Here is a 61,473-nt window from a genome sequence, read left to right on the forward strand (position 1 = left end):
TATGTATACCCCTCCTCACTTGTAAAGCGCCATGGAATAAATGGCGCTATAACAATAAATAATAATAATAATAATATATATATACACACATACATACATACATATATATATATACACACACACATATATATACACACACACACATATATGTATATACATACACACACATATATATATATATATATATATATATATATATATACATACACATACATTATATATATATATATATATATATATATATATATATATATATATATATATACACACATATATATATATATCATACACACACATAAATGAATATATATATACACATATATATATATATATATATATATACACGCACGCACACACAGTACAGACCAAAAGTTTGGACACGTTCTCATTTAAAGATTTTTCTGCATTTTCATGACTATGAAAATTGTAAATTCATACTGAAGGCATCAAAACTATGAATTATCACATGTGGAATTATATGCTTAACAAAAAAGTGTGAAACAACCGAAATTATGTCTTATCTTCTAGGTTCTTCAAAGTAGCCACCTTTTGCTTTGATGACTGCTTTGCACACTCTTGGCATTCTCTTGATGAGCTTCCAGAGGTAGTCACCGGGAATGGTTTTCACTTCACAGGTGTGCCCTGTCAGGTTTAATAAGTGGGATTTCTTGCCATATAAATGGGGTTGGGACCATCAGTTGTGTTGTGCAGAAGTCTGGTGGATACACAGCTGATAGTCCTACTGAATAGACTGTTAGCTGCTTCTTTTCTTGCCATAATACAAATTATAAGTAAAGAAAAACTAGTAGCCATCATTACTTTAAGAAATGAAGGACAGTCAGTCTGAAAAATTGGGGAAACTTTGAAAGTGTCCCCAAGTGCAGTTGAAAAAACCATCAAGCGCTACAAAGAAACTGGCTCACATGAGGACCGCCCCAGGAAAGGAAGACCAAGAGTCACCTCTGCTTCTGAGGATAAGTTTATCCGAGTCACCAGCCTCAGAAATCGCAGGTTAACAGCAGCTCAGATTAGAGACAGGTCAATGCCACACAGAGTTCTAGCAGCAGACACATCTCTACAACAACTGTTAAGAGGAAACTTTGTGCAGCAGGCCTTCATGGTAAAATAGCTGCTAGGAAACCACTGATAAGGACAGGCAACAAGCAGAAGAGACTTGTTTGGGCTAAAGAACACAAGGAATGGACATTAGACCAGTGGAAATCTGTGCTTTGGTCTGAAGAGTCCAAATTTGAGATCTTTGGTTCCAGCCACCGTGTCTTTGTGCGACGCAGAAAAGGTGAACGGATGGACTCTACATGCCTGGTTCCCACCGTGAAGCATGGAGGAGGAGGTGTGATGGTGTGGGGGTGCTTTGCTGGTGACACTGTTGGGGATTTATTCAAAATTGAAGGCATACTGAACCAGTATGGCTACCACAGCATCTTGCAGCGGCATGCTATTCCATCCGGTTTGCGTTTAGTTGGACCATCATTTATTTTTCAACAGGACAATGACCCCAAACACACCTCCAGGCTGTGTAAGGGCTATTTGACCAAGAAGGAGAGTGATGGGGTGCTACGCCAGATGACCTGGCCTCCACAGTCACCAGACCTGAACCCAATCGAGATGGTTTGGGGTGAGCTGGACCGCAGAGTGAAGGCAAAAGGGCCAACAAGTGCTAAGCATCTCTGGGAACTCCTTCAAGATTGTTGGAAGACCATTCCCGGAGACTACCTCTTGAAGCTCATCAAGAGAATGCCAAGAGTGTGCTAAGCAGTCATCAAAGCAAAAGGTGGCTACTTTGAAGAACCTAGAATATAAGACATAACAAAAAAGTGTGAAACAACTGAAATTAAGTATATAATTCCATATGTGTTAATTCATACACCATGTTCCAAATTATTATGCAAATGACATTTTTCTCAGATTTTCCTAAATGGTCGGTGCAAATGACAGTGAGTCTAATAAAAGTCATCACCCGTTAGAGTATACATCGAATTTTATTGAAGAAACCTTCAAAATGATAACAGTATAATCTCTAAAATGAATAAAAACTCAAAATGCAAAATGCAATGCAAAATGTTCCAAATTATTATGCACAGTAGAATTTCTAAACATTTGATATGTTCTAAAGAACTGAAAATGCTAATTTGTGGAATTTGCAGCATAAGGAGGTCACATTCACTGAACAAAACAACGCCAAAACATCCTAACAGGCCAAGTTACATGTTACCGTAGGACCCCTTCTTTGATATCGCCCTCACAATTCTTGCATCCATTGAACTTGTGAGTTTTTGGAGTTTCCGCTTATATTTCTTTGCATGAAGTCAGAATCGCCTCCCAGAGCTGCTGTTTTGATGTGAACTGCCTCCCACCCTCATAGATCTTTTGCTTGATGATACTCCAAAGGTTCTCTATAGGGTTGAGGTCAGGGGAAGATGGTGGCCACACCATGAGTTTATATCCTTTTATGCCCATAGCAGCCAATGACTCAGATGTATTCTTTGCAGCATGACAGCATGAGATGGTGCATTGTCAGCATGAAGATGATTGTGCTCCTGAAGGCACATTTCTGCTTTTTATGCCATGGAAGAAAGTTGTCAGTGAGAAACTTTATACACTTTGAAGAGGTCATTTTCACACCTTCGGGAACCTTAAAGGGCCCTACCAGCTGTTCCGGACCAAAACATGACTCCTCAACCTCCTTGCTGACGTCGCAGCCTTGTTGGGACATGGTGGCCATCCACCACTCCATCCATCTGGACTATCCAGGGTTGCTCGACACTCATCAGTAAACAAGACTGCTTGAAAAATAGTCTTCATGTATGTCTGGGCCCACTGCAACCGTATCTGCTTGTGATCACTGTCTAGGGGTGGCCGAATAGTAGGTTTATGCACCACAGCAAGCCTTTGAAGGATCCTACACCTTGAGGTTGGAGGGACTCCAGAGGCACCAGCAACTTCTTTAACTTTTTGCTGCTTTGTAATGGTATTTTAGCAGCTGCTCTCTTAATTTAATGAATTTGTCTGGCAGAAACCTTCCTCATTATGCCTTTATCTGCATAAACTCTATCTGTGCTCTGTTTCAGTCACAAATCTCTTCATAGTATGATGATCACTCCTAAGTTTTCGTGAAATATCTAATGTTTTCAAACCTTGTCCAAGGCATTGCACTATTTAATGCTTTTCAGCAGCAGAGAGATCCTTTTTATTTCCCATATTGCTTGAAACCTGTGGCCTGCTTAACCCCTTTACCCCCAAGGGTGGTTTGCACGTTAATGACCGGGCCAATTTTTGTAATTCTGACTACTGTCTCTTTATGAGGTTATAACTCTGGAACGCTTCAACGGATCTTGGCGATTCTGACACTGTTTTCTCGTGACATATTGTACTTCATGATAGTGGTAAAATTTCTTCGATATAACTTGTGTTTATTTGTGAAAAAAACGAATATTTGGCGAAAATTTTGAAAATTTCGCAATTTTCCAACTTTGAGTTTTTATGCCCTTAAATCACAGACATATGTCACGCAAAATACTTAATAAGTAACATTTCCCACATGTCTACTTTACATCAGCACAATTTTGGAACCAAAATTTTTTTTTGTGACGGAGTTATAAGGGTTAAAATTTGACCAGCAATTTCTCATTTTTACAACACCATTTTTTTTTTAGGGACCACATCTCATTTGAAGTCATTTTGAGGGGTCTATATGATAGAAAATACCCAAGTGTGACACCATTCTAAAAACTGCACCCCTCAAGGTACTCAAAACCACTTTCAAGAAGTTTATTAACCCTTCAGGTGTTTCACAGGAATTTTTGGAATGTTTAAATAAAAATGAACATTTAACTTTTTTTCACACAAAATTTATTTCAGCTCCAATTTGTTTTATTTTACCAAGGGTAACAGGAGAAAATAGACCCCAAAATTTGTTGTACAATTTGTCCTGAGTACGCTGATACCCCATATGTGGGGGTAAACCACTGTTTGGGCGCATGGCAGAGCTCAGAAGGAAAGGATCGCCATTTGACTTTTCAATGCAAAATTGACTGGAATTGAGATGGGACGCCATGTTGCATTTGGAGAGCCCCTGATGTGCCTAAACATTGAAACCCCCCACAAGTGACACCATTTTGGAAAGTAGACCCCCTAAGGATCTTATCTAGATGTGTGGTGAGCACGTTGACCCAACAAGTGCTTCACAGAAGTTTATAATGCAGAGCAGTAAAAATAAAAAATCATATTTTTTCACAAAAATGATCTTTTCGCCCCCATTTTTTTTATTTCCCCAAGGGTAAGAGAAGAAATTAGACCACAAAAGTTGTTGTGCAATTTGTCCTGAGTACGACGATACCCCATATGTGGGGGTAAACCACTGTTTGGGCGCATAGTAGAGCTCGGAAGGGAAGGAGCGCTATTTTACTTTTCAATGCAAAATTGACTGGAATTAAGATGGGATGCCATGTTGCGTTTGGAGAGCCCCTGATGTGCCTAAACATTAAAAACCCCCACAAGTGACACCATTTTGGAAAGTAGACCCCCTAAGGAACTTATCTAGATGTGTTTTGAGAGCTTTGAACCCCCAAGTGTTTCACTACAGTTTATAACGCAGAGCCGTGAAAATAAAAATTCTTTTTTTTTTTTTTCACAAAAATGATTTTTTAGCCCCCAGTTTTGTATTTTCACAAGGGTATCAGGATAAATTGGACCCCAAAAGTTGTTGTCCAATTTGTCCTGAGTACGCTGATACCCCATATGTGGGGGGAACCACTGTTTGGGCGCATGACAGAGCTCGGAAGGGAAGGAGCGCCATTTGGAATGCAGACTTAAATGGATTGGTCTGCAGGCGTCACGTTGCATTTGCAGAGCCCCTGATGTACCCAAACAGTACAAACCCCCCACAAGTGACCCCATATCGGAAACTAGACCCCCCAAGGAACTTATCTAGATGTGTTGTGAGAACTTTGAACCCCCAAGTGTCTCACTACAGTTTACAACGCAGAGCCGTGAAAATAAAAAAATCCTTTTTTTCCCACAAAACTTATTTTTTGGCCCCCAGTTTTGTATTTTCCCAAGGGTAGCAGGAGAAATTGGACCCCAACAGATGATGTCCAATTTGTCCTGAGTACGCTGATACCCCATATGTTGGGGTAAACCCCTGTTTGGGCACACGGGAGAGCTCTGAAGGGAAGGAGCACTGTTTTCCTTTTTCAACGCAGAATTGGCTGGAATTCAGATCGGATGCCATGTCCCGTTTGGAGAGCCCCTGATGTGCCTAAACAGTGGAAACCCCCCAATTATAACTGAAACCCTAATCCAAACACACCCCTCATCCTAATCCCAACAGTAACCCTAACCACTCCTCTAACCCAGACACACCCAACCCTATTCCCAACCGTAAATGTAATCCAAACCCTAACCTTATCTTTAGCCCCAACCCTAGCCCTAACCCTAGCAATAACCCTAGCCCTATCACTAGCCCTAACACTAGCCGTAACCCTAGCCCTAACCCTAGCCCCAACCCTAACCCTAGCCCCAACCCTAGCCCCAACCCTAGCCCCAACCCTTGCCCTAACTCTAGTCCTAACTCTAACCCTAACCCTAATGGGAAAATGGAAATAAATACATTTTTTAATTTTTTTATTTTTCCCTAACTAAGGGGGTGATGAAGGGGGGTTTGATTTACTTTTCTAGCGGGTTTTTTAGCAGATTTTTATGATTGGCAGCCGTCACACACTGAAAGACGCTTTTCATTGCAAAAAATATTTTTTGCGTTACCACATTTTGAGAGCTGTAATTTTTCCATATTTGAGTCCACAGAGTCATGTGAGATCTTGTTTTTTGCGGGACGAGTTGACGTTTTTATTGGTAACATTTTCGGACACGTGACATTTTTTGATCGCTTTTTATTCCGATTTTTGTGAGGCAGAGTGATCAAAAACCAGCTATTCATGAATTTCTTTTGGGGGAGCCGTTTATACCGTTCCGCATTTGGTAAAAGTGATAAAGCACTTTTATTCGTCGGGTCAGTATGATTTCAGCGATAAATCATATCATTTTTTTTATGTTTTGGCGCTTTTATACGATAAAAACTATTTTATAGAAAAAATAATTATTTTGGTATCGCTTTATTCTCAGGACTTTAACTTTTTCATTTTTTTGCTGATGATGCTGTATGGCGGCTCGTTTTTTGCGGGACAAGATGACGTTTTCAGCGGTACCATGGTTATTTATATCAGTCTTTTTGATTGCGTGTTATTCCACTTTTTGTTTGGCGGTATGATAATAAAGCGTTGTTTTTTGCCTCTTTTTTTTTTTCCTTATGGTGTTTACTGAAGGGGTTAACTAGTGGGGCAGTTTTATAGGTTGGGTCGTTACGGACGCGGCGATACTAAATATGTGTACTTTTATTGTTTTTTTTTTATTTTATTTAGCTAAAGAAATGTATTTATGGGAATAATTTTTATTTTTTTTTTCTTTATTTAGGATATATTTTTTTTTTTTTTTACACACATGTGGGAATTTTTTTTTTACTATGTCCCAGGGGGGGACATTACAGATCATTGATCTGACAGTGTGCACAGCACTCTGTCAGATCGACGATCTGCTGTGCAGGGCTGCAGGCTTACCAGCGCCTGCTCTGAGCAGGCACTCGGTAAGCCACCTCCCTCCCTGCAGGACCCGGATGCCGCGGCCATCTTGGATCCGGGACATGCGGCGAGGAGGGAGGTAGGAGACCCTCGGAGCAACGCGATCACATCGCGTTGCTCCGGGGGTCTCAGGGAAGCCCGCAGGGAGCCCCCTCCCTGCGCGATGCTTCCCTATACCGCCGGTACACCGCGATCATGTTTGATCGCGGTGTGCCAGGGGTTAATGTGCCGGGGGCGGTCCGTGACCGCTCCTGGCACATAGTGCCGGATGTCAGCTGCGATATGCAGCTGACACCCGGCCGCGATCGGCTTCACCCCCCCCCCGTGAGCGCGGCCGATCGCGTATGACGTACTATCCCGTCGGTGGTCATACGGGCCCACCCCACCTCGACGGGATAGTACGTCAGATGTCAGAAAGGGGTTAATAAAGTGGAACATCATTTTTAAGTAGTTTTCCTTTAATTAGAATCACCTGGAAAACTAATTATCACATGTGTTTAAGATTGATTTTAGTGATCCATTGAGCCCTGAGACACAATACCATCCACGAGTTTATTTGAAAAACAAAACAATTAAATCTTTATGACACCTAAATCCAATTTGCATAATAATTTGGAACACAGTGTAGTTTTGATGCCTTCAGTGTAAATGTACAATTTTCATAGTCATGAAAATACAGAAAAATCTTTAAATGAGAATGTGTGTCCAAACTTTTGGTCCCTCCTCCCTGCTATTAAATCTCCACCCACCTAGCCTGATTGGCTCCTCCCAGCTGCTAAATCTCCACCCACCTAGTCTGACAACTCCTCTATCCCTTCTCCCTGTTGAATCTCCATCCACAGAAACTGATTTACAAGCTCCTCAGTGTCCCTCCACACTGCTGAATAGAAGCTGCAGCTGTCACTCAGGCCGGGTGGGAAAAGACTAAATACACTTGGATTCATGAGCTCTCACTTTTTTACTGGACTTATTAAATGCTTGTTAATATCAGGATTTTACAGCCATTCTTACATGGATTTTCACAGTAAGTACACCAGCCTCACCAGGTCAGGGGTATTTATGTAATGCATGCAGTTTTCACTGTCAAATCTAGTGACTGATCCATTAAGCCATTACGAACTTGTCAATATAAAGATGTCTCGTTTACTGACATGACTTAGGCGACGGTGCTCCTTTAAGGCTGCCCTTGCATCCCCATCGACAAGAAGCTTAAAAGAAAATGGCTCGTGCTGATCTATGGATCTCAGGTAAATGTGGCATTGTTCCTCGCCCCGAGCCCTATTGTACGGGGACAATGAGCGCGTTGTTCTCTCGCTGTAAGGAGCACGACCTGGAACAAGAGGCAAGTAATAATTCCGACAGGTGCAGAGGGGGAGCGGAGTGCAGGAATGGAATAATGCGTCACCGTTCCTATTGTTTGGGGATATTTAAATCCGCACTTATCCTGCACGAGCTCTGTATAAAGCAGAGCGCGGCTGCACAACCCGTCCATGGCGGCAGCGAGCAGCGGAGGAGTAAACACTGGAGGCACAGATCGCCTCTCACCGGCGATTCTGCCAATCCTGGAACCATCGCGTTGTTTATGTAAACACAGAGGATCCCATCACACATCAACAAGGATCTTTATGATTTTTTTGGGGGGCAAAAAAATCTATGTGCCACAACACTTAAAGGGGTTGTCTCAAAATGGACACCTAAGTGTTTAAGCGTGGGTGGTTCCAATGTAGCAGTAATCTGTTCCTGCCTAAACTGTTCTTTGCAATATAAACTATAAAATGAGGTTATAAAGTAGCACCCAGGGACTTTACTTACATGTGAAGAGTCCAGTGGGCGGTCCTAGCCTCCTGAGACCGGGCTAGTTGCACAGATCAGGAGGTGACCTTACAATCCAGCGCATGTTGGTGACTTACTAAATGCTTCACCTGGCTTGTAACGTTGTACTCCAGCCTATGGGACACGAAACAAGTCAGGACCCGCCCCCATGACTCTTCAGAGTCAAATAAGTTTATAATGCAGCCCGTGATATTTTATACTTTCTCCTGCAAGGGACAGTCTACACAGGTGTATTTACTGACAGCTAGATCTGTCAGGTTTAGAACAATACGCTGGAAGTTTCCGAAGAACGAATGGCTTAAAAGTCATGTGCGCCTCTAGAATAATCAATTTACGTTGAGATGAGGAAAGCCCCTCTAAGGCCATGTTGGCACAACAATTATTTGTTGGGTTTTTGATGTTCTGCACCTATAATACCAGTTAGTAGCACTCTAAGGGTATGTGTACACGCTGCGGATTTTGCTGCGGATCCGCAGCGGATTTGACGCTGCGAATCCGCAGCGGATTTGACGCTGCGGATCCGCAGCAGTTTTCCCAAAGTTTACAGTACCATGTAAACCTATGGGAAAAAAAAAACGCTGTGCACATGCTGCGGAAAAATCCGCGCGAAAACGCAGCGGATTATTTTCCGCAGCATGTCAATTCTTTGTGCGGATTCCGCAGCGGTTTTCAACCTGCACCAATAGGAAAGTGCAGTTGTGAAAATCCGCAGTGAAAACCGCAGTGGTTTTGCACTGCGGATTTTCCAAATCCGCTGCGGGAAAATCCGCAGCAGAATCCGCAACGTGTGCACATACTCTAAAAGTCACTTTTCTGTTGTCAAAAAGTTGCAAAACATGTGACATTTTCCCATGATCCAACCCAGGACTTAGTGAATTAGTTGCCTGCCCATTCTGCTAGGATGTGTGCCAGACTATTGGAGTAAATTGGAGCCGGGTTGGGAAACATTTCAATCATTTTTTGCACAGAGCCCAATAAAGAGGGACCCGCGCCTTACTGAGGTTTAGGGTAAGTTCAGACTAGCACAGAAGTGACCGGCGTCACGTGATTGTCTGCAGCGCTGACAGGTGCACTAGTTCGCTCTGTAAATTGGATCAGATTAGCGGATGCTACAATCCTATTCCCATGTGGACAATAGCCCATTTGTACGAGCAGTAGCCCAGAAGGGGCTCGACTGGACTTAGCCCACGGTTTGGTTAAGACTGGCGGTGTAAGAAGGGTCCGGATGCTAAAAATTCCCCCCAAAAAATGTCTAATCCACCTGTCTGAAAAAAAAAAATATATATTTGGAGGCTGGTGGTGTCAAAATCTCACATCAAATGCGATTAATTCTTAAGCTTGTGGTTAACTAGTTAATATTCCTTCCGTCCCTTTTATGCCCGATGAGACGACGTTTAATCAAGTCCTCGGTAAGAAATCTGATTGATCTACGTCTCGCTGGTCGCTTTTATGAGGTTTGTGGTTTATGTCAAACTGAACATAAGAGTGAAAGCAAATGTAGCGACTGGGTCTTTTCTTTATGCTTTTTCTATTATTTTTAATCCACATTTTGCACACAGAACATTAACCGTACCAACTGAATTAACCCCTTAAGCGAATGTGTCTGTGCACGTGTCAGTGTGTTTCCACGGACCTTGGGTCAGTAGGCAAAATACATGTCAGGTTTTCTTTTTTTGTTTGTTTTTTTTTTTATCAGCAGCACGGTCCGCAAAACATCCCACACACGTGCACACAGATGTCATCCGTGTGACACATACCAGCGACTGGGAAGCAGCGGTAATTAGTGTTGTTCCCTGGCGCTGAAGAACGTTCCCAGCATTGTCCCCTGCGTGAGCTGCAATTGGGAGAATTATTGAGTTCTATTCAAATGACAACAGTGAGAGCAGGTGCTGGCTGATGAGAGACTACTACTCCCATCAGCCTACACCTGCTGCCGCTACTAACAGCGAGAGCAGGACACAGCTGATGGGAGTATTCATAAGCCACCTGCACTATAAACAAAGAAATAAAAAAAACTGTGTTCCCCTGTATTCTTGATAACCAGCAAGGAAAAATTGACAGCTGTCAGCTTCAGCTAGGCTGGTTATCAAGAATAGAGGGCTTCCTCTCATTTCTGACAACCAGCCCTGCTAATGCTGACAGCAGAGGGTTGCAGCCCCCAGCTGTCAGTTTTGCCTGACTGGTTATCAAAAATACAGGGGAACCCACGCCTTTTTTTTATTATTATTTATTGCACAGGCGGTAACTGAATACTCCTCCCATCAGCCACCTTGAATGCTCTCTCTGTTATCAGTTTAATATAAATCTCAACATTATCCCCTTCTATCACTGATCTCAGTGCGAGCAGGAGAGTGTGATGAGCAGTCTTAAGCAGCCGGCGCCGGGGACCAGCACTAACAGTATCGCTGCTTCCCAGGCGCAGGTACGTGCAATACTGATGCAGCACACGGTTGCCACAAGTATTACACACACGGACTCATATCTTCGGTACTGTTTTTTTCCGGTAGCAGAAATATCAGGACTTGTGAAACCGGCCTAATACTGCATATGATGTGGATCTTCATGGGCATTTTTATTTAAACACACATAATTTTTGCAATTCGGTTTCATTGAAAATGTTGACCAATTCAACTTCTACAGCTGCTATGTATCATTGTGCGTAGCTGGCTGCAGAATGAGCTCATTTTAAGAGTCTGCATCTCTTCAAAGCAAATTTATAACAACCATCAGCGTTCATCCCAATTTTGACTTGGATGTGATTCAGTTTCTAAGTTCACACGAGCGATAGAGGTTACAGACTCTGAACGAGCTTAGGCTACGTTCACATTTGCGTTGTGCGCCGCAGCGTCGGCGCCGCAGCGCACAACGCAAACAAAAACGCAGCAAAACGCATGCACAACGCTGCGTTTTGCGCCGCATGCGTCATTTTTTTAATTGATTTTGGACGCAGCAAAAATGCAACTTGCTGCGTCCTCTGCGCCCGGACGCGGGCGCCGCAGCGACGCAAAACGCAAGTGCGACGCATGTCCATGCGCCCCCATGTTAAATATAGGGGCGCATGACGCATGCGGCCACGCTGCGGCGCCCGACGCTGCGGCGCAGGCCGCAAATGTGAACGTAGCCTTAAACAGGTTCACTAGTAACTCATTCTGCAGCAGCCTATGCACAGTAATACATAGAGGATGTAGAAATGTAGAATTCTATTGTAAAAAATATTAATTTTTTTAGCCAAAAATATATGTATGCACATAAAATAAATGCCCAAATAGTCCTTATAGGAAAATATTGGATATACAAATGATTGGCATTAAATTATATCCTATTTGGCATGGAATTATAAAACTCCCTTGCTTTGTGCAGCTGTAACAGGACACCCGGCTCAGCAGGGGGCCCATCCTTCTGAATTTTAAAGAAGAAATTCACACCCCCACTAGGTAGCTAGGATCCAAGCTCCTACAGGAAGACACCTCCCCCCATGCGCTTGGGGGATTCATAAGTCTGCGACTTACCGGTTTTGACCAGACAACCCCTTTAACTTTTATTAACACTTTCTGGGGAAATATTAATCTATTACACAGTTCTTTACTTCATGGGGAAGAAAAGTTGTAGGTATTATCCAGGAGTAGAAAAACAGACTTCTTAAAAACAAAAAAAAGCTACATTTGTCTATTACCCCATTTCCCCCAGAATGATTTTTCAGGATGTTTGGAGTATGCTCAAAATACAAGCCCTACTCCAAAAATAAGCCCTAGTTATTATTTCTGGCAGGCCGAAAGACAAGGAGGTCGAGCATGCGCATCTTGCTTCTGTTCAAGCCAGAGTTGGGTTCCAGAGCCCCGTTTTAGTAATCGCTGGTGACCCCAGGTAATTTGGCCCCCTTTGTATGGATATGTGATAAGTAAATATCTTGAAAAGATTGGTGGCCTACTATATTGGTCTCCGATCAGTGCCGGGTCACAAGGATTGTACAGTGCAGAGCGTGTGATCTTCTGAACCGCCTCTATAAAAAGTGCAGCAAATCAGACGTCGGCCGCTGTAAAAACGGATGCAAGTCTAGCCTAAAGCGCATCTTCAGTATATGTGATGGTTACGCGCAAAGCAAAATAAAAGTCCACACGACATATGATTTGTTACATTTATTTCCTTAAATTAAGCACATGACAATTTCTACAGTCATAGAGTTAACCTTCGAGGAGGGTCCCGAAGCGAAGGGACTGGAGTTAAATTCTGGATTTAGTTTAAAAGGTTGTATTTGATTCAGACTCTCAGCTTACCGATGGGGAGGTGGGCATCCGAAAATGAGTGCACCTTCCACCCAGGCATTGGGGGGCAAAGCCAACCAGCTTAGAAAAAACAAAAATAGAAAACAGAACACACAGAGATGGAATGCTACGGACACAGCCCGAGTCCAGAAAACGTCAGTAGACAAGCACTGTCTCTAATCATGCCCAGCATGCAGAAATATTGGCCACCATACAATTGCTACGTCATTCCAAGGCCTGCAGCAACGGACAGGATGGGAAAGCAAAACTTAAGGGGGAAAGAGGGTCTTCATTCAGATATCGAGCCAAGGTACAAGTATACAATATCAGATATGGAAATATGGCAAGAATAGAGCGTGAAAAGAAATCTAATCTGTAACAGTTAAAGGGGTCACCAAATATCACCTATACACTGAAAACTGTTTAATCCTCCGTTCGTTCCTAGATGTAAGGCCAAGCAGAGTCGAACAAAGCAGCAGGGCGCAGATGCACAATGGCAGCGGTCTTGCGCAAGCCGAGCATGCACAATGGCAGCGGTCTTGCGCAAGCCGAGCATGCACAATGGCAGCGGTCTTGCGCAAGCCGAGCATGCACAATGGCAGCGGTCTTGCGCAAGCCGAGCATGCACAATGGCAGCGGTCTTGCGCAAGCCGAGCATGCACAATGGCAGCGGTCTTGCGCAAGCCGAGCATGCACAATGGCAGCGGTCTTGCGCAAGCCGAGCATGCACAATGGCAGCGGTCTTGCGCAAGCCGAACATGCACAATGGCAGCGGTCTTGCGCAAGCCGAGCATGCACAATGGCAGCGGTCTTGCGCAAGCCGAGCATGCACAATGGCAGCGGTCTTGCGCAAGCCGAGCATGCACAATGGCAGCGGTCTTGCGCAAACCGAGCATGCACAATGGCAGCGGTCTTGCGCAAGCCGAGCATGCACAATGGCAGCGGTCTTGCGCAAGCCAAGCATGCACAATGGCAGCGGTCTTGCGCAAGCCGAGCATGCACAATGGCAGCGGTCTTGAGCAAGCCGAGCATGCACAATGGCAGCGGTCTTGAGCAAGCCGAGCATGCACAATGGCAGCGGTCTTGAGCAAGCCGAGCATGCACAATGGCAGCGGTCTTGAGCAAGCCGAGCATGCACAATGGCAGCAGTCTTGAGCAAGCCGAGCATGCACAATGGCAGCGGTCTTGAGCAAGCCGAGCATGCACAATGGCAGCGGTCTTGAGCAAGCAGAGCATGCACAATGGCAGCGGTCTTGAGCAAGCCGAGCATGCACAATGGCAGCGGTCTTGAGCAAGCAGAGCATGCACAATGGCAGCGGTCTTGAGCAAGCAGAGCATGCACAATGGCAGCGGTCTTGCGCAAGCCGAGCATGCACAATGGCAGCGGTCTTGCGCAAGCCGAGCATGCACAATGGCAGCAGTCTTGCGCAAGCAGAGCATGCACGATGCAGCTCTATGCAACTCGTCCTGGCCGCAGTTGTCCGGTGCTAAAGGTGGGCTACTGCAGAGTTCTGATGATCGGTGGGAGTTGTGTTGTAACAAATAACACTCATTCAGTAGATCGGTGACTGGAGACCAGAATACCCCTCACCCTCCAAAAGTTCTTGGATCTCTTCTTCACCCCTCTCTACAAAATCCCCACCACTATGGACCTATTCACAACGACCACGGAGGCCAAAAATGGGCAAATCCTCAATCAAATATCAATTTGTGGCACCTGATGTATTCGAGATTAAAAACGGAAATGCCAGACAAATCAGGTGCTCAGGAGCGGGTGTTCATCTGACAGGAGAAGACTGCACCGTCTGATGATCCGGTCCACAACCGTGTCCTAATCAAAACCACCAATACCCAATAATACACCGACCACGACCAGTAACAAGTAAGACTCCGGTGTACTGCAAATAAAAAGGAGACTGGAAATGCATAAATAAAATAGGTAAAATAATAATAATAAAAAAAAAAAGCAATAAAAGTCTTTTAGAAGAGGCACATATGCAGGGAATGTGGTCTTCCAACAGTAGTTGCCATTTGCTCCTGTGAGGTCTTGGATGGTTGTTCCGCAGGTTCAAAACATCATTCTACTACATACTGAACATACACGGAGGGGACGGGTGGGCTGCAACTTCTTATGCCAAGGCAAGGACTGCAGAGAGGAGGATTAAAAGGGTAAGTAAGAAGAAGATGTCAGAGGCTGTGGAGCAGCGACCACTTATGAGAATCTTTGTAATATTCTCCATTATATTATTGTGCTTCATCCTATCACCAAACTGAGTGCTGAGTTACCTGCCTAGTTCGTGCTATTTTATAAGAATCTGTATTGAAACACTGTGCCTGAGCGAACGTGCTCTAATACGTAGTTATCTGCCATGCTCGGGTGCTAACCGAGTGTTTTTGGCGTGCTCAAATGATATGTTCGAGTCCCTGTGCCTGCATGTCTCGCGGACGTTAGACAATCCCTGCATCTGTTGCAGGTGTCAAACAGCCGCAGGACTCGAGCATATTTTTGGAGCACGCCAAAAACACTCGGTTAACACCCGAGCAAGCTCTGATAACATCTTATCTTCGTTGATCTCTTATTTGTAAAGCCCCCGTCTCACTAAGCGAGATCGCTGCTGAGTCACAAGTTTCGTGACGCAACAGCGACCTCAGTAGCGATCTCGCTTTGTGTGACACGTAGCAGCGACCAGGCCCCTGCTGTGAGATCGCTGGTCGTGTCGGAATGGCCTGGACCTTTTTTTGATCGTTGAGGTCCCGCTGGGTAGCACACATCGCTGTGTTTGACACCTTACCAACGACCTCATTGACGACTCAGACACTGAATCGTCATAATAGCTCCCATGTGAGATCGTTGTACAGGTTGCTACAGGTCGCTGGTGAGATGTCAAACAGTGAGATCGCAGCTGCGATCGTTAGTAAGATCTCATTGTTTGACATCTCACCAGCGACCACATAGCGACGCAGCAACGATCCCTGACAGGTCGTATCGTTGTCGGGATCGCTTTAGCGTCGCTAAGTGAGACGGGGCCTTAAGCAGTTTGAGTGCAGATCCCTCCTAGAGCTGCAGATCAAAGCAGCTTGTAAAAGCACATGGACCAGGCTGTTAAAACAGCACTTTCAGCATTATGCTAAAGAAAAATAACGTCATGGAATATGTTACAAAGAATCAGGACCTTGCAAAGGCTGATGAATAAATATAAAGCCATTGTCCAATACCGCTCATAGATGAGGAGTCAAATCGGCGCCAATGATGTTAACTGCTGGAATACGTGTAAGACTAGCAGGTACTATACATGCAAACTAGACTGATGCACAATACGTGCAGATTAGTTATATGATGGAGATGTGGAAAATGCCGCCAAAATTACTTTACTCATTATGTATAAAATCAAGTCATACAAAACCCGTACCAGTCATGGCTTCCTGGGCAAAATATTTCACGTCCATATCTTCATCCTGGCCCAGTTTCTGAAGTACAGGCTTAACGTCTGATTGTAATGTACTGAAACAACAACAGAGAACCATCAATGTTCGCTTCAATTAACCCAGAGCCCAGTTAGGTGAAGAATAATGGGTATATATATTTATTTTGACATATATATATATATATATATATATATATATATATATATATATATATATATATATATACACACACATATATATATATGTGTGTGTGTGTGTGTGTGTGTGTGTGTGTGTGTGTGTGTGTGTGTGTGTGTGTGTGTGTGTGTGTGTGTGTGTGTGTGTGTGTGTGTGTGTGTGTGTTTCATCATTTTTTCTATGCACACTGGTTGCTGCAGAATGAGTTAACTGAGAATCCATGAGTGAGCTCCTCTCAGCTGATGTACGTCCTTCATATATTCAGCATAACTATGATGGCTATGCATTGACTGACGAGAGTTCAGAAAAAAAAAACTATTCAATAATTACAACCTCCATGGCCGGACAAGCTCACTGACAAAATATCAGTCATTCATTTTGTAGCCAACAATATATGGGAAAATACGAAGCTTATACAAAATTGTTTATTAAAATCCAAATGCAAAAACTAATTTAGCCTAAAATACATGCATTTAAGTTATTAAAAAGAAAAAAACAAAACTGAGCCACAATGTTTGGCATGGAAAAGGCAGTTGCACTTAGGTTGCAGCCTAGTCCTAGTTTCCCACTTTTCTCCTGTGGACATACCCCTCCCAGTAATACATGCTGGATGCCCCGAATTCTGCTGCCCCCTTTCACTAGCTTTCGTGATCATCGCAGCTTTATTCTTGGAGCAATTTATTCTTTTACAGCTCATCAAAATCTCTTCCCTTAAGACGTTTGAGATGTTCGGCCTCCCTCCTTCCCTCTAAAGAAGCCATCAGATCCAATCCTCTCTGTATGCAGTCTGCGATCCACCTCCTCACCTGCAGATTGCAGTGTGCACCAGCCCCTATGTGCAACCTGTGTGATCTGCCCTCTCTGAGGACTTGGATGCTTTCCACCCTCTCCATATTAATGCAGATTTTTACAATCAAAGGTGAAGATCTTAGAGCTGATGGGGCTGGTGTACATGCTTTGAACATTTAAGAATTGCTGTCAAGTCCTTTGGAATTGCTTTACTGCCTGATATTAAATGAGCATTTTAGGAGCCCAGTAATGTACAACCAATAAGGGGTAGACTTTCCACAAGTGCTACGTGATGGAAAAACACAGGATCAACCTGAACTAAGACAATGGTTAGAGTAGTAGTAAGGACTAGTGATGAGCAAATATACTCGTTACTCGAGATTTCTCGTGCACGCTCAGGTGTCCTTCGAGTATTTTTTTAGTGCTCAGAGATTTAGTTTTCATCACGGCAGCTGAATGATTTACATCTGTTAGCCAGCATAAGTACATGTGGGGGTTGCCTGGTTGCTAGGGAATCCCCACATGTAATTAAGCTGGCTAACAGATGTAAATCATTCAGCTGAGGTGAGGAAAAGAATCTCCGAGCACTAAAAAATACTCAGAGGACACCTGAGCATCCTCGAGAAATCTCGAGTAACGAGTATTTTTGCTCATCACTAGTACGGGCTCTTGAAAAAGTACTTTTAGACCTTATAATTGACTGCAAGTCAATGTAGGTCCCAGTCCGGAGATACAGCCCCCATCCCAACCGATCGCTGAAAACACCTCTGAGGAGCGCGCAACTCAAGGAGCGCACAGAGTGGAGCACGGATTCAATAGAAAGTTACAGGCTCAGGCTTTTTATTGAATCTGTAGTTCGTTCTAAAAATGAATAAAAAACAGAGAAACCAAACTTAACTTTTTTTTTTTTAAACTAGTTTTGGAATTGACCGATGCATCATTCCTACATGTGGACCCCCCGTGTGTAGGGGAAACACGTACTTGCTATCCAGGACTGGTCCTATCCTCTGCAGTGATTTGGCTACGTTGAATCGGACATTCGCCACTTGATCGGCTGCCATTTTTAGTACAATAGGCAGCATCAGTTTAGTGGTGATTTCCTTCCCGCAAGCTTCAGAAAGGGCCTGTACATAGAAGGGGAAAAAACAAACAAAAATGAAATAAAGATTTCCCACCAACACTGCCCCTAATCCGGCGACGGGATCTGAGAACACGTACGTTAACGCAGAACAGAGTCGTCATTCGATGCAGGTAGTTGGGATCGTTCGCCATGGCCAGGACCTTCGGGACAATGGTGTTTTGGGCCCACTCTGCTCCAAACTTTTCTACCAGCTTCATTAAATTGTTGGTGGCGGCTTCTCGGATCGCATAGACTGAAAACAAGATGCAGACATTATGGTTTGCTCGGCATTTCACGCCTGCATTACCGGACCTAATAAGTGTGTCCTGTGCAGGCTACAGACTGTGGTGTTGTTCTGTGCAAGCCTCCTCCTACCTGGTTCATACTCAGCCACAGATTACTGACCAGGCTCTGTGCACAATATTCCTGGGATCTGATTTGCTCTAATTTAATTTGGAATTTATTCAGTAAAAAAATCTGGTGCCTATGAACGGCGCCTTGCAGTGCCAGACGTGGGGCTTTACCGGCAGAACTCTGCACACTGGTTTATTTATTAAAGTTGAATAATTCCGCATTATATTATAGGAGTGGAAGTCTCCAACCATTACTGAAAATCTCCAGCAGCCGTATGGCGTAAATCGCAGAAATCTGCCAAAATCAATGGAAACTAACGCTGTGTCAGTGCCTAATTATGATAAGAGAATTGCTGACTGATTAAAGCCACCGCAGGAACCCAGACCGAGACATAATGGTATTAATTATCTTTGGCTCGCTCGTAGCACTTACCGTGGTCAACAAGCCAAGCCATGCACAGAGAATTCAGCTTTTCATCGAAGAACTCCACACCCTATGAAGACAGGAGGAGTAATGCTCAGTACAGGAAAAAGGACCCCGCCACGTGGCAGTATTAGTATCACACAGACTTACCAGCTGCCCGGCCAGCAGAGGCATGTACTCGATGATGGCGAGTCGCACTCTCCACTTGGTATCTTCTGCCAGTTCCACAATGGCCGGCAGCAGGGACTGAGAAAGCTGGCGAATGCCAATCACCTCATTGACACAGTCCAGGTTAGATATGATGTTCAGCCGCACTTCAGGACACTGGGAAAAAAAAAAAAAAAGACGCAAAGAACATTTTAGGATGTGCAAGATTTCACGGAACGAGACAATGGTCACGTGTGATCATCATTTCTCCACATCACCTCATCTTTCAGCTGCGCCAAGAAGAGAGGTAGAAGGTGCTCGATGGTGTTCTCTTTGCCTAAAATTGTGGATAACCCCATGATTACTGAGGCCAGGGCGGATTTCACGTGTTGATTGGAGTCCGATACCAGCTCCTGAAGAGTAAAAAAAAAAGAAATAAGTCTTGTGCTGGGTGCGCGCGCTTACAGGATGTCCGCACGTAACAGAATTTTAATTTGGCGGGAATTATATGGATTGTGATAAATTGTGGCCCATTATTAAAAATGTAAAATCTGCAGTGGTCAGTGACTGGCTGCGGTGGCCACACATGTCAGGAAATCATCATGCAGTAGGAAGTAAAATCTGACCGGTAACTGGGTGGTGCCACAGCGTGAATGGTGCAAAATCGGTGAGTATTGGTTTTATTTATTCCATTCTATCTGGTGAAAAAATCCTGCACTCCAGATAATACAATATGGGACAAAACAAGAGGTTGCAGCTCATCAATATTCCATCAGGGTGGACGTCCGTTCTGATGGAATAGTAACGGAGGTAGCGGACGAGCGGCACTTGATGCCGACATTGAACGAACGGTGTCACTGCAGGCGGCGAGTGTAGGATTTTCTTTTTTTTTAGTAGAGGTACCGAGCTGATTAATCTGCAGTTGTCCAGTAATGAAGAACCTCTAAGAGTATGTTAATAATTCTCACCTTTACATAGGGCAGAATGTGGTTCATAATTACGGCCTCTCTCCCGTCAGCAGGCAGGTTCTCACAAAATTCTTTAAAAAAAAAAAAAAAAAGATTTAATTTCATCAAAGCAAATTCTAGAACAGAGCCAAATTCTTGCAAAAAATGGAAGCTGCAACACCAGGGTGATTACAGGCTTAGGCTACGTTCACATCTGCGGTCAGCGCCGCAGCGTCGGGCGCCGCATGCGTCATGCGCCCCTATATTTAACATGGGGGCGCATGGACATGCGTTGTGCTGCGTTTTGCGCTGCATGGCCGCAAGCGTTGGACGCAAGAAACGCTTCAAGTTGCATTTTTTTTGCGTCCAACTTTCGGCCAAAAAGGACGCATGCGGCGCAAAACGCAGCGTTTAAGCGTGCGTTTTGCCGCGCTTTTGTTTGCGTTGTGCGCTGCGGCGCCGACGCTGCGGCGCACAACGCAAATGTGAACGTAGCCTTAGCTGTTAAGAAAATGGTGGTGTTCTCCTGAATTAGCAAAATTATTCATTCATTATTACATAAAGTAGGTTAAAAAAGTCAAAATAATGTCTGATTATCGTTAAATAGACCCACGATCCCAAGAAGGGGCTCTGCACCGTATGCACACCTCTGCCCTATTCATTCCTGATAAGAGTATGGTGGTCCGCCATCCCTGCAGACAATGAAAAGCACACGGATGGGCACAACCTCACCTTTTACTTTGTGGGCCCCCGCAGCCCGGACCTCGGCTTCACAATCTTTCAGCAGGTTCTGGAAAGCCGGCACCAGGTCGTTCTTGGTGATCTCTGGACCGACTGCTTTTTGGAGCTGAAATAAGACATAGTACAGATGAATGACACTGGGAGATTTCACTACTTGAATTCTGCTCATAAAGTTTACCCTACAAATATAACCTTTATGTTACAAATGACATCATATACATACAGCATAGACTGAGCAATTAAAGGACACACGGCGCAGGCAGCAGCAGTGGAGACACGACATTCTCCCTGAGCTACTCTCCACTTTGGCAATGGCAGGCGGCACTTTTGCACACAAAGTGATGTCGGCTCCAGTACTTTATTATTGCATGTACTGAAGAAACTTCGGTTATCAAAATAAAAAGCAATTTTTCCCAGCATCTTCATAGGAAATTGAAAACATTTCCTCATTAATTTAGTGATAAACCTCTGGCCCTTCAAGAGAAGAAGATTGATGTCTGCTCAAGTCAGGAGAGGGCGGCGGGCACACGCTCGAGAGGGCGGCGGGCACACGCTCGAGAGGGCGGCGGGCACACGCTCGAGAGGGCGGCGGGCACACGCTCGAGAGGGCGGCGGGCACACGCTCGAGAGGGCGGCGGGCACACGCTCGAGAGGGCGGCGGGCACACGCTCGAGAGGGCGGCGGGCACACGCTCGAGAGGGCGGCGGGCACACGCTCGAGAGGGCGGCGGGCACACGCTCGAGAGGGCGGCGGGCACACGCTCGAGAGGGCGGCGGGCACACGCTCGAGAGGGCATGCGCACAGATGTGGCAAAATAAGACTAAACTCGATATATTATTCGGCAGCAGCAGAAAATCCTATAGCTTTCTCTGAATTAAATACCTGTACCTGACTAACCCCTTACAAGCAGCAGAGTCCTCCTATTAGCAGATTAACCCTTTATAAACAGCTATGGCCTCTTGCTTTAGATCTGCAGTGTACACAGGACATCTTATTGTATGTATGATAAATAGGGTATCATTTATTTGAGAAAAGGCTTATAATCTCATCTACTGATACTCGTGCTTTTTCTCAGAAGGGATGTTTCCACTTTTAATGAGAAAATGAATTAAAGAAAGCCATGTGTATCAGCGGAAGGTTTACCTCAGAAAACTTGTCAGCTACCATGTAGCGGACGCGCCAGGATTTGTCCTCTGTAGCTTGGCGGAGTGTAGGCATCACCAGGGCTTCAAGATCTTCTTCAGGAAGCAGCTGGGCGATGCTGACACAGGCTTCTACCGCCAGCAAGCGGACAGAGTCCTGCAGGAACAGAGAAACAACCTTTAGGGCTCGTGCGGATGACCGTAATTTAGGCCAGAGTGCGATCTGACAAAACATCAGATTGCACAAGGACCAATGTTATGCTATTGGGGTGTGAACATTTCCAATTTTCTCCTTGTACTGACTCTTGCAGCATGCCCGTGTTTGATCAGATATGCGGATCGCACTCGGCCATGCACGTCTACGAGTCTGTGGGAAACATCAGCCTGCGCTCGGCAGATCACTCAGCCCATACCCCATCGCTCGCCTACCTGCTCGTCTGAGGCCAGGTTTGTAAACAGAGGGATAATGTCATTTTTCACATACTCCAGTTCAAGTACTTTAGCAAACTCCCCAAGCTTGGAAGCGGCAGCGCGGCGGACCATCGGCGTGTCATCAGAGCACAAGTTGCGGAAATGTCTATTAAAAAAACAAAAAACACATCATCAACATTTCATCAGGAAGAGCAATGAGCTATGCGAGATCATTAAATAATTTTTTTTATAAATATCGGTCTTTTCACTTTATATGTTTCCTTCCATTCTAAGACCTCTGTTCATTATTATCCCCGTCCTAATAATCAGGTCTATTTCCCGCGCAGCTCTCGACAGTGAGGCTCATGTGCGCCGTTTCTGCGGCGCGGCGAGGACACTTACTGCCGGATCTCTGCCTTTACGGTACTCGACACTCTCGGGTAGCACACGCTGAAGAGGCCACACGCCGACGTGCGAGAAGTGAACCAGTCACCGCTGGCGAGACGTTTCACCAGCGGCACAAAGTGAGCTTCAAGGTCGACAGGAGAGTGTTCATGAGAGATTTTCCTCAAGGATTCCACCGCTTTGTCGCGAACCACGGTCTCTTCAACGGTGGCCAGGCTTTCCAGGGGCGGCTGCAAACAAAGACACCGATAAATCAGATACTAATCACACAGTTATTACAGCCCCGCAGGCCGCCCATCACAAGGTGCCATATACAATGACCAGCCAGACACAGGCAGAGCAAGATAGCAGCCGGCCGCATCAATGACCGTTAAATTAACCCCTTCAAGTCGCGGCCCTTTTTCGTTTTTGGGTTTTCGTTTTTCACTTCCCTCCTTCCCAGAGCCATAACTTTTTTATTTTTCCGTCAATATGGTCATGTGAGGGCTTATTTTTTGCGGGACGAGTTGTACTTTTGAATGACACAATTGGTTTTACCATATCTTTTACTAGAAAACGGGAAAAAAATTCCAAGTGCGGTGAAATTGCAAAAAAAGTGCAATCCCACACAAATTCAAAACTTTGCTTAAAAAAAAAAGAAAGAAAAAAGTGCCATTTTCCGATAACCGAAGCGTCTCCATTTTTCGTGATCTGGGGTCAGGTGAGGGTTTATTTTTTGCGTGCCGAGCTGACGTTTTTAATAATATCACTTTTGTGCAGATACGTTCTTTTGATCGCCCGTTATTGCATTTTAATGCAATGTCGCGGCGACCAAAAAAACGTAATTCTGGCGTTTCGATTTTTTTTTTCGCTACGCTGTTTAGCGATCAGGTTAACGCTTTTTTTTTTTAATGATAGATCGGGTGATTCTGAACGCGGCGATACCAAATACATGTAGGTTTGATTTTTTTATTGTTTTATTTAGGATGGGGCGAAAGGGGGGTGATTTAAACTTTTATATTTTTTATATTTTTTTCATATTTTTAAAAACTTTTTTTTTTTTACTTTTGCCATGCTTCAATAGCCTCCATGGGAGGCTAGAAGCTGGCACCACTCGATTGGCTCAGCTACATAGCAGCGATCATGAGATCGCTGCTATATAGCTGAATTGCAGGTGTGCTGTGAGCGCCGATCACAGGGGGGCGCTCACAGCAGGCCGGCATTAGTAACCATAGAGGTCTCAAGGACCTCTATGGTTACCATCCTGATGCATCGCCGACCCCCGATCATGTGACAGGGGTCGGCGATGACGTCAATTCCGGCCGCCCGGCCGGAAACGCCGGTTAAATGCCGCTGTCTGCGTTTGACAGCGGCATTTAACAGGTTAATAGCGATTTCACCCGCCGCTATTGCGCGCACATGTCAGCCGTACAAAACAGCTGACATGTCGCGACCTTGATGTGGGCTCACCGCCGGAGCCCACATCAAAGGGGGAGACACGACATGCGCAGTACATGTACGGCGCATGTCGTGAAAGGGTTAAAGGAGAAAGCAGATACAACTCAATGGCCATAGCAGCTGCCACCGGCTATTCCTCCATAAGACATATGTACATGATCAGCGCATCTTGTCATTTACTAGGAAGCAGATGCCTGACACTTATGCAATTCAGATCAGGCATATTGAATCCAACATGTCCAACCTTCCTCAACATCTGTCATTGGGGCATTACATGGTGGTCCAGGCTTGCCGAAATTTCCCCCATGTGTATGGGTACCATTACGCCACACAAGGGCAGAAATAAGATAATAAGACCATGGGAATTGTAACCAGGAGGCCGGGCAGCACCATTCACCATGCAGAAAGCAGTGCTGCCGTGTTTGACAGGGCATAGTTTATATGTAATACATACTATGTTCAATAATCTTGGATACAAATATGTATGTAACACTGTTTAACTTGCTGTTAATAAACGAATTTAAAAAAAAAAAGAAAGCAGTGCTGCCGGATCAGAAATCATAATATGACCCAAGTCTGCTCAAGATCAAACCAGTCTCTGACCCCGTTAGGACATGAAGCAACATAACTGACCATCTACATCAGAAAGGGTCAGAATGACCGAAATTGGAATACCCTTCAAAAACAACTTAAAACTCAACTCTTTAGGGCATTTTTTTTTTCTTGTGCTTGTGACTTTTTGCTACCCGCGTGTGCTCAGTGACTTCTAGGACAGGTTGTAGTCTGATCCTAGGATCTGAGAACCGCTGTGCGATAATCCGCCAGCAAATGAGAAAATCCTATCTGAAGATGCAGGTCAGGAGCGCGAGGACTCACGTGGAGGACGAGGTGAGGCCAATTAGGTGCAGCATCACTGTGTGCGGATTACGGGAACGATCCTTCGACCCGCACGGTCTGAGCAGCCGACGACGACTACTAATCCCGCCGCACCATACGCTTACTATGTGGACACTTATAGGACCACCTGGAGCTGCCTGTTATGTTCCTGCCGCATCTGCTGCCGACATACATAAATTACTTTCAACTGAGCCGGTGACGTGGAGAGAAATATTTCACAGCTGCCAAAACTGAACGCGAGTGTGGGCCGGGAGCCAGGAGAGTAGGGCCCCCCAGATGGCACCTAACGTCTCAATGCCCGCAACGCTTGCAAGCCTTTCGCTCCAGAAGGCGGAAAAGGCTCAGAAGAGATCTAAGACTTTGGCAGCTTTACTTGCTGACGCACAGAGTAGATTGGCAGGGAAGTGCGGAGCCAGATGCGAGCTTTGTAGATGGAGCCAATGGAGGACAAAGCGGGACAAGGCAGAAGTCTATTAACAACTTTCATGTTTGATGGAGTTAAGGCTGGGAAGAACGAGAGTCAAGAAAAGAAAAATGGCTGCCGACGGAGGGCAACCTAAAGCTACAAAACACCCCATCTATGTCAAGAAAAGCGAACGGTTAGAGATGAGCCATATCGGCACAGGACGGGTGTTGGTGAATGATAGTCCTTAAGTGCTGACAGCAGCACTTAAGCAGTATGTTCCGGTTACACTGCAATGGTGGGTTACACCGGAAGCCCCCATCAAAGCCATCCTTTCACGCATACACAGGCCAGCAGGTGGACAATATCCTACAATGCTTATATCGTTGCAACAAACTGCAGGGCCAAGTCCCCTAGTGGGGCAAAAAAGAAAAAATACCTATGAATAGAAATGAACGAAAATTTGCAGAACCCTGTTCTAGCAGCCACAATCAGTATTTCATGACCACTGGACGGGAGCCCTGTATACAGCCTCCTATCTCCCGGCATACATGGCTCTTCCTCTGGAGCAACGACAATGTTGCGGCACAAAAGGCGTTGCACCAGGCCGGCTAATCAAGAGGAGTTGTAGAGTAGAATAAAGCTCACAAAGCTGGACCAGGTTCCTGCAAAAGGATTCGCTCATTTATACATACAAGTTCCCCCCAATAAAAGATAAGCAAAGGTGATCACAAATAAAAGAAAAACACTGTTTTCCCTAAGGGAAAGGTGAAGTATAAACCCTTATTCTGCCACGATGGGCGACGGCGTCACAAGCCGACACAAGCCGCAACTAGATCTACAAGTAGTGGATAACAAACCCACTCAGGCCAGCGTTATTAGCAGATTGCAGGAACTTTTGTGATTTTTTTCCCCCCCTTTTAATTGTGATAAATGTTTATCTTTTATTGAGGGGAACTTTTTGATTAATCAGACCTTGGATATATTCCTTTCCTCACTTTTTTTTGTTAATTCATTTCTAGATATGAATTTAAAAAAAAATAAAAAATAAACCAAGAAACTAAAAGTTTAAATCTCCCTTGCCCAATTCCAAGAGAAAAACAAAAAGTATCCTAGCACATTTAGTAGTGCCAGGTTTATAAAAGTCTGATCTACCAAAAAAGAGGGATTTTTGGTTCTTACCGTAAAATCTTTCTTGGAGCCTTCATTGGGGGACACAGGTAACCATGGGTGTATGCTGCTGTCGCTAGGAGGCTGACACTATGCAAATAAAGAAGAAGTAACTCCTCCCCGGCAGTATGCACCCTCCGACAGGCACCAGGCAACTCAGTTGGTGCAAAAGCAGTAGTAGGAACAGGTAATATAAAACTCAACCTATGTACCAACCCACAACAATGGCACGTTAGCCAACACGGTACAACTTCAAGGGAGGGTGCTGTGTCCCCCAATGAAGGCTCCAAGAAAGAGATTCTACGGTAAGAACCAAAAATCCCTCTTTCTTTCTCGCTTCATTGGGGGGCACAGGTAACCATGGGACGTCCAAAAGCAGTCCCTAGGGCGGGATATTCTGCCGAAAAAGAGGAGTTAGGTCGGCCGGTGAGAAACTGCCGCCTGCAGTATCTTCCTACCTAGGCTTGCATCTGCAGAAGCCTGAGTATGCACCTTGTACAATTTTACAAAGGTGTGAATGGATGACCACGTTGCGGCCTTGCAAACCTGCGAGGCCGAAGCTTGGTGATGAACTGCCCAGGAAGCTCCCACAGCTCGGGTAGAGTGAGCTCTCACCCCCGAAGGGAGCTGTTTGTCTTGGACACGGTATGCCTCTAGAACCACCGAACGGATCCAACGAGCAATTGTGGACTTGGAGGTGGGGAGCCCCTTTCGACGCCCTTCCGAGACGATAAACAGAGGATCGGCCTGACGAAAAGGAGCAGTTCTGGAAAGATAAACCCAGATAGCCCTGACCACATCTAACTTGTGAAGTGATTTCTCCAAGGGATGAACCGGGGAAGGGCACAAGGAAGGGAGGACGATGTCCTCATTGATGTGAAAGGACGAGACTACCTTCGGTAAGAAGGAAGGAACCGGCCGAAGAACCACCTTGTCCTGGTGCAGGACTAAAAAGGGAGAACGACAGTATAATGCCGCCAGCTCCGACACTCTTCTGATGGAGGTGATGGCGACCAAGAAGGCTACCTTCCAAGATAGAAGGGAGAAGGAAATGTCCTGGATCGGTTCAAAAGGCGCCCGCTGGAGGGCGTCTAAGACGAGGTTGAGATGAGATTCCCAAGGCTCGACAGGAGGATGATAAGGGGGAGCTATATGCGAGACCCCTGAATAAAGGTTCTCACCTGAGGAAGGGAGGCTATGTCTCTTTGAAAAGGGATAGACAGAGCGGAAATCTGACCCTTCAAGGTGCTAAGGGAAAGTCCCGAATTGAGACTCGCTTGAAGAAAATGGAGAAGGGATGGAAGGGAAAAGGTCAGAGGAAACAGACCGTTGACCTCGCACCATCGGAAAAAGGCCTTCCAACATCTGTGGTAGATACGCAAGGAAGCTGGTTTCCTCGCCCTTATAGTCTGGATGACGCTGTGAGAAATACCATACCATTAAATTCAGAGACCGAGAATTCAGGTGGAAGAGGGGCCCCTGCGAAAGAAGATCCGGTAAATCCAGTAGCCTCCATGGAATGTCCGATAGCATGTTCACCAGTTCCACGTACCAAGCCCTGTGAGGCCAATCTGGAGCTACCAAGAGCACGGGGACCCCTTCCGACTTGATCTTTTTGACGATTCTCGGGATCAAGGGGAGGGGTGGGAACAGATAGGGCATCTGGAACTGGGCCCACGAGAGTGTCGCATCAGACGGCCACCGGATCCAGAGATCTGGAAACGTACTGGGGAACCTTGTGGTTCGCCCGGGAGGCCATTAAGTCGACGTCAGGGACACATCACTGCTGACAAATCTGGATGAAGATTGAGGGAAGGAGAGACCACTCGCCCGCAACGATGCCTTCGCGACTTAGAAAGTCGGCTTCCCAATTGTCCACCCCTGGGATGAGGAACGGCTGAGAGAAAGGGAACGTGGCTCTCCGCCCAACGCAGAATCTTTGCCACTTCCGTCATGACTTGACTGCTGCGAGTCCCTCCCTGGTGGTTTATGTAGGCCATGGCTGTGGCGTTGTCCGACTGAACGCGGACCGGCTTTCCCGAGAGGAGGGGCTGCCAGTGGACGAGGTCTAGGAAGATGGCTCGGAGTTCCAAGAGGTTGATAGGAAGTCGTGCCTCTTGAACAGTCCAGCGGCCCTGGGCCGTGAGGTGGAGAAAGACCGCTCCCCAACCCTGAAGACTGGCGTCGGTGGTGATAACCTGCCAGCGGGGAGGAAGAAATGACCTCCAGCGCAGAATGGAGGTGGACAGCGTCCACCAAGAGAGGGACTGTTTCACTTTGGAAGAAAGGCGAAACGGACGGTCCAGGGTAAGGGGATTCTTGTCCCAGGCGGCTAGAAGAGCCAGCTGGAGGGGACGAGAGTGGAACTGAGCATAGGGAACCGCTTCCATCGAAGCGACCATTTTCCCCAGAACCCTCATGGCGAGGCGGAGGGACAGCGGGTTCGGACCCTTTAGCGCTCTGACACCCTGACGAAGAGAAAGGAACTTCTCCTTGGGGAGGAAGACCTGAGCCTGAGAGGTGTCGAATTCCATGCCCAGGAATTCCAAGCGTTGAGTCGGAATCAAGGATGACTTCTGGTAGTTGATTATCCAACCGAGGCGAATGAGCGTGTCCAGAGTAAGCTGGAGGCTCTGGCTGCAATCCCGACGGGACGAACCCTTGATCAAGAGGTCGTCGAGGTAAGGGATTACCAGAATCCCCTTTGAACGTAGAATGGCCATGACGGCTGCCATGACCTTCGTAAAGACCCTGGGAGCAGAGGCCAGCCCGAAGGGGAGAGCCGTGAACTGTTCTGAGTTCCAGATGGTTTTGAGGGGTAGCTCTTAGATCTCCAGCGCGGGGGAGGCCTGAAAGAAGGCTTCCTCCGGTCTCCTTGTGAGGAAGAGCGGTCCTGATTGGGGTTTCCTGCGGCGGCAAAGGACCGAAAGGGACGAAAGGACTGGGGGCCCCTCCTGTTGAAGGTACGTTTTGGCTTGGACTGGGGTAAGGAGATACTCTTACCACCCGTAGCGTCCGAGATCATTTGATCTAGCTGCGTGCCGAAGAGTCTAGAACCCTGGAAGGGTAGACCAGTGAGGGATTTTTTAGAAGCAGAATCTGCGTTCCACGCTTTTAGCCAAAGGACCCAGCGAATGGCTACAATGTTACTATTAGCCCTAGCCGAGCAGGCCGCCGCATCAAGGGAGGCATTCATGAGATATTTACCTGCAAGAGAAATCTGATCCGCTAAATCAGACAGTTCCTCCGCAGGAGCAGAGGCCAAAATGCCTCTGCGCAGGGCTTTGGCCCAGGCTGAGACAGCCTTGGCTACCCATGAGGAGGAGAAACTAGGGCAAAGGGAGGATCCAGCAGCCTCAAATGCCGATTTGGCTAATGCCTCGATTTGTCTGTCTGTGGGATCCTTAAGAGAGGCCGCGTCTGGAATAGACAGAACCGTCTGAGAGGATAGCCTGGACACAGGCGGGTCGACCTTAGGAGACTCGGACCATTTGCTGACAAGGTCGGAGTGAAAAGGGTATAAAACGTCTAGCCGTTTTCTGCCAGGGAAACGCTTACCATGGTTTTCCCAGTGTGTAGAGGTAGTGTTGTCGAACTCCCTATGATTAGGAAAAACCCTAGAGGGACGTTTAACCCGTTTAAACGCAACGGGAAAGTCCTGAGAGCTTGCCTCATCCTCCTTAAGTTCAAGCGTCTGAATAATAGCTGAAATAAGGCTATCGACCATATCCTGTTGTTCCATAAGTCTGATCTGCATCCGAGTCAGAATCCGACTGAGAGGTTAGGTCAGACCCGACGTCCGCCTGCGAGGAGGGGGAACGGGCAAATAGAGGTATCCCGATGTGGTCCGGGGAACTGGAAGGATCTAGATAAGGTCCTTTTTTTTGTCCAGTCTGCCTCTGTGAGGGTCTTGGACAGGTGCGAGCGAATCGCCGTGTGAGGCGTTCGTGGCACTGGTGGCATTAGAGAGAAACGGGATACGTTCAAGTGCCTGGACCAGGGACTGAGACACCTTAGTCAGGTCAGACACTGATTGAGACATTGCAACAGCCCACTCCGGGGGAGGGGTGGGTGCAATCATCCCGAGACCTAGGAGCTTCCTGAGGGGCGGACATGATAGGAGAAACGCTGGGCGGGCAGAAAGGAGATGGCTGACCTGAGGCCCACTTTTTCTTACAGAGGGCGCAGGCGTAATGGATGACCGTAGTGGCAAAGGCCGGGGTGGGGTCGGACATAGGTAGAGATATTACCTTGTCCAGGTGCGGAGAAGAACGCAGGGAGGAGTAGAGCCCGAGAGAACAGTAGCGCTGAGCCTGCAGACAGGACAGCGACAGCGGAAGCCGCAGGAGTCTGAGCCTGTGTCCCCCGAGATCCTTCTGTCCCACGCGGTGAGGAGACGCTGGCAGGAAGAAGAAGCCGGCTAAAGAGCGCGGGAACAGCGCGACGCTGTGGGCGTGCACAAGCGCCGAAGGGGGGAGCAGAAGAAACGCCCCCGAGAGAGCTGAACTCCGGGCCGCGGTGATGCAGGGCGCCGCAAGGGGGCGTGGTCAGCTGGGCGCCGAAAGAAGGAAAAAATGGCGGGCGGGCGCGCCCGCAGGTTTGAATTAAAGAGGGGGGTAAAGAAGAAATGCCTGCCGTGCGGCGATAGCGACGCATGAAACAAGGAACACTACAGCCCACTCCCTTATTAAACAGAGGCCCTGGTACCAGGGCGGGAGGGGGTAGGGGGACTCAGTACATGTTGCTTGAAGATTCCGTACCTGAAGTTGAGGAACACATCAGGATCCCTTGTCAGAGTAGAGGGTCCTGGAAGAGATCCTCCTTCCGGCGCCACGAACTCCGGCGCAGAAGACGGCGTCGACCCCTAGACAGGGGGAGAGGGTCACTGGAAGTGACCGCCGTCTTCCTCTCAGCCCACTCCGAGGAGAGGGATGAGGAGGGGTAATGGGCCAGGACTGGCCACCGAAGAAAAGTCACCCTGAACACCCAAATGGGTGACAGGGGACAAAGTCCTGCCCAGCGGGTCCGAGAGGGTGCGATGTGGGTGATACCACACTGCTCTCTCGGCCGCTCAAAGTGGGGAAAACAGGGTGAGAAAACTGCACCCTGTTACCCTGAAGAGAGTATCTGAAAAAGAAAGGGGAAATGTTTAATACACACAACAAACCCCTGTAAAAGAAATGCGGATCTCGGGTTAGATCCAGGTCCGCCTCCTACAGACACTAAGCAAAAACTAGGTTGCCTGGTGCCTGTCGGAGGGTGTATATACTGCCGGGGAGGAGCTACTTCTTCTTTATTTGCATAGTGTCAGCCTCCTAGCGACAGCAGCATACCTGTGTCCCCCAATGAAGCGAGAAAGAAATAAAATGATTTAACCCAAATGATAAATGCAGCAGGAACAAAAAAAAAAAAAAAAAATGGAAGAAGTGCTTGTAAAAATTAGGTCTGAGGAGGTGTCCATAGAGAGGGTTCTCATCATCATAAATGGGTTGTACAATACTATCCTCAGAGGTGGCCGGTTTCCTAGGCAACAAGCACATGCTTACAAGCGTTTTGCTATGGAGCTTGTAAATGCTGCTTTGAAGCTGTCCAGATAGATGGCTCTGATCTGCCTCCGCTGCACTTCTCCCATGCTATGAAGGCAGAACGGTTTCTACTTGCAATTTTGGAGACTGTATATTTTTAGGCTAATAGCTAGTGATGAGAGAATATACTCGTTACTCAAGATTTCTCGAGCATGCTTGGGTGTCCTCCGAGTATTTTTTAGTGCTCGGAGATTTAGTTTTTCTTGCCGCAGCTGAATGATTTACATCTGTTAGCCAGCAGAAGTACATGTGGGGATTCCCTAGCAACCAGGCAACCCCCACATGTACTTACGCTGGCTAATAGATGTAAATCATTCAGCTGCGGCAATAAAAACTAAATCTCCGAGCACTAAAAAAATACTCGGAGAACCCCCGAGCGTGCTCGAGAAATCTTGAGTAACGAGTATATTCGCTCATCACTACTAATAGCTCAATCCTGCTACTGGTCCAAATTGGCAACCTTCACAAGAAACCCCAACGAGTAAGTCCATGTAATTTCACCCTGTACATTGTGTCCTACTCTAGAGACTAGAGTAGGAAAAAAAGTAACCGAAGCTCATCTAAGCAATGTCTACAGTATGAAATAGAAAACGAGTGCTGCAATTTTGGCTTTTTTTTGGAGGTTCCCCTTTAAAGAACATCTACAAACGATCCATCTATTAACTGCTTAATTACAATAACAGCCGATAATAAAAAAAAACAAACAAACACCAAACACTCACAAGCAAACAATGCACAAATTCTGGTCCGCCAACCAGAGTGGTGAAGCTTCCCAGCTGCTCGGCCAGCGCCAGGAGCACCTCGTCTTCATCGTATATGGTATCTAGGAAAGGAGAAATACTGAAAAGCTCTAAATCAGAAGTAGATGTACATCGTATGAGTTGGATTTACTACACAGCAAATTGTTCTGATTTTTGCAGATTTGAACTGCCACAACATGTAATTGCCCTCACCCAGCGCCAAATATGAAAAATGGAGACGCTACGGCTCTCAGTAAATGACACCACTTATTTTGTACAAACTTGATTTTTTTTTTTTTTCAACACAAAAAAGAACCTATACAAGTTTGGTATCTGCTAACGCGTAATGACCTGCAGAATCATAATTACAGGTCAGTTTTAGCATTTGGTGAACATAATAAAACAACAGTGTCACTGTGCTTGATTAGCAGCAAACTCGCCTGACCTTAAAGGGAATCTGTCACTCCCAAAATCGAGGGTGAGCTAAGCCCACCAGCATCAGGGGCTTATCTACAGCATTCTGGAATGCTGTAGATATGCCCCCGATGTATCCTAAAAGATAAGAAAAAGAGGTTAGATTATACTCACCCAGGGGCGGTCCTGGTCCGGTCCGATGGGCGTCGCGGTCCGGCACCTCATATCTTCATCAGATGATGTCCTCTTCTTGTCTTCACGCTGCGGCTCCGGCGTACTTTATCTCCCGGTTGAGGGCAGAGCAAAGTACTGCAGTGCTCAGGTGTTGGGCCTCTCTGACCTTTCCCGGCGCCTGCGCACTGCAGTACTTTGCTCTGCCCTCAACAGGGCAGACAAAGTACGCCGCAGCATGAAGATCCGAAGAGGACGTCATCCATGAAGATGGGAGGCCCCGGACCGCAACGCCCTCTGGAGGTTAGTACCTCTTTTTCTAATCTTTTAGGACACATCAGGGGCTTATCTACAGCATTACAGAATGCTGTAGATAAGCCCCTGATGCCGGTGGGCTTAGCTCACCCTCGATTTTGGGGGTGACAGGTTCCCTTTAACCCTACAGAGAATCTATGGGGTACTGTCAAGAGGAAGATGAGACACCAGACCCAACAATGCAGACGAGCTGAAGGCCGCTATCAAAGCAACCTGGGCTTCCATAACACCTCAGCAGTGCCACAGGCTGATCGCCTCCATGCCACACTGCATTGATGCAGTAATTGATGCAAAAGGAGCCCGACCAAGTATTGAGTGCATTTACTGAGCATACATTTCAGTAGGACAACATTTCGGATTTTAAAACCATTTTTCAAGCTGGTGTTATAAAGTATTCTAATTTACCGAGATAATGACTTTTGGGTTTTCATTGGCTGTAAGCCATAATCATCAACATTAACAGAAATAAACACTTGAAATAGATCACTCTGTGTGTAATGACTCTATACACCATGAGTAGAGCAGAGTCAGATCAACAACATTAGGATCCAGAGGGGACCCTAACAAGGCCACAGCACGCCATACCGGGATAAATGGGACCATACACGTGTGGCTGCACAAAGCTGGGGGTCCGCTCCAGACTCCTGTGAGAGCCGTCCCATATATCACAATATTACTACATACTTACCAGTGAGAAATGGAAGCAGCTCCGTCCTGGTCCTCTCCACCCCCAGAGCCAGCGCTATGGTGGACAACTTCTTGATGCTGTTCAGACGTAGCTGCAAGAAAAGGAGAACCAAGCATTATTGTGAGTACTGATGAGGTCGCAGGGATGGAAAACAAAGACACCAAGAAAGTTTTTACTCTATCAGAATTTTCTCACAGCAAAGCTAAAATTCCCACACAGCTCCGGCACCTGCAACACAGGTCAATGGGGCCGAAGTATCGAGAGTATCATTAATAGACAGTTCAAGACGGCGCTAAAATGTGCAGGATTTATTACACTGGGGTTTGTCTAGTTTTAACGGTTTTCCATTTTTAACAAAGTGGACTTCGAACAAGTAAAAACCCACATTGTACTCACCCTCCCCTGGTTCAGATACGTCTCCCAGCTGCCCCATCTCTGTGTTCTGGCTGCAGTGGTGACATCACGACTAGAGCCGATCACTGAACACGGGGGCTCAGCCGATGTGGTGACATCACGACTAGAGCTGATCACTGAACACGGGGGCTCAGCCGATGTGGTGACATCACGACTAGAGCCGATCACTGAACACGGGGGCTCAGCCGATGTGGTGACATCACGACTAGAGCCGATCACTGAACACAGGGGCTCAGCCGATGTGGTGACATCACGACTAGAGCCGATCACTGAACACGGGGGCTCAGCCGACGTGGTGACATCACGACTAGAGCCGATCACTGAATATGGGGGCTCAGCCGATGTGGTGACATCACGACTAGAGCCAATCACTGAACACGAGGGCTCAGCCGATGTGGTGACATCACGACTAGAGCCGATCACTGAATATGGGGGCTCAGCCGATGTGGTGACATCACGACTAGAGCCGATCACTGAACACGAGGGCTCAGCCGATGTGGTGACATCACGACTAGAGCCGATCACTGAATATGGGGGCTCAGCCGATGTGGTGACATCACGACTAGAGCCGATCACTGAATATGGGGGCTCAGCCGATGTGGTGACATCACGACTAGAGCCGATCACTGAACACGAGGGCTCAGCCGATGTGGTGACATCACGACTAGAGCCGATCACTGAACACGAGGGCTCAGCCGATGTGGTGACATCACGACTAGAGCCGATCACTGAACACGAGGGCTCAGCCGATGTGGTGACATCACGACTAGAGCCGATCACTGAATATGGGGGCTCAGCCGATGTGGTGACATCACGACTAGAGCCGATCACTGAATATGGGGGCTCAGCCGATGTGGTGACATCACGACTAGAGCCGATCACTGAATATGGGGGCTCAGCCGATGTGGTGACATCACGACTAGAGCCGATCACTGAACACGAGGGCTCAGCCGATGTGGTGACATCACGACTAGAGCCGATCACTGAACACGAGGGCTCAGCCGATGTGGTGACATCACGACTAGAGCCGCTCACTGAACCCGGGGGCTCAGCTGATGTGGTAATGGCAGATGAGAGCTGCTGTTTTTAGCCTGGGGTGGCAAGAATCCATGGCCAAATCCTAGGCTACTAATATCAGCCGGCAGCCGTCTGCATAACCTTTGCTGGTTATTAATTATAGAGGGACCCCACATCATGCTTTTCTAGGGTCCCCCATTTTACGAGCCAGGTCAAGGCTAAGTAAACAGCTGTGAACTGATATTAATAGCCTGGGAACCTCCATGAGTATTACCTCCTCCCCATGCTATAAACATCAGCCCCCAGCTTTCCCTCTGCTGGTTAAGAAAATTAAAAGGGAGCCCACGCCATTTTTTTCAGAAAAATAATCTTTTAATAATTAAATACATGTACAGTAACCTGCACCCACGCTGTACTTATTGCATTTGTCACTGACATCTGTATAACTATTTTATGTGCATTTACTGTATGTAATCTATCTATTCTATGCTGTCAGGTCCTGCTGTGAATTCACAGTACACAGCACATGAATTGCCAGCTTCTATTCTAAGTAATATATACATATATGTGTGTGTCACTGACATTATATATCTATGTATTCTATGTGTAAATATCTATTCTATCCTAATCTCTCTCCATCTATCTAATGTTTTGAAGAATATTTCCTTTGAAAACGATGTGTAAATGACAGAATTGCTCTATATAAAAGCACATGTTAAAATCACATTGCAATCGGATGTAAATCAGAAGCTAGGTGTGAGAAATTGGACTGTACTCGCATTACACTCGTGCGACTCTCGGCAGTGAGAACCGGACCGATTTTTTATACGTTTAGTGTGACTCCAGCCTTTAAGCTAATTACTGAGCCCACACATTGCAATCAGGGCTGCTCCGACTCCCCCAAGGACCCCCAGTCATCACATGAGGCAGATTTACCACCTCCCAGGCCAGGATGAGTCTTCCCCTGAATTTATCATGTCACGATCTGGATCCCGGATCAGATCCTGCACCGTGGGCGTCACTGGCTCACACACAAGTCATTATACAGGAACACTCCACAGATTGCAGCTATGACTACTACGGGATGACGTTATACCAGGACGGGCCATTATGGACACATGCTGATGAGTGTGCACACTAGGGGGAGGAACGCGTGATCCATCAGCCTTTGTTGATGGCGCCTGGAATGTTCTTACATTGGTAAGTTGTACAGTAAGCAAGTTCGGACAGGCAACCTTATAGTGCGTTCCTCTCTACGGACTGAGCACCTGTGTATAAATAGGTACAACCCCCCCGTAATCACTCCATCAGTGGTCCCTTAAGCCACCAGTCCAAAAGCGTTTATGGTTCATTCCTACTCCGGTCAATTCAAAGCTGAGGGTAGGCTAATAAACGGGACAAGTGCACGGTACCTGCCGATCGCCATCCCAGCAGCCGACACGTCACCTCTTGACGTAGAAGTGAGCGGAACAGGAATAAACCTTGCGTGATCTGTACAGAGGATCCAATTCTTTTAAGAGGTCACTTTTATTTCACAAAATTTGACAAATCACAGAGGCAGGCCAAGGTTTTCATCTGATCCATTGTCACGACCCTGTCACAGACATACACAAGACTGTCGAGTTTAGGGCCAGAAAATCACACACTGTCCGTGCTAGCACACCCAGCCAGTGCTTTGACAGATGTCCTCGATAAAGACCTCACGCAGGTCGAATTGCTGGACACTATCAGTTCCTTATCCTTGAAGTCGGATCTGATAATAAATCGGATTTTTTTTGCAAGCAAGAAATATCTCTCATTTGTGTCAGCGCTGAGGTTCTCTATATTCATGTCACGGGATCCATAGCCTTTTATCAAGCACGACCACTTTCATAGAGTACCGGCTTCTTGTTATCTACGTGGATGCGTGAATTTGGCTTTAATTACAAAAAAAAATCAACAAATGAAGAACAGACGCAAACTGGGGAAGATGAAAAGTTGGAAGCCACATCAAAGTTCAGCTGAACTTTCATGTGGTCATATCAGCACAGAGACGTTTATAAATTCAGAGTAAGGCTCCACACGTCCTGGTGTATGGGGGACGGTGGGAACTAGTGATGAGCGAGTGTACTCGTTGCTCGGGTTTTCCCTAGGACGCTCAGGTGGTCTCCGAGTATTTAGGACCATAGAGAAAAAAAAGCTATAGACCAAACAACAGGGGATCACCACAATAATACTGAATGTTTTTATTGGATACAAAAAACAAACGTACACAGAATATAAAAACAATTAAAAGTCACAAAACGACAGATAGAAAACCCAAAATAGCTTATAATAAAGCTTAGAGTTAGAGTTGGGCATCTCCACGGGTCCCCCTTCCTTTGGTTCTGTGCACTCTATATGACGCATGTGGTCCGTACCGTTGGCTGAGTATACCGGTTCCTGTTGATTCCTTTATTGTACCAGTCCTTTCTGGTTATTAAATTTTTTTTGTGTATTATCTTTAACAGCTAGGGGGGATTGATTTCCCAGCCATATATTCCTTGAACCATATTACCTGTGTTCTATACACTCTTCAGTGTCATGTATTTTTCAGGGCACCTGCTTGGTTTGTGATTTGCGGCTTTAGGCTGTTTTGTTAGGGTACTGGTATACTTAGATTTTTCACATAGGGATTACACCTATAAGGTCATCTATGCATTTAGCCTGGGTTCATGCCCAGTTATATCCTGTCTGTATTAGCAGGCTACATTACTGGGGGTTACAACTAGCCTATTAGGCTATGTGCACGGACCTCAGAAGGGGCAACTCTAAGCTTTATTATAAGCTATTTTGGGTTTTCTATCTGTCGTTTTGTGACTTTTAATTGTTTTTATATTCTGTGTACGTTTGTTTTTTGTATCCAATAAAAACTTATTCAGTATTATTGTGGTGATCCCGTTTGGTCTATAGCTTTTTCTTCTCTATGGTCCTAGGTACATGTATAGACCAAGGGTGTATCCCTATTGATTTATAGTTTGTGGTGCCCTCTCAGATACAAATCGGTCTCCAAGTATTTGTGACTGCTCGGATATTTAGTTTTTGTTGATTCAGCTGCATGATTTACAGCTTCTAGCCAGCCTGAGTACATGTGGGGGTTGCCTGGATGCCAGGGAATCCCCACATGTAATTAAGCTGTCTATCAGCTGTAAATCATCCAGCTGCCGCAGCGAAGAAAACTAAAGGTACCTTCACACTAAGCGACGCTGCAGCAATACAGACAACGATGCCGATCGCTGCAGCGTCGCTGTTTAGTCGCTGTGTGGTCGCTGGAGAGCTGTCACACAGACGGCTCTCCAGCGACCAACAATGCCGAAGTCCCCTGGTAACCAGGGTAAACATCGGGTTACTAAGCGCAGGGCCGCGCTTAGTAACCCGATGTTTACCCTGGTTACCAGCATAAATGTAAAAAAAAACCCCACATACTCACATTCCGGTGCCCGGCGTCCGCTTCCCTGCACTCCTCCTGCATCTTGTGTCAGCGCCGAACATCTCCGGCATCTCCCACAGAGCAGAGCGGTGACGGCACCGCTCTGCTTTACGGCCGGCACTTACACAGGATGCAGGAGGAGTGCAGGGAAGCGGACGCCGGGCACCGGAATGTATGTGTTGTTTTTTTTTACGTTTACGCTGGTAACCAGGGTAAACATCGGGTTACTAAGCGCGGCCCTGCACTTAGTAACCCGATGTTTACCCTGGTTACCAGTGAAGACATCGCTGGATCGGTGTCACACACACCGATCCAGCGATGTCAGCGGGAGATCCAGCGACGAAATAAAGTTCTGGACTTTCTTCTCCGACCAAAGATGTCACAGCGGGAGCCTGATCGCTGCTACCTGTCAAACACATCGATATCGCTAGCCAGGACGCTGCAACGTCACGGATCGCTAGCGATATCGTTTAGTGTGAAGGTACCTTAAGTCTCCAGAAGAAAACTAAAGGTACCGTCACACTCAGCGAAGCAGCAGCAATATAGACAACGAGCCGATCGCAGCAGCGTCGCTGTTTAGGTCGCTGGGGAGCTGTCACACAGACAGCTCTCTCCAGCGACCAACGATCAGGGGAACGACTTCGGCATCGTTGAAACTGTCTTCAACGATGCCGCAGTCCCCCTGCAGTACCCGGGTAAACATCGGGTTACTAAGTGCAGGGCCGCGCTTAGTAACCCGATATTTACCCTGGTTACCATTGTAAAAGTAAAAAAAAAAAAAAAACACTACATACTCACCTTCTGATGTCTGTCACATCAAAGTAAGTAAAGCAGAGCACAGCGGTGACATCACCGCTGTTACTGCCGGCGCTGACACATTCAGTGCAGGAGGCTCTGAGCAGCAGCGCGTAACCCTGTGGACGCCGGGGGACGTGACAGACATCAGAAGGTGAGTATGTACTGTTTTTTTTTTTTTTTACTTTTACAATGGTAACCAGGGTAAATATCGGGTTACTAAGCGTGGCCCTGCGCTTAGTAACCCAATATTTACCCTGGTTACAAGTGAACACATCGCTGGGTCGGCGTCACACACGCCGATCCAGGGAAGGACAGCGGGTGATCAGCGACGAAATAAAGTTCTGGACTTCTAGCTCCGACCAGCGATATCACAGCAGGATCCAGATCGCTGCTGCGTGTCAAACACAACAAGATCGCTATCCAGGACGCTGCAATGTCACGGATCGTCGTCGTTCTCGCTGCAAAGTCGTTTAGTGTGAAGGTACCTTAAGTCTCTGAGCAGTTACAAATACTCGGAGATCCCGAGCGTGCTGGGGAAAACCCGAGCAACGAGTACACTCGCTCATCACTAGTGGAAACGTTACAGTGCACATCGGCATACGCTCCCGACATATACTGCTGGCTACGGGCACAGACACAATGTGCACTCAGCCTTACAAACTCCCAGACCGAACAAGCTCACCGACAGGTTCTCAAGTCAACTCATTCTGCAGCCAGCAATGTGAACGTGAACCTATAAAAGGTCATCATTTTTTTCATATAATCCAACAGCAAAAATTATTTTGAGCCAAAAACACATCCATTTAAGAAAAAAAAAAATGTCCATGGCGGGTGGCACGCTTGCAAATTTGTCCAAGACATACTTTAGCTGCTACAAACATATTTATGGCCTTCAATATTAGCCGTGTTCTGATATCACAGTTTATAAAATGATTCACTCTCGTTTATTTTATGGCACCAACAAATTCTGCAGCGCAGTACGGGGATAGATCCCATTTGAATCAGTCCCTCTTCCCAATCTAATTAACTTATTTCAGTCAAATTGGAGTCAATTCCAAAGGAATCCAAATAACAGAATGTACTCAGACACATTGTGGATGACACAGGTGATCTAGAAACGGAGTGGTATGTGGGAATCTATTTGCACCAGTGACCACGGCGGTGGATTGTGGCCGCTGCCCAGGAGAGAGAGAACCGCCTCTTACCTGTCGGCACCAGCTGCTTTTCTTTTGATTTTCCAGCTCGGCATGATGACATGCACGCGTGACATCACATCAGGTGGGCTAATATATAGAAGAGCCCCAGATGTCGGCAGGTAGGAGGTGGTTCTCCTGCTCCTGGGCAGCAGCCACAGACACTATGACGGCCAATGGAACGGGCTGTGAGAACTGATTAGCGCTTTTCTTGTGCCAAATGAGTTATAAGTAGTATCTTAAATACACAAGAAATAGGTTTAATGCTAGATGAAACTGTACTGCTGCAATCAAAGTGCTAAAGCAGAAGCAGCAGCGCTCACTGCCACATCTGGAGCCGAGAGGCGCTGATAATGTTCCACCGATAGGATACTTGCCCAGCCCGCAGTTATCATGCACTGGAAGAACAAAAGAATAGGCTGCGTGCATGTTTCCTGGCAGGCACCTGTCAATGCAAGGTCCTCATCCCCCCCTCCAGATGCAGAAGTGGAGAGTAAGGGTATGTGCACACGTCGCGGATTTTGTGCAGATTTGGTGTGGATTTCGCCTGCATTTTTACACCTGCGGTTTCCTATTATGGAATAGGTGTAAAACGCTGCGGATTCCACACACAGAAAATACATGCTGCGGAAAATAAACTGCTGCTTTTCCATGCAGAATTTTCCGCAGCGGATTTGGTTTTCCATAGGTTTACATGACACTGTAAAACGCATGGAAAACTGCTGCGGATCCGCAGGGCCAAATCCGTAACGTGTGTGCACATACCCTAAGAGAGCCTCTAAGGAACATCACAGGGGTAAATCCACTCACAGGGGTAAATCCACTCACAGGGGTAAATCCACTCACAGGGGTAAATCCACTCACAGGGGTAAATCCACTCACAGGGGTAAATCCACTCACAGGGGTAAATCCACTCACAGGGGTAAATCCACTCACAGGGGTAAATCCACTCACAGGGGTAAATCCACTCACAGGGGTAAATCCACTCACAGGGGTAAATCCACTCACAGGGGTAAATCCACTCACAGGGGTAAATCCACTCACAGGGGTAAATCCACTCACAGGGGTAAATCCACTCACAGGGGTAAGGGTACTGTCACACAGTGGCACTTTTGTCGCTACGACGGTACGATCCGTGACGTTCCAGCGATATCCATACGATATCGCAGTGTCTGACACGCAGCAGCGATCAGGGACCCCGCTGAGAATCATACGTCGTAGCAGATCGTTTGAAACTTTATTTCGTCGCTGGATCTCCCGCTGTCATCGCTGGATCGTTGTGTGTGACAGCGATCCAGCGATGCGTTCGCTTGTAACCAGGGTAAACGTCGGGTTACTAAGCGCAGGGCCGCGCTTAGTAACCCGATGTTTACCGTGGTTACCAGCGTAAAAGTAAAAAAAAAAAACCCGTACATACTCACATTCCGGTGTCCGTCAAGTCCCTTGCAGTCTGCTTCCCGCACTGACTGACTGCCGGAAAGTAAGAGCAGAGCACAGCGGTGACGTCACCGCTGTGATCTGCTTTCACTTTACGGCGGCACTCAGTCAGTGCGGGAAGCAGACTGCAAGGGACTTGACGGACACCGGAATGTGAGTATGTACGGGTTTTTTTTTTTTTACTTTTACGCTGGTAACCAGGGTAAACATCGGGTTACTAAGCGCGGCCCTGCGCTTAGTAACCCGATGTTTACCCTGGTTACCCGGGACCTCGGCATCGTTGGTCGCTGGAGAGCGGTCTGTGTGACAGCTCCCCAGCGACCACACAACGACTTTCCAACGATCACGGCCAGGTCGTATCGCTGGTCGTGATCGTTGGAAAGTTGCAGAGTGTGACAGTACCCTAAATCCGACCTCCTCTGCATTGAAGGTCCCATTCTTGACCACCAATAGACCTTATATCTTTCATACAGTTATGACAAATCTTGTGACTAAAAGCTGCAAATACCCTTTATAAAAAAAACAAAACACTGATTGGGCTATGCGGATGCAACACACCCTGGGTGAGCCAATCTATATCGTGTGGAGTAATATGGTTGGGGAGGGTTTACTGTGTAATTAAAGAGGATGTTCCTTTCTGGACAACCCCTTATTAAATGGCTCCAGGAAGAGAAGAGTCGGCACTCCATCCTTCTACAGAAAGCTGTTTGTTGTAACGTTATTCCATAAAAGCTAAAGCTACTGACCCCCGATCCTCAGCCACCTTATTCAAGGCTATAAAACGCGTCACACGTTTGGGGACCGGCATTGAGTGGTTTTAGCACAAACGGAATAAAGTTACACTAAACACTGAGTTTTCACTGGTGCCGGCTTTTCTCTTAATTGATTATACTGACATCCTGCCGAGCTCCCTGGATGACGCCCATACACGTGTGGTGGTTTTCTTGTGTTAAATAAAACTATACCAACCCATTGATCCAGTGCCGCAGCTCCGCTCCCAGCCCTGTGTTCCCTGCTGGTCTCCTGACATAAACAAAGACTGACCGTCACTTCCGGAGAACAGATGTGTACACGGCATACTAAGAGCATCCATCTCCATATATAACCAACAGGTAAAGCTGCGCTCTAACACTTTAGCATGAAATATATGAAAAACACTAAGATACGCAAAAATTGGCCAATTCATGTGTGCCCATCAGCCATGACAAGGCGATCCTCTCTGCTGGGAACCAATCCTAATGTGAATCCTCTCCTGGGCGGTTCCATTCACTGTAGGGACCTACCTACCCATATAACTGCAGGCTTCAGCCCAGGAGAGGAATCACATTAGGCTAGATTCACAGCACAGAAGATCGCCTTGTCATGGCTGCTGGGCACACACATGAATTGGCCAAATTATGCGATAAGTGTCTTTATTTTAATCTATTTTCTAGAAGAATAATCTAATTCAAGTATCATGTTTGCATGCTATAGTGTTACTGCGTGCAACTTAGTCAATTTACGGACAATGTCACGTGACCGCTGCAGCCAATCAGTGGTCACCGATCGGCTGCATCCTTCACAGTTGTTGTCCAAGTGGTAGAAATCGTCTGTTGAGACAAAGCCTTGAGGGCTGCAGCCCATCAGCGGCCGCTGCACCCTGGGGCTATTGGGCGGTGGTGACCAATCCTTAGAATAGCTTGCCCCTCGGCCAGCAGCGCCATGTAAAAGTCACTTTAAGCTGGGACTTGTCTCGCTGCAAAAATTCTAATTAGTTTCTAATTTTACACAAAAAAACTGATTCTTTCCAAACCTGATTTCTTTGGCGATTGGTTTCATGCCGGATTAGAGGAGCGCGGGGTCTCTGGAGAGGGGGCAGAAGACGCCACCGGGCAGGTGAGGACGGTTTTTTAACCCTACGTTCTGGGGTCGCCTACGACCACATACAATGGCCGGATGGGCTCGTCCTTAGATGCCGCCATCATGGGGGCGATGTGGTCGTCCGGCGACGTGTGTGTGGCGATTACGCTCCTAAGTGACATGGGCGAGGCGCCACCACTCGTCGCCCTGGTAACCGTCACTCCGCTTTCCCTGGCCCTGAGTGGCAGCCATAGTCACAGTGGGGGTCACCCAGCTCTCCAGGGATACATAACATGACACTGGGGGGAGGGTCACGTACACAGACACAGGCTCCTGTCAAGGCAGGATGGCCGCCGGCTCACTGGCCGCTCACCTGCACGTCCTCGTTCCTCAGCTCGTCTATCAGCACGGCGATGGGATACAAAGAGTCATCTCCGTCGGCTCCGGCCATCGTGACACCGGCTGCGGCTTCGTCTTCGTCTTCCTCGCCCACTCTCGGCCTACTTCCGCTCTGGAACGGGAGAGGAGCGCCGAGTACCGGAAGTGACGACAGGCTGCGGCGCTAGCAAGCCACACCTCCTCAGCGAGGCTGTAACGCGCAGGCGCAGTAGCCTTGTGTTGTGTTGTCCTCGCTCACTATAATATCTGCAGGAAGCCTCGTGTCGTGTTGACTGCGGCAGAGATGATAGTAGTGTGAGCAAAATGTAGGAAAACTACGGCCATGGCAACCAAAGATAGGGAAGTAACCAATCAGAGAGGAGCTTTTATTTTTTATAAGCGCTGTAAGAAATGAAAGCTGCCCTGTGATGGGTCGTACAATGAAACAGTGGTTGCACATGCTCAGTGACTCTAGGGGAGTATAGCCAATTAAAGGGGTGTTCCAGGAGAAGTGACTATTAGATAGACCAAAAATTGCCAGAACAGGGGTCTTTATAGTCCTTCATTTGAATAGAGTTCCTTACGCTTAAAGGGTAGCTCTCAAGTTTTGACCTGTCTTGAATGAAGCTGAGGTGCACATGTCCGACCTCCGCTCTACACATTTGTATCTGTTGGAGATAGTGATTGGTACTTTAGGCGCTATCCAATGGATTGAGAATAACCCTTTAAGCACTGCTCCCTTTAACAGGAATCTGACCAGAATTTCACCCCCAAACTGTTTTATATAGCTCTTTTCAAAGACAAGTCCAGCAATACCTTTACATGGCCGGTCTTTACCTCCATTACTAGATATCAGCGTTTTAATTGATATGTAAATGAGGCTGATGGACTATGGTAGATCTGAAGCCTCCGTCACTCCAGCTCTATTCTCCCTCCCCTTCCTCCAGGCCGGGGTTCATCTCCCACCACCCAAAATATACAATAATCTAAGCAATAAGGTAATAGCCGTTAAGAAAATAAAATGAAGTTGTGTCCTGAACACATCTGACCTATGGAGTAAACTGTCGATCAATAGATGGTCCACCATAAGGATCCGTCCCGGCCACCATGGATGGGGAATCTCTGTGCTCTAATACCGCGTAGCAGGATGGACTAAATGCTGCAACGTCTTCATGGAAAATGCAGGAATTGAGGCCGATTCTGTGGTGAAGCTGATAAAACTCATCCTCGCCCCCAATTACTTTGCATTTGATGACAACATGTATTTATAGAAGATGGTACAGCGATGGGAGGTAAAATGGCTCCACAGTACGCAAATATGTCCATGGCCAAGCTTGAAAGTGACTTCCTGTCCTCTTGTCCCCTCAGGCCTATTGCCAATACATTGACGATGTTTTAATCATCTGGTTGGAAGCTGAGCCGCAGCTGAAGACGTTCCATTAACACGTTCATCAGTTTCATCCCACCATCAACTGAACACTCAACTACTCCTGGACTGAAATGAACCTTATGGACACCATCATTAAGCTTCAGAACAATGAAATAGAGACGTCCCTGAACCAGAAACCAAATAACCGTCCATGACATCTTAAAGCACCATTCCACCATTTTGTTCTTTGTTGCACAGCTGGAGTGGTGCTTTAGATGAGACAGTTTTCATCCGAAAAACATAATAAACTCTATAGTCTACAGTCGGCCATCAGATCCAATCAGATATGGTCCAACCCTACAGATAAAGACAAACGCCTTGGAGGCCCAGAAAGACCTTTGTGAATCAGGGACCTTCCAAGAACAATTGAAAACCAGATTGTAAGAGCGACCAGAATATCCAGGAATCATCTCCTACATTACAAAGCTAAAGAAGAAAGAAACTGGATCCTTCTAGTACTGTAATCACCTACAATCCACATCTGGAGGTGTTGGGGTAAGCTGCACGGAAACTCCAACCTTTACTACAAAAAGACTCCCAATTACAATCCACATTTCCAGACCTCCCAGTTCTGTGTGGGCCAGCCATCAAATCTAAGAAGCATCATTGTCAGAAGCTCCCTGTCCTCTCCAGCATCAGGAACCTTTCCCCGCACCCAGAAAAAAAGGTAAAACTTCTGGGTGTAATGACCACGGACAACTCACATCATGTCATGTCGGACGCTGTTCAGACCAGGTCGTTCGACAGACAGCGGTAATTCCGCTTTTGACCACTATGCGTTCATTGGCGTCGGCTAGATTTTATCTAGCTGGTCCGGGGTTAATTTACCTGGTGCTCGGATTGGAAGCTGGGCCAGGCCCACTGCCTTTAAATAGTTCTCCTGAACATTGGGCGTCGCCGATTATAGCTTCTGTCTTGTGCGTGGTTATCTCCGTCTGGAGTGGTGGGCTAGTAGTTGGAGTATCGTTGCTGGTGGTGTATTTCCCTTTGTCTTATTTGCTCCTTCCTATATTTGTATTTGTTTTGCCCTTTGCATTTATAGTGTATTCCTGAGTGACTGCGGCGTGGTGCTTATTTTTCCGTTATCCTTGTCTGTGCTAACTGTTGGTATTGGAGTGTAGACTCTTCACTAGGTGGTGGGTGGTGGTTTCAGCACAGGGTTGAAACAGGAGATAGGGCGAGGGTGGAGGCCCAGATATGCACACCATCAGTGTAAACTCTGGGAGAGGGTCAGTCAGGGTTTCCCTAGTCTGAGGGATATTGCAGGAGCCCGGGTTATTAGCTCTTTCCTGCCTAGGTCTCCCGTGACATTATAATCGTCTAACATTATTTCCATGGATCCCATGATTTCCATAACCCGCCAGTTGGAGGTGCTGTCCCTACAGGTCACTGAGTTAAGGGGGGCAGTGCAGCAACAGGGACTAGCAGTGTCTAATGTGCAAGCCGGAGTTACAGGTAAAGTTGCTGAGCCTAAGTTTCCTTTGCCTGAAAAATTTGCTGGGGAACGCAGTAAATTTGTTTCTTTTCGTGAAGCTTGCAAACTGTATTTCTGTATGCGCCCGATCTCCTCCGGTAATGAGGCTCAGCGTGTGGGCCTGGTGTTGTCATTATTAAGCGGGGATTCCCACCCAAGCATGGGCGTTTTCTTTGCCGTCTGATTCTGTTACATTTAACTCGGTGGAGAGTTTTTTTCTGCTCTAGGACACATTTACGACGATCCGGACAGAATGGCTCTAGCAGAATCTAAGATACGCACTATTTGCCAGGGGGAGCGTGTTGCAGAGGATTACTGTTCTGAATTTCGCCGCTGGGCGGTCGACACACAGTGGAATGATCCTGCGCTGCGGAGTAACTTTATTCATGGAGTTTCTGATAGGGTTAAAAAAGCCCTCCTGATGTATGAGACTCCTGCTTCATTAGATTCCGCTATGAGTCTTGTTGTCCGCATTGATCGCCGTTTGCATCAGGGGGATCATGAGACGCCGCCTGTGGGTGAAGGTTTAGGTTCACGTGAGGTTGCTGCAGGTGAGCCCACGGAACCTATGCAAGTCGCAGGGGTATCACATGTTAAGAATCGAGCCCCTGTACTTAGGAAGCAGGGAGCCTGTTTTTACTGCGGTATAACTGGTCATTTTATTAGTATCTGTCCTCTGCTGTCAAAGGAAAACGCAACGGCGGAAAACTTCTAAGCTCAGAGGGTGTGGAGGAGTCCAATCTGAGCTTATGTATATCCTCCATGATGGTTTCTCAGTGCATGCTCCCTGCCAAAGTTGTCGCTGGCAGAGAGCTGCCAATCACTGTTTTTGTGGATAGTGGTTCTGCCACAAATCTCATTGATGAGGAGTTTGCGCGCACTGCTGGTTTTAGGATCGAAAAACGGCCTCATCCTATCCGCGTGGTCACCATCAATTCTGCTCCTCTCCCACAGGGGGAGATTACTGAGTTTGTGGCTGAGGTTAAACTCCACATTGGGGTTCTTCATTTCGAGCAGGTTACATGTAAGGTGCTCAAGAGTCTTCCGGCACAATTGGTTCTGGGTTTTCCATGGTTGTCTACCCACAACCCGGTTATAGACTGGAAAACTCAGGACATAATTCAGTGGAGTGATTTCTGTCAGGAGAATTGCTTGGCCACATGTGTTTCTGCTGTGACTCCAAGTGTTCCTGAGTCAGTTCTGGATTTTGTGGATATGTTCTCTGAGAAGGGTTGTTCAGAGTTGCCACCACATCGCTCCTATGACTGTTCTATCAGGTTTAAACCAGGGGCCAAGTTGCCTAAAGCAAGGATGTTTAACATCTCCGGTCCGGAGAGACAAGCGCTAAAGGATTACATTGCTGAAAGTTTGAGCAAAGGGCACATCAGGCCTTCATCCTCACCAGTGGCAGCAGGGATCTTCTTCGTTAAGAAGAAAGATGGTGGACTACGGCCGTGTCTGGATTTCAGGGAGTTAAACCAGATTACGGTTCGTGATCCATACCCTATGCCATTGATACCGGATTTGTTCAACCAGGTGGCAGGTGCTAAGTGGTTTACCAAGCTTGACCTCAGGGGGGTGTACAACCTCATAAGAGTCCGTCAAGGTGATGAGTGGAAGACGGCTTTTAATACCCCTGAGGGTCATTTTGAAAATTTGGTGATGCCATTTGGGTTGACAAACGCACCTGCAGTGTTTCAACATTTCATAAATGATGTGTTCTCGCATGTTTTGGGGAAATTCGTTATCGTGTACCTAGATGACATCCTCATATATTCTTGCGACCGTGATACTCATTTAGATCATGTCAGGCAGGTGTTACAGCTTCTCAGAGAGTATAAGCTATATGCAAAACTGGAGAAATGTGTATTTTCGGTACAGGAGTTGCCTTTCTTGGGCTATATTGTGTCTGCTTCTGGTTTTAAAATGGACGCCGCTAAGGTGCAAGCGGTGTTGCATTGGGAACGGCCTGATAACCTAAAAGCACTTCAGCGGTTCCTTGGGTTTTCTAACTACTATAGGAAGTTTATCAAGGATTTCTCTATCATTGCTAAACCGCTAACTGACATGACTAAAAAGGGTACCAATTTCTCCGTTTGGCCTGAGGCTGCTGTGTGCGCATTTGAATCTCTTAAAAACAGGTTTGTTTCGGCCCCCATTCTGGAGCAGCCAGATGTATCGAAACCTTTTGTTGTAGAAGTCGATGCGTCTGAGGTTTGTGTGGGGGCGGTGCTGTCACAAGGCTCATCCTTGAGCTGTTTGCGTCCGTGTGCCTATTTTTCCAAGAAACTGTCGTCCGCCGAACGTAACTACGATATCAGCAACAGAGAGTTGTTGGCAATCAAATTGGCCTTTGAGGAATGGCGACACTTCTTGGAGGGGTCGGTCCATCAGGTTACTGTTATTACCGATCATAAGAATCTGCTGTATTTGGAGTCAGCCAAGCGTCTGTCCCCCAGGCAGGCTCACTGGGCATTGTTTTTCACGCGGTTCAACTTTGTTGTCACTTATAGACCTGGTTCTAAAAACACCAAGGCAGATGCTTTGTCCAGGTGTTTTCCGGGGGGAGAGCCTCGGGAAGATCCAGTACCCATCCTCCAAAAGGGTGTTGTGGTTTTGGCTCTCACTACCGAGGTTGAGGCTGAGATTGCCGAGGCCCAGGAGGAGGTACCATCTGAGCTTCCCGTCAACAAAACATTTGTACCGCTTCATCTCCGGTTAAAGGTTTTGGCAGAGCATCATGATGCTGTCCTGGCTGGCCATCCAGGGGTTAGGGGTACCTTTGAGTTGGTGTCACGTTGGTTTTGGTGGCCCAAGATCCGACAGGACGTGGTCTCATACGTGTCAGCTTGCACCACGTGTGCTAGGACTAAGACGCCCCGCTCCCGTCCTGTTGGCACACTACTTCCTCTCGAGGTACCTAGTAAGCCATGGACGGAAATCTCCATGGATTTTATCACTGACTTGCCCTCCTCAGCTGGGAACACGGTCATCTTGGTGATTGTTGATCGGTTCTCAAAAATGTCGCACTTTGTGTCTTTGCCTTCGTTGCCTAACGCTAAGACTTTGGCTCAGGTATTTGTGCAGGAAGTGGTCAGACTTCATGGGGTTCCGTCTGACATCGTTTCTGATAGGGGGTCTCAGTTTGTGGCAAAATTTTGGAAAGCATTTTGTTCACGGCTGGGGATCAAGTTGTCTCATTCTTCGGCGTTTCATCCTCAGTCAAATGGTCAGCCCGAGCGTATGAACCAAGATTTGGAACAGTACTTACGCTGCTTTGTTTTGGATAACCAGGAGAAGTGGTCGAAGTTTCTTCCTTTGGCTGAGTTTGCCATCAATAATCACCGCCAGGAGTCGTCTTGGGAGTCTCCGTTTTTTGTGTTTACGGGCTACATCCTCAATTTTGTACTTTGAGTCAGGGGGGCTCTTCCGGCGTCCCGGAGGAAGACCAGTTAGGAGCACAATTATCATCAGTCTGGAGGAGAGTTAAACAGCGCCTGTTGAGTGTGGGTGCTAGGTACAAACGTGTGGCTGACAGTAGGCGTGTGCCAGGTCCGGACCTGGGTGTGGATGACTGGGTGTGGTTATCCACAAAAAAACATAAGACTCAAAATACCATCCCTTAAATTGGGTCCACGGTTTATTGGTCCATTTAGGGTCACCGCCGTCATTAACCCAGTAGCGTACCGATTGGAGCTTCCTACGGTGTATAAGATACACAACGTGTTCCACAGGTCTCTTAAAGAAGGTGGTGGGTTCCATGGACGCGGCGCCTATGCCACCTCTAGTCTTGGTGGATGGTAATTTGGAATTTGAAGTCTCCAAGGTGGTTGACTCTCGTGTAGTGCGCCGCACTTTACAGTACTTGGTACACTGGCGTGGTTATGGGCCTGAGGAGAGGTCTTGGGTACCAGCCTCGGACGTTCATGCGGATCGGCTGGTCAGGTTTTTTCACCGCCGCCATCCGGACAAGCCGGGTCCTATAAGCCGTGAGGGCCCTGGGGTCCCTCGTAGAAGGCGGGGTACTGTCATGTCGGACGCTGTTCAGACCAGGTCGTTCGACAGACAGCGGTAATTCCGCTTTTGACCACTATGCGCTCATTGGCGTCGGCTAGATTTTATCTAGCTGGTCCGGGGTTAATTTACCTGGTGTTCGAATTGGAAGCTGGACGAGGCCCACTGCCTTTAAATAGTTCTCCTGAACATTGGGCGTCGCAGATTATAGCTTCTGTCTTGTGCGTTGTTATCTCGGTCTGGAGTGGTGAGCTAGTAGTTGGAGTATCGTTGCTGGTGGTGTATTTCCCTTTGTCTTATTTGCTCCTTCCTATATTTGTATTTGTTTTGCCCTTTGCATTTATAGTGTATTCCTGAGTGACTGCGGCGTGGTGCTTATTTTTCCGTTATCCTTGTCTGTGCTAACTGTTGGTATTGGAGTGTGGACTCTCACTGGGTGGTGGGTGGTGGTTTCAGCCTAGGGTTGAAACAGGAGATAGGGCGAGGGTGGAGGCCCAGACATGCACACCATCAGTGTAAACTCTGGGAGAGGGTCAGTCAGGGTTTCCCTAGTCTGAGGGAAATCGCAGGGGCCCAGGTTATTAGCTCTTTCCTGCCTAGGTCTCCCGTGACACATCGGGACTACAAGATCCCAGGTACGCTCAGCTGCACCGCACCTAATGGGGTGTAGTTAATTTAATGCTCCAAATGTCCAACGGGGGGGCTGCATGTAGGAGAGATGGAGCAAAAACTTAGAACAAAGGTGAACTCTCATCGCCAAACAGTAAAAAAATAATACATCTTTGTAGCCCTGATCACAGTGATGGAAATGAAACATTACTTATATTGGAAGGAAACTTCAAGTCTCCGAGAGACAGAAGAGTCCGGGAGTAGCAACTTATGACAGCCGGAGACACTCAGAGCAGGAATGAAGGTGGCACATGGGTTTATGTCGGCCGGAGACTCTCAGAGCAGGAATGAAGGTGTTGCATGGGTTTATGTTGGCCGGAGACACTCAGTGAAGGAATGAAGGTGTCGCATGGATTTATGTCGGCCGGAGACGCTCAGAGCAGGAATGAAGGTGTCTCATGGGTTTATGTCAGCCGGAGACACTCAGAGCAGGAATGAAGGTGTTGCATGGGTTTATGTGGGCCAGAGACACAGTGAAGGAATGAAGGTGTCGCGTGGGTTTATGTCGGCCGGAGACACTCAGACCAGGAATGAAGGTGTTGCATGGGTTTATGTCAGCTGGAAACACCTAGAGCAGGAATGAAGGTGTCGCATGGGTTTATGTCGGCTGGAGACACTCAGAGTAGGAATTAAGGTGTTGCATGGGTTTATGTTGAAATAGAAACATGGAAAACATATATGGCTTCTAACAAGATGAAACAACATAGTGCCATATTATGTGGAAGCCAGGTAAATAGGATGTGCAGGACACACCAAAATAGAGGGGAGGATAGGGGACATCGGGGCTCCCCGGCCAGCATTCATTATCATTTGGTATGTCGTCAGCCTTAATACATTGAATGTCTTGCTGCTTCCTTTTTATCCCCACTGTTGGGTTAGAGAGTATATATAGGAGTGCCAGTCATTCTGGATTGAGTTTTGTAGCATGTCTTACTTTATTTGCTGGACCACGAGTGCCGCTTTGTTCCCGTATTATGCAACCATGGCTGTATAGCCGATTTTAACCCTGTACTGTCACTTTTGGCCTGTTTGTATTTGTATCTTAGTAAAGTTGGTATTTGCATTAATTTCTGGACTAGTACACCAATTTTTCTTTCTGGTAATGGGTTTATGTTGGCCGGAGACACTCAGAGCAGGAATGAAGGTGTCACATGGGTTTATGTTTAAATATAAGAGAAAAACTCCGGCACACTCTTTCAAAGATTCTGACAGTTTATTAATAAATTTTCAACAAAAAAATGTGGTTTCCAAGAATTAATCAAGTTGCTCTGGACATGGGTACATATAATTTCTTTCTCTCAACGTTTCGGCTAACAAGCCTTTTTCAAGAGATTACTTGTCCCTCTGGAATATACAAAAATACTTTTAACATCATATATAATTCAAACTCAAAGAAAGAAAAAACACACTGGAGAGAACATTACCATCATGTCCCCCCTATATTCTAGATTATGATATATAGAAAGCTGTCCTCTGATCCTATTTGAGGTGTGAGAGGCTTGTAATAGTCAAACAAAGAGATAGTGAACCTAATGCAATGATGGCAAACTCAGAAAGACACACCTGAAAATAATCAAGGAAACATACATATATATGCATTTTAACCTGTGCAATCATATATATGATTGTAGCTAGACCAAAATCCTGGTGGAATATATCTCTAAATAGTAAATAAATAAATAGAACGCCAAGCACATTGCCATATGAAAAAGGAAAGTGGAAAAAACATACTTGTAAGTGCGCAGAACAGGATATGGAAATCCACTGTTAGGATAAATAAAAAGAAAGTGCAGCACAAGTCAAAAATGAGCCAATATGCACACGTGTGTCCAGTAGGTGTACATAGATAAATACCTTAATAAGCGTCACGTTGGAGTGAGGTATCCATATGGAGGACCGGGGAAATGTGACCGCCGTGCGGAAGGCATGTGACTCTGCTGCTGTGTGAGCCGCTATTTACCTATTGCGGTGAGAGTGGTTCCGGGTGAGAGTTCAGGTAAGTGCCAGTGAAAGCCGAAGGAGAACGGAAAAGACCGAAAGAAACCGAAACAACGCGCATGCGCAATGGAGAGAAAGCCTGGACTCTAAGTTCCACTTGTATACTGCAAAACAAGAGAGAAGAACAGCTGATAAACATACTGCTATTGTAACGGTCTATATCTTCAGTATTTATGCAGTGTATGTGTCAGGTCAAATAAAAAATACTATTACATTGTTTATAAAGTTATATTATAGGACCTCAACTGAATGACTATAATAATATGTGATTGTATCTGAATTCGGCTACCATATAGAGGGATGTAAAGGAAAAAAAGGCCCTCCTATAACACATAGTACTGATGAAAATGAAATTAATAATAAATGACTAATAATAAATAATAAGTAATATTCTAGTATAATCAATTGGACCATAAGAAATAGATAAGGAATTAATCTGAGATTAATACGAGACTTCATACTCCCTGTTCAGACCAAAAGGCGACAGGGTTTGTAGTGTATGAATCCAAAAGGATTCACGCTCCTTAAGTTTCTTAATCCTGTCACCCCCCCTCCTAAATGCTGGGACGTGATCTATTATTTGATACCTCAACTGTGCCACAGTATGACCATTCTGTATAAAATGGGCCGGAATTGGTAAAAGAGTCCGTCCGCATCGAATAGTCGATTTATGTTTAGAAATGCGGTCTCGGATATGTTGGGTGGTTTCTCCAACATATCCGAGACCACAGGGACACTTTATAAGGTACACTACAAATGACGAGTTACAGGAAAAATGTCCTTTGATAGGAAAGCGTTTCCCAGAGCGAGGATGTGTGAAGGAGTCACCCTTAGATATGTTTGAACATTGTTGACAACTAAGGCATGGAAAGGTGCCATTTCGTGGGGATGATAGAAACCTCTGTACCATTCCCCTATTACTGGGGCCCACATCAGCCTTAACCAGGTGGTCTCTAATATTAGGGCAGCGCTTGCTGCACATGATTGGACTTATATTAAACTCTCTCACTGTTGGATATGCATTCTTTAGGATATCCCAATGTCGGGAAATGCATTTATTGATAAGAGGATTCAGAGGATGATATGTACTGACAAAGGCCAATCTGGGTACCTTCGGTTGCTCTGTAGGTCTGCCTGTGTCCCTTTTTGGTGTCAGAACGTGACCAGGATAACCTCTGTTCCTAAATTTAGTGTTCATCTCTTGATGTCTCAAATTACTAGTCACAGGATCAGAAACAATCCTATTAACCCTATCGTGTTGGGATTTGGGTAGGGCTCTTTTGATGTGTTGTGGGTGGCAGCTGTCATATTGTAGGAGACTATTTTTATCGGTAGGTTTGACAAATAGATCCGTCTCAATATTTCTGTTGGTGTTGATGGTGACTCTTGTGTCCAGAAAATTCATAGAATTCGGATTGTAAGATAATGAAAACGTTAATCCCGGTAAACAGGAGTTGAGGTCTCTGTGAAAATCTAAGAGAGTGTCCACGTCACCCGTCCAGATGAGAAAGACGTCATCTATATAACGTCGCCAGAATTTGGCATAGGAGGCAAAACTGGAGTGTGTATAGACGTGTGATATCTCAAATTGATCCATAAAGATATTAGCATACGGGGGTGCCATGTTGCTCCCCATGGCAGTCCCCCTCTTTTGAATAAAAAATTGGTCTTCAAACAAAAAGAAATTACGGGTCAATACCATGGTGAGGGAATCTTTACAAAATTTTAACTGTTGATTGGAAAAGTCTGTATGGCGAGACAGAAAGGACATAACAGACTCAATTCCATCTGCATGTTGGATGCTAGTGTATAGACTATTAACGTCCATAGTGACTAATAAGCAATTCATGGGTAGTTCACCTATACTTTTTAAAGATGTCAAGAAGTCTGATGTGTCCTTCAGATAAGATTCAATTTTAGGTACAAGAGGGGATAGGATTTTGTCAAGCGTAATGGCTAACGGTGATAATAGTGATTCAGTGGAGGCTACAATGGGACGACCTGGGGGCTTTAACGGATGTTTGTGAATCTTAGGGAGGGTATAGAATACTGGTATTACTGGATGTTGTTTAATAAGAAACTCTCCTAGTTTTTTATCTATGGTCCCCGTGGTTGTATGGTAAGTCACTAGATCCTTGATTTCTTTGTTAATCTCAAAGGTGGGATTATAACTAATAGGCTGATATGTGTTCAAGTCCCCCAGTTGTGTTCTGATTTCACTCATATAATAGTCTCGATCTAACACCACTATTGAACCCCCCTTGTCTGCTGGTTTTATTACAATTTGTTTATTCTCTTTAAGGGATAATAAAGCCTTTTTCTCTTCAATGGTAAAATTATGTTTTACATGATAGTCACCCCTTTCTATGGAAGTCAGTATCTTCTTAATGTCATTTTTGACAAAATCTATATACGTCTCTACAGGGTGATAGAGATGTGGCGGTTGGAACGAACTACGTAGCCGTAAGTTTAGGGCATTCAAAGTAAATCCAGAAGTAGTATGATCAGGTGCACTAATTGTCATTTCTTTCGAGAAATGGGCTTTAAGTCTGACATTTCTAAAAAAAAGGAGTGCCAGTCATTCTGGATTGAGTTTTGTAGCATGTCTTACTTTATTTGCTGGACCACGAGTGCCGCTTTGTTCCCGTATTATGCAACCATGGCTGTATAGCCGATTTTAACCCTGTACTGTCACTTTTGGCCTGTTTGTATTTGTATCTTAGTAAAGTTGGTATTTGCATTAATTTCTGGACTAGTACACCAATTTTTCTTTCTGGTAATGGGTTTATGTTGGCCGGAGACACTCAGAGCAGGAATGAAGGTGTCACATGGGTTTATGTTGGCCGGAGACACTCAGACCAGGAATGAAGGTGTCACATGGGTTTATGTCAGCTGGAGACACTCAGAGCTGAAATGAGGGTGTCTCATGGGTTAATGTCGGCTGGAGACACACAGAGCAGGAATGAAGGTGTCACATGGGTTTATGTCGGCCGGAGACACTCAGTGAAGGAATAAAGGTGTCGCATGGGTTTTTGTCGGCTGAGACACTCAGAGCAGGAATGAAGGTGTCGCATGGGTTTATATCAGCCAGAGACACTCAGAGCTGGAATGAAGGTGTCACATGGGTTTAAATCAGCCAGACACACAGAGCTGGAATGAAGGTGTCGCAAGGGTTTATGTCGGCCGGAGACACAGAGCAGGAATTAAGGTGTCTCATGGGTTTATATCAGCCAGAGACACTCAGAGCTGGATTGAAGGTGTCACATGGGTTTATGTCGGCTGGAGACACTCAGTGAAGGAATGAAGGTGTCACATGGGTTTATGTCGGCCGGAGACACTAAGAGCAGGAATGAAGGTGTCACATGGGTTTATGCCAGCAGAAGGAAAGTCGGTGGATTGGTAGATGTTAGGATTTTTTTTAAAGGTGGCGGACCCCTTTCCAACCCTCGTTACATGCATATGATTAAAGTGTCTTTAGTGTCCTGTAAATCATCCATTTATTGAGTTTTACGATTATGATCTTTGAACATTCCTTAGTTTATGAAATGTGGACTCATTTACCCATATTTGTTTTGCCGGAACGGTACAATGTCTCCATCCACTTTGCACGGCACTGATCTCTAATGGAACCAGCAAGATAATACTGAGCTCAGAGCCGGCGCTGCATTTACTCTGCAATGTTTAATATCAGAGGAAGTCGGGAAGTTAAGTGCATTCACTGTAAATATTTCTACCGCGGCGATCGTGTGATCCACAGAACGTAGTACTGCCCCAATAACAGGGTCCTGCTCATAGCGTCACATCACTATTTTTACAAGCGATGTTTGGGCGGAGGGGGGATAGAGATGTGCTGAGAGTTTTCTTCTGTAAATTTTCTCTTTCTGGATACATTTTTTACGTAAGTGGCTCCGCTAAAAAGGAAAAATTAAGACTTATAAAGAACCGTCGGTCCTTCTGATCGGTCTATTTAGATTTCAGCATTGGTGGCCAAATAACGAGACGACTGCAGACCTGTTCATCTGATGCTCATTTATCTTACTAATGGCTTACTCGACTGTAAGAAAAATAAAAAGATTCTAAAAGAATCTGCAGCAGAAATCCGAGCGTCAGTCTGCGCCGCAGATCCGCATTAGCCCGATGATCATTAAAGGCTTATATCAAGAGGTATCGAAGGGGGTCCCATCCACAACTAAAGGGGCTTTAACATTCCCTTTTGGGCTGGAGCGTTTCCTGCAGAGGTGCAATCTGCCTCCATTCTCTGTCTATGGGACCGCTGATGATAGCCGAGCAGCTCAGGCAGTCCCATAGTCAATGAACAGAGCAGATGTGCCCAGGTGCAGTTACCTCTCCTCTCTGATGGGGCACTTCCAGATCCCAATTCTCAAGATCGAATTACAATTTTCAAGGTGCCCCTTATACAGGGGCAATGCCCTGAGTGCCCCCTTATACAGTAGCAATGCCCTGAGTGCCCCCTTATACAGGAGCAATGCCCTGAGTGCCCCCTTATACAGGAGCAATGCCCTGAGTGCCCCTTATACAGTAGCAATGCCCTGAGTGCCCCTTATACAGTAGCAATGCCTCGAGTGCCCCCTTATACAATAGCAATGCCCCGAGTGCCCCCTTATACAGTAGCAATGCCCCGAGTGCCCCCTTATACAGGAGCAATGCCCCGAGTGCCCCCTTATACAGGAGCAATGACCTGAGTGCCCCCTTATACTGGAGCAATGCCCTGAGTTCCCCCTTATACAGGAGCAATGCCCCGAGTGCCCCCTTATACAGTAGCAATGCCCTGAGTGCCCCTTATACAGGAGCAATGCCCTGAGTGCCCCCTTATACAGTAGCAATGCCCTAAGTGCCCCTTATACAGGAGCAATGCCCCGAGTGCCCCCTTATACAGGAGCAATGCCCCGAGTTCCCCCTTATACAGGAGCAATGCCCTGAGTTCCCCCTTATACAGGAGCAATGCCCTGACTTCCCCCTTATACAGGAGCAATGCCCTGAGTGCCCCCTTTTACAGGAGCAATGCCCTGAGTGCCCCCTTTTACAGGAGCAATGCCCTGAGTGCCCGCTTATACAGGAGCAATGCCCTGAGTGTCCCTTTTACAGGAGCAATGCCCTGAGTGCCCCTTATACAGGAGCAATGCCCCGAGTGCCCCTTATACAGGAGCAATGCCCCGAGTGCCCCTTTACAGTAGCAATGCCCCGAGTGTCCCCTTTTACAGGAGCAATGCCCCGAGTGCCCGCTTATACAGTAACAATGCCCTCAGTGCCTCTTATACAGTAATATGCTGATTGTAAGTAATATGCTCTGTAAGTGCGCCCTTAACAATTAATAATGCCCCTTGAGTGCGCACCCCAAAAAGTAATAATGCCCGTCACCCCCCCTTAGCACCTATTTAAATCTAGAAAATGCCTCGATTAAACCCACAAACTTTACATTTGACTAGTCCCAAGTCCCCAATGAGCCCCCAGCCGAGTCTACTCTTTCTCATCGTGACTTGGTGCAGGTGGTGCGAGGTGGTGATGCTGACCTGCACTGAAAAGACTCCAACGACCTGCGGCATAAAAGACTGTAAAGGGGTACAGCAGAGATACCCTCTTCACATGCATGGAAAGTGGACGGGTGGTGGATTCCTTGATGTGTGAACTGGGCCTTACAGCAGCGATGTCCCTGCTGTCTGTGTAGATCATGCCATGTTGGCAACTGGTCAATAATAGAAATGAATCCAATGAACAGTTAATAGGTTTCTCAGTGGGAACGTCTCGTGAAAAGGACGGGAAGACATGGATAACAATCTGCAATACGGAATATTGCCTGCGAGAGATGGACAGAGATAAGTGGATTTCTAAAGAGGAGGAAGTCACAGAGCCATTACAATAGCGGCTCCACCACAATGAAGTCTATGACGTACGTCCAGCGCCCTAAATCACGGGGGATTTGTAATTATTTTATTCAAGTCAGGCAACACGGCCAGCTGGAGAAAGAACATTACACAAGTGCGGCGGGTCAGTTTTTAATGCAGATTGTCAGGACATACTCAAAATCCGAGTGGAAACAGAAGAAAAATAGCTTGAGTTGTTTGCAGTGGAAAATTTGTTGCGTTGGGATCCAATTGTGGATTTTACCTTCGCGAATTTGAAAAAAGCTTCAATAAGTGACACGCCCGAAACGTGATTGTAGACCATGGAGGGGGGCCTTCAGAAAGAGGTCTTGTCTGATCTGCAGAGGAGTTTTGCAGCCTCTCAAACCTTCTCCTACAGAATTAGTTTCAATAACAACTAGCGGTTCCAGTGAACTGGAATCTTGTGGTTCACTACAAGACGTTGTGGACAATTGTGGCTTCCAGATTTGTGGGAACAGTTTGGGAACTGACCTTTTCTGTTCAACAAGACTGAGCCCAGTGTACAAGCTCCATAGAGACATGGTTGAGGGACTATGGTGGGAAGAACATGATGGACGTACAGAGACCGGACCCCAAACCCATCCAACACCTTTGAGATGACCTAGAGTGGAGATTATGGGCACGGCCTCTCCCCAACATCAGTGTCTGACGTGTTCTGAATTCCGTCCTTGGGCTCCCTCCTGTGGTTGTGAATGGTACTTTTGTGAGTTCTGCCCTTGGGCTCCCTCTGGTGGTTTCGAGTGGAACTGCTGCTCCTTGAGTTTAGCTGTAGCAGCTGCTTTCACTGATCGTCTCTCCTGGCTTTGCTATTT

General features: G+C 46.5%; 1 protein-coding gene across 1 annotated transcript; it reads right to left on the minus strand.

Annotated features, from left to right (window-relative positions):
* Positions 1 to 12,607: 12,607 nt before the first annotated feature.
* On the minus strand, positions 12,608 to 45,406 carry PPP2R1B (protein phosphatase 2 scaffold subunit Abeta). The gene is made up of 15 exons (XM_077249766.1): positions 45,170 to 45,406; positions 34,651 to 34,741; positions 33,045 to 33,145; positions 22,828 to 23,060; positions 22,444 to 22,591; positions 22,016 to 22,171; positions 20,864 to 20,978; positions 20,153 to 20,223; positions 19,463 to 19,597; positions 19,188 to 19,361; positions 19,047 to 19,107; positions 18,359 to 18,513; positions 18,122 to 18,264; positions 16,159 to 16,250; positions 12,608 to 14,894 (listed from the first exon to the last, which is right to left on the minus strand). Exons 1-15 carry the CDS (start codon positions 45,245 to 45,247, stop codon positions 14,878 to 14,880), a joined length of 1,770 nt encoding a protein of 589 aa, XP_077105881.1. The 5' UTR covers positions 45,248 to 45,406; the 3' UTR covers positions 12,608 to 14,877.
* Between the last annotated feature and the right edge of the window lie 16,067 nt (positions 45,407 to 61,473).

This window comes from Ranitomeya variabilis, chromosome 4 (genome assembly GCF_051348905.1).
Source record: "Ranitomeya variabilis isolate aRanVar5 chromosome 4, aRanVar5.hap1, whole genome shotgun sequence".
Lineage (NCBI taxonomy): Eukaryota > Metazoa > Chordata > Amphibia > Anura > Dendrobatidae > Ranitomeya > Ranitomeya variabilis.

Bases quoted from the DNA above. Each gene is read 5' to 3' on its own strand.
- PPP2R1B (XM_077249766.1), bottom strand. From the start codon at position 45,247: ATGGCCGGAGCCGACGGAGATGACTCTTTGTATCCCATCGCCGTGCTG. The intron at 20,979-22,015 runs GTAAACCTTCCG...GTCTTATTTCAG, and splicing joins TAGCTGACAAGTTTTCTGAG to CTCCAAAAAGCAGTCGGTCC. The intron at 18,514-19,046 runs GTAAGTGCTACG...TCTTGTTTTCAG, and splicing joins GGCTTGGCTTGTTGACCACG to TCTATGCGATCCGAGAAGCC.